This window comes from Oncorhynchus mykiss, chromosome 13 (genome assembly GCF_057628025.1).
Source record: "Oncorhynchus mykiss isolate SJ-2025 chromosome 13, ASM5762802v1, whole genome shotgun sequence".
Taxonomy (NCBI): Eukaryota; Metazoa; Chordata; class Actinopteri; order Salmoniformes; family Salmonidae; genus Oncorhynchus; species Oncorhynchus mykiss.
This window is the reverse complement of record NC_143034.1, coordinates 85,325,762-85,397,850: the sequence shown is the minus strand read 5'-3', so window position 1 is coordinate 85,397,850 and position 72,089 is coordinate 85,325,762. Positions and strand designations below refer to the sequence as shown.

General features: G+C 42.1%; 3 protein-coding genes across 9 annotated transcripts; 1 reads left to right on the top strand and 2 right to left on the bottom strand.

The window, feature by feature from the left end:
- Positions 1–4,046: 4,046 nt before the first annotated feature.
- On the bottom strand, positions 4,047–11,986 carry syngr3a (synaptogyrin 3a). The gene is made up of 4 exons (XM_036972289.2): positions 11,735–11,986; positions 10,056–10,290; positions 9,812–9,957; positions 4,047–9,405 (listed from the first exon to the last, which is right to left on the bottom strand). Exons 1-4 carry the CDS (start codon positions 11,834–11,836, stop codon positions 9,193–9,195), a joined length of 696 nt encoding a protein of 231 aa, XP_036828184.1. The 5' UTR covers positions 11,837–11,986; the 3' UTR covers positions 4,047–9,192.
- Positions 11,987–24,320: 12,334 nt separating this feature from the next.
- On the bottom strand, positions 24,321–28,372 carry gfer (growth factor, augmenter of liver regeneration (ERV1 homolog, S. cerevisiae)). The gene is made up of 3 exons (XM_021594300.3): positions 27,885–28,372; positions 25,869–26,083; positions 24,321–25,540 (listed from the first exon to the last, which is right to left on the bottom strand). Exons 1-3 carry the CDS (start codon positions 28,116–28,118, stop codon positions 25,378–25,380), a joined length of 612 nt encoding a protein of 203 aa, XP_021449975.3. The 5' UTR covers positions 28,119–28,372; the 3' UTR covers positions 24,321–25,377.
- drg2 (developmentally regulated GTP binding protein 2) lies at positions 28,180–69,388 on the top strand. Of its 7 annotated transcripts, none has more exons than XM_090197969.1 (14): positions 28,180–28,381; positions 30,328–30,433; positions 31,949–32,109; positions 33,333–33,422; positions 37,242–37,302; positions 39,479–39,569; positions 41,645–41,717; positions 64,730–64,820; positions 65,838–65,935; positions 66,496–66,572; positions 66,972–67,060; positions 68,652–68,710; positions 68,825–68,878; positions 68,983–69,388. In XM_090197969.1, the coding sequence occupies exons 2-14, from the start codon at positions 30,370–30,372 to the stop codon at positions 69,067–69,069; spliced, it is 1,095 nt and encodes a 364-aa protein (XP_090054095.1). In that variant the 5' UTR covers positions 28,180–28,381; positions 30,328–30,369; the 3' UTR covers positions 69,070–69,388. The 7 variants fall into 7 exon arrangements, with proteins under 7 accessions (XP_090054095.1, XP_090054098.1, XP_090054100.1 ...); XM_090197972.1 differs by having other exon boundaries at positions 28,339–28,381; positions 30,295–30,433; XM_090197974.1 differs by having other exon boundaries at positions 28,339–28,410; positions 30,295–30,433.
- The last annotated feature ends 2,701 nt before the right edge of the window (positions 69,389–72,089 follow it).

The following is a 72,089-nucleotide window of genomic DNA, read 5'->3' as shown; positions in this document are numbered from 1 at the left end:
TACCCTAGTGTTAGAGGAGGTCCTAGTCTGTCCCCTACCCTAGTGTTAGGAGGTCCTAGTCTGTCCCCTACCCTAGTGTTAGAGGAGGTCCTAGTCTGTCCCCTACCCTAGTGTTAGAGGAGGTCCTAGTCTGTCCCCTACCCTAGTGTTAGAGGAGGTCCTAGTCTGTCCCCTACCCTAGTGTTAGAGGAGGTCCTAGTCTGTCCCCTACCCTAGTGTTAGAGGAGGTCCTAGTCTGTCCCCTACCCTAGTGTTAGAGGAGGTCCTAGTCTGTCCCCTACCCTAGTGTTAGAGGAGATCCTAGTCTGTCTCCTACCCTAGTGTTAGAGGAGGTCCTAGTCTGTCCCCTACCCTAGTGTTAGAGGAGGTCCTAGTCTGTCCCCTACCCTAGTGTTAGAGGAGGTCCTAGTCTGTCCCCTACCCTAGTGTTAGAGGAGGTCCTAGTCTGTCCCCTACCCTAGTGTTAGAGGAGGTCCTAGTCTGTCCCCTACCCTAGTGTTAGAGGAGGTCCTAGTCTGTCCCCTACCCTAGTGTTAGAGGAGGTCCTAGTCTGTCCCCTACCCTAGTGTTAGAGGAGGTCCTAGTCTGTCCCCTACCCTAGTGTTAGAGGAGGTCCTAGTCTGTCCCCTACCCTAGTGTTAGAGGAGGTCCTAGTCTGTCTCCTACCCTAGTGTTAGAGGAGGTCCTAGTCTGTCCCCTACCCTAGTGTTAGAGGAGATCCTAGTCTGTCTCCTACCCTAGTGTTAGAGGAGGTCCTAGTCTGTCTCCTACCCTAGTGTTAGAGGAGGTCCTAGTCTGTCCCCTACCCTAGTGTTAGAGGAGGTCCTAGTCTGTCTCCTACCCTAGTGTTAGAGGAGGTCCTAGTCTGTCCCCTACCCTAGTGTTAGAGGAGGTCCTAGTCTGTCCCCTACCCTAGTGTTAGAGGAGGTCCTAGTCTGTCCCCTACCCTAGTGTTAGAGGAGGTCCTAGTCTGTCTCCTACCCTAGTGTTAGAGGAGGTCCTAGTCTGTCCCCTACCCTAGTGTTAGAGGAGGTCCTAGTCTGTCTCCTACCCTAGTGTTAGAGGAGGTCCTAGTCTGTCCCCTACCCTAGTGTTAGAGGAGGTCCTAGTCTGTCCCCTACCCTAGTGTTAGAGGAGGTCCTAGTCTGTCTCCTACCCTAGTGTTAGAGGAGGTCCTAGTCTGTCCCCTACCCTAGTGTTAGAGGAGGTCCTAGTCTGTCCCCTACCCTAGTGTTAGAGGAGGTCCTAGTCTGTCCCCTACCCTAGTGTTAGAGGAGGTCCTAGTCTGTCCCCTACCCTAGTGTTAGAGGAGGTCCTAGTCTGTCCCCTACCCTAGTGTTAGAGGAGGTCCTAGTCTGTCCCCTACCCTAGTGTTAGAAGAGGTCCTAGTCTGTCCCCTACCCTAGTGTTAGAAGAGGTCCTAGTCTGTCCCCTACCCTAGTGTTAGAAGAGGTCCTAGTCTGTCCCCTACCCTAGTGTTAGAGGTCCTAGTCTGTCCCCTACCCTAGTGTTAGAGGAGGTCCTAGTCTGTCCCCTACCCTAGTGTTAGAGGAGGTCCTAGTCTGTCCCCTACCCTAGTGTTAGAGGAGGTCCTAGTCTGTCCCCTACCCTAGTGTTAGAGGAGGTCCTAGTCTGTCCCCTACCCTAGTGTTAGAGGAGGTCCTAGTCTGTCCCCTACCCTAGTGTTAGAGGAGGTCCTAGTCTGTCTCCTACCCTAGTGTTAGAGGAGGTCCTAGTCTGTCTCCTCCATACTGCTGTCCCCTACCCTAGTGTTAGAGGAGGTCCTAGTCTGTCCCCTACCCTAGTGTTAGAGGAGGTCCTAGTCTGTCTCCTACCCTAGTGTTAGAGGAGGTCCTAGTCTGTCTCCTACCCTAGTGTTAGAGGAGGTCCTAGTCTGTCTCCTCCATACTGCTGTCCCCTACCCTAGTGTTAGAGGAGGTCCTAGTCTGTCTCCTACCCTAGTGTTAGTGGAGTTCCTAGTCTGTCTCCTACCCTAGTGTTAGAGGAGGTCCTAGTCTGTCCCCTACCCTAGTGTTAGAGGAGGTCCTAGTCTGTCTCCTACCCTAGTGTTAGAGGAGGTCCTAGTCTGTCCCCTACCCTAGTGTTAGAGGAGGTCCTAGTCTGTCCCCTACCCTAGTGTTAGAGGAGGTCCTAGTCTGTCTCCTACCCTAGTGTTAGAAGAGGTCCTAGTCTGTCCCCTACCCTAGTGTTAGAGGAGATCCTAGTCTGTCCCCTACCCTAGTGTTAGAGGAGGTCCTAGTCTGTCTCCTACCCTAGTGTTAGAGGAGGTCCTAGTCTGTCCCCTACCCTAGTGTTAGAGGAGGTCCTAGTCTGTCCCCTACCCTAGTGTTAGAGGAGGTCCTAGTCTGTCCCCTACCCTAGTGTTAGAGGAGGTCCTAGTCTGTCCCCTACCCTAGTGTTAGAGGAGATCCTAGTCTGTCTCCTACCCTAGTGTTAGAGGAGATCCTAGTCTGTCTCCTCCATATTGCTGTCTCCTACCCTAGTGTTAGAGGAGGTCCTAGTCTGTCCCCTACCCTAGTGTTAGAGGAGGTCCTAGTCTGTCTCCTCCATACTGCTGTCCCCTACCCTAGTGTTAGAGGAGGTCCTAGTCTGTCCCCTACCCTAGTGTTAGAGGAGGTCCTAGTCTGTCTCCTACCCTAGTGTTAGAGGAGGTCCTAGTCTGTCCCCTACCCTAGTGTTAGAGGAGGTCCTAGTCTGTCCCCTACCCTAGTGTTAGGAGGTCCTAGTCTGTCCCCTACCCTAGTGTTAGAGGAGGTCCTAGTCTGTCCCCTACCCTAGTGTTAGAGGAGGTCCTAGTCTGTCCCCTACCCTAGTGTTAGAGGAGGTCCTAGTCTGTCCCCTACCCTAGTGTTAGAGGAGATCCTAGTCTGTCTCCTCCATACTGCTGTCTCCTACCCTAGTGTTAGAGGAGGTCCTAGTCTGTCTCCTACCCTAGTGTTAGAGGAGGTCCTAGTCTGTCTCCTACCCTAGTGTTAGAGGAGGTCCTAGTCTGTCCCCTACCCTAGTGTTAGAGGTCCTAGTCTGTCCCCTACCCTAGTGTTAGAGGAGATCCTAGTCTGTCCCCTACCCTAGTGTTAGAGGAGGTCCTAGTCTGTCTCCTACCCTAGTGTTAGAGGAGGTCCTAGTCTGTCTACACCATACTGTTGTCCCCTACCCTAGTGGAGTGGCTTCTGATTCGTGAAGTGCTGCAGGGATGGTTATCCTTCTGGAAGTTTCTCCCATCTCCACAGACGATCTCTGGAGCTCTTTCAGAGTGACCATCGGGTTCTTGGTCACCTCCCTGACCAAGGTCCTTCTCCCCCGATTGCTCAGTTGGCCGGGCGGCCAGTTCCAGGAAGAGTCTTGGTGGTTCCAAACTTCTTCCATTTCAGAATGATGGAGGCCACTGTGTTCTTGGGGACCATCAATATGGCAGAAATGTTTTGGTGGTTCCCTTCCCCAGATCTGTTCCTCAAGACTATCCTGTCTCGGAGCTCTACGGACAATTCCTTCAACCTCATGGCTTGGTTTTTTCTCTGACATACTCTGTGGGACCTTATATAGACAGGTGTGTGCCTTTTCAAATCATTTCCAATCAATTGAATTCATCACAGGTGGACTCCAATCAAGTTGTAGAAACATCTCAAAGATGATCAATGGAAACAGGAAGCACCTGACCTCAATTTTGAGTCTCAAAACAAAGGGTCTGAATATTTACGTACATTTCTTTAATGGACGTAACACAACAGAAGGGGGGCCTTAATGGACGTAACACAACAGAAGGGGGGCCTTAATGGACGTAACACAACAGAAGGGGGACCTTTATGGACGTAACACAACAGAAGGGGGGACCTTAATGGACGTAACACAACAGAAGGGGGGACCTTTATGGACGTAACACAACAGAAGGGGGACCTTTATGGACGTAACACAACAGAAGGGGGACCTTTATAGACGTAACACAACAGAAGGGGGACCTTTATAGACGTAACACAAAAGAAGGGGGGACCTTTTTTATAGAAGTAACACAACAGAGACCAGTCATGAAAAATGTTCTGCTTTATTTCAGTGAGGTGATCTGACAGCAGTCAGACATTCAGAGAGGAGAACAATGGAAGGACCTCTGTACGTAATGGGCACATTGAGGTGCTACACCTTTAAAAACAACAACCAGGGTCAGATCACATGTGATTGGTCCATTTCCAACAGAGTTATTATAATACTAAAGCACTACAGACGGCTTGACGACCACTTCTATAATACACACTGAGATACTTTACTACCAACAGCACTGGAGTGGACACACACACACACACACACACACACAGGCAGAGTGTGTTTGGGAGGATCAACAGGACAGAAATGAGTTGATCTGAAATTATTCCTTATTCTACAGACCAGACCCCTCTCTGTCTCCAGACCCCTCTTCCCTGTCTCCTAACCCCTCCTCCCTGTTTCCTGACCCCTCCTCCCTGTCTCCAGACCCCTCCTCCCTGTTTCCAGACCCCTCCTCCCTGTCTCCTGACCCCTCCTCCTGACCCCTCTATCACTCAGACTAGAGTACTGAGACCATCAACACAACATAGAATTATAGGATATAGAACAGACACGCTGTGATGTGTAGAGTAAGTAACTGTGTTCCGTATGGAGCCATTTCAAATATTGAATTTGGCCTTTAATATTTATTATTACTACTAATGACCTATAGAAACACATTGAATAACACATTCAGCAATGGCAAAACAAGAAATGATACGAAACAAGGTTTTTGAAGTGTCTGTCCTACAGTACCGGTCAACAGTTTGGACACACCGACTCATTCCAGGGTTTTTCTTTATTTTTACTATTTTCTACATTGTAGAATAATAGTGAAGACATCAACTATGAAATAACACATATGGAATCATGCAGTAACCAAAAAAGTGTTAAATAAATCATAATATATTTGCCTTTATGGCAGCTTTGCACACTATTGGCATTCTCTCAACCAGCTTCATGAGGTAGTCACCTGGAATGCTTTTCAATTAACAGGTGTGCCTTGTTAAAAGTTCATTTGTGAAGTTTCTTTCCTTCTTAATGCGTTTGAGCCAATCAGTTGTGTTGTGACAAGGTAGGGGTGGGAAACAGAAGATGGCCCTATTTGGTAAAAGACCAAGTCCACATTATGGCAAGAAGCAAAGAGATTACAGGTAACCTCACTTCAGATTGCAGCCCAAATAAATGCTTCACAGAATTCAAGTAACAGACACATCTCAACATCAACTGTTCAGAGGAGACTGCGTGTATCAAGCCTTCATGGTTGAATTGCTGCAAAGAAACCACTACTAAATGACACCAATAAGAAGAGACTTGCTTGGGCCAAGAAACATAAGCAATGGACATTAGACCGGTGGAAATCTGTCCTTTTGATCTGGTGAGTCCAAATTTGAGATCTTTGGTTCCAACCGTGTCTTTGTGAGATGCAGAGTAGGTGAAAGGATGATCTCTGCATGTGTGGTTCCCACCGCGAAGCATGGAGGAGGAGATGGTGTAGGGGTGCTTTGGGAAAGGGGGATACCTAGTCAGTTGTCCCACTGAATGTATTCAACTGAAATGCTGGTGACACTGTCTGTGATTTATTTAAGGCACACTTAACCAGCATGGCTACCACAGCATTCTGCAGCGATACGCCATCCCATCTGGTTTGGGCTTAGTGGGACTATCATTGATTTTTCAACAGGACAATGACCCAACACACCTCCAGGCTGGGTAAGGGCTATTTGATGAAGGAGAGTGATGAAGTGCTGCATCAGATGACCTGGCCTCCGCAATCACCTGACCTCATCCCAATTGAGATGGTTCGGGATGAGTTGGATCGCAGAGTGACGGAAAAGCAGCCAACAAGTGCTCAGCATATGTGGGAACTCCTTCAAGAATGTTGGAAAAGCATTCCAGGTGAAGCTGGTTGAGAGAATGCCAAGAGTGTGCAAAGCTGTCATCAAGGCAAAGGGTGGCTACTTTGAAGAATCTCAAATTTAAAATATATTTTGATTTGTTTAACACTTTCTTGGTTACTACTTGATTCCATGTGTTGTTTCATAGTTGACATCGTCACTATTATTCTACAATGTAGAAAACAGTTTTTAAAAAAATAAAACATCATTGAATGAGTAGGTGTGTCCAAACGTTTGATTGGTTCTGTATATCTAGGAGATATAAGATCAGGAAATGTTGTAGTTTTTTGGACATATTTAACAAAACTACCTACATACTTCCATGTATTGATTGTTTTTGTACCGGTACCTGGTTTCCCTCAGAGGAGTCCTATGACACTTGTGGGGTTCGTAGAGCTAAACGGAGAAGCCCAAACGGTTCTCTGATTTTCGGGATGTCTCATGTTCTGTCAAACACTGCTTTAGCTCGGCCACCTTCCCCCGCTGATGCGGAATCCCGACAGGAGGATGCGGTGCATTGAGCCCAGGCAAAAATAACCATCTCTATCTTTAAACTGACACGTTTAGATGGGGATTTTTGTATTATGTTACTGAGATTGACGCACTAAACTCAAACTCTTAAGGATTAACATTACCGCATGTCAGCTGCATGAAAATGAGCGAATTGACATTAAAACGGGCAGTATTCCCTCCAAATTGCGTTCGACAACATGTCTACCAAGGCAGAGAGACAGACGCGCTCTTACAGCAGCGGACGCATCAATTCAGACTACAAGCCTAATGGTTACCATCGACAATCACTGAATGTCATTACACTTCTCGTTTATTTTGTAACAGATCTCTTTCCATTCATCAAACGACCGGCGCACAGTGGACAAACATGCGCGGCAAGCCAACAGGAGCACCTTTTAGGGAAGTGATTGTTTGACAATCAGCTGAAAACATGACTGGTTGTGTTTACGCCACATTTAAAAGGGAATACATTTGAAAAGTTATACGATTAATCCTTAATAGGTCTATTAGACCCAGAGGACATTCTACATTAATAGGGAGTATTTAATCGTTTTGATGTCTTCACTATTATTCTACAATGTAGAAAATAGTATTACAAATAAATAAAAACCCTGGAATGAGTGGGTGTGTCCAACCTTTTGACTGGTACTGTATATTGGCCATCCTTGAGTTGCCCGTCCCTGATCTACATACTGAAAATCCTCTTTATCTGAACATAGAACTCCGTTCATTATACTGTAGGTCCTATGTGTAAGTCAATTTATTCAACCTTTCAGGGTTTTTTTTAGGGGTAAATCAACGTTTTTCCATATCAATTCAGATCAAATGAATTTTAAAATCAAAACAAACGGCTCTTTAAATCAAAATTCACAATTACACAGAATTCAACAGAACATTTTGCCCACACAATATTACATTCATCACTTTTAAACTTATTTTAAAGGCCCAAGGCAGTCAAAAACGTTCCTGTGTTTGATATATTTCCACGCTATGATGTTGGAATAATACTGTGAAATTCATAACGCCGTTTTAGTTGAAGAGCTGTTTGAAAAGACCGTCTGAAATTTCAGTCTGTTTTGGTGGGATGGAGTTTTGGCCTGCCTGGTGACGTCACCAGGCGGTTAATTCGTTAATAGACCAATAAGAGAGTTTGAAATCTCTCTGACAATAACAGCTAGTTTCCACCTCAGCACTCCGACAGTCCTAGCAAAATTATTGCTTGAGATATTACTCTTTGCTAAGAAGCTATTTTTTTGTTTGTTTTCAATTAAAATGGTCAAAAGGAATCACAGAAATGTACTAATTCGTCAGAAATGATTTGATATTCAGATAAAAAATAGCTGCAGCATTGGGCCTTTAAAAGCTCGAGTCCCTCGGCAGCTAGAGGGCGCTGTTACACCGCTAGTGTTACAAGGAGCAGATGGCACCACAGACGAGGCTTTCTGGAGGTCAGTTATGTTCAGCATTATATTCATCTGTTGACTGTTATATCAACAAACACAAAACCTCTTGAATTGTAATATAATATGTAATATGACTGTCAATACAGACAGTGACATGTAATGTCTAGGCTTCACCTAGAGACACTGTACAAGATGGTGAGACAGACTGTTCCGGAACACCTCTGTTCCGGAACACCACCAACAGAAGAACGCTTTACTTGTCTTTCTTTTTCTTCAGACCTGAAACAACAAATACCACACACACACACACCAGACACACACACTGGGCAGTGAGGTTCACTAGTGAGTGTGTGTGGGTGTGTTGTCACCATGGTAACAATGGGCACGGTTGTATTCCACAGAGCAGATTTAGAGAGACCCAGACCCAGGGTATATACAGTAATAAAGAGCCATCATGGTATGTCTAGTTTATCTCTGGGTAGCTGACTGACTGATGCTCTGTGAAGGAAGACAACTAGCAGGGCAGTTTGGCAGCTTCCAGAATGACAAACAGCTTCTAGAAAAGAAACATAAAAGTATTCTAGAATGTAAAAACAGCTTCTAGAATGTAAACAAACAGCTTCTAGAATGTAAACAAACAGTTTCTAGAAAATAAACATAAAAAGATTCTAGAACGTAAACAAACAGCTTCTAAATGTAAACAAACCACTTCTAGAACGTAAACAAACAGCTTCTAGAACGTAAATAAATAGCTTCTAAATGTAATCAAACCACTTCTAGAACGTAAACAAACCACTTCTAGAATGTAAACATAAACAAGTCAGAATCTTCTGTGATGTTTGCACACATTAGTTTAGGGCGCATCTGAAACCACTATTACCTTACAAAGTGCACTGGTGGTAAAGGCTCAGCTGGCCATCATTAATGCACTACATAGGGAATAGTGTATGACTGGTCGGCAGAGTGGCTACTGGGTGGAGGGAGATATTGCACTTGGTCACGTTAACATCATAGTGGTGAAAGTTACTATCTACAGTCACTGTCAGACACACAAGACAGTTTGGCACTTAGTCAGTCTTACAGAACATGCAGATAACACCGAACCCAAGAACAGAACATCCCCTTAAAAACATTACCATGGAGGGACTGTACATGTAACTAGGTCCCCTTCAGCGCTTCCAGCACTATGTTCTCTAGTGGATAGGACCTGGTATATGGGGACAGGGAGGGACTAGGGGGACAGGGAGGTGGGGACTAGGGAGGGACTAGTATATGGGGACCTGGTATGTGGGGACAGGGAGGGACTAGTATATGGGGTCCTGGTATGTGGGGACAGAGAGGGACTAGTATATGGGGACCTGGTATGTGGGGGCAGGGGCTTCCAGCCCCTCTGTGAACGGGGGGCTCTGGTAGTTGTCGCTGGGCTCGATGGTGCCCCCGGTGGTGGTGGGGGGGTATGGTGTTACCGGGGCGACTCCGTCCAGATGGTCGGTGGTGAAGAGGGTCATGTCTGTTCCCAGGAGATATTTCTGGACTGCACGCACAGTCAGACCAGCCTGGAGGGAGATGAAGAACAAGGAGAGAAGAAGAATGAGGAGGAGAAGGAAGAGGAGAAGAATGGGGAGGAGGAGGAGAAGGAGAAGGAAGAGAAGGAGAAGAAGAATGAAGAGGAGGAGGAGAAGGAAGCGGAGTAGGAGGAGGAGAGGAGGAGCAGAACAATGAAGAGGAGAAGGAAGAGTATGAGGAGAAGGAAGAGTAGGAGGAGAAGGAGAGTAGGAGCAGAATAATTAAGAGGAGAAGGAAGAGGAGTAGGAGGAGAAGGAGAGGAGGAGCAGAAGAATGAGAAGTACAATGCCACAGTGCAGTGCCCCTGGAGCAGCTATAGGGGGTGGGTGTGTGTGTGTGTGTGAGTGAGTGAGTGAGTGAGTGTGAGTGTGTGTGTGTGTGTGTGTGTGTGTGTACCCAGGTGAGGATGGAGAAGAATGAGAAGGCGATAGAGGCCCTGGCTGCGTCAGCCCCCTGGTTGAGTGGCAGGTCCTCAGGGGCGGTCCTAGACCACTGATTGGCCAGGAAACAGAAACTCACAAACCACAGGAACGTCCAGAAACCTGAAAACCACCAATCACAGCACACAGTCAGAGGACAGCCAACCAATCACAGCATACACATTGAAATAAAGAGTGTCCGTCTGTGTGTTTTAGCCTACCTGAAACCCCGACCTCCAGCATCACAGCCTTCTTCCTGTCCTTAATAGAGCTGATCTGTTGAAACTTCACATCCAACAGGAAGAAGAAGGAGCACAGCAACAAGCCCACCAGACCACAGAACACTCCGTAGTTACACGCATCAGCGTTCTTATTGAACACACAGTGGAGACGTTCACTACCCAGGTTCACATACCCCTCGTTCACTATAGAGGCAAACACCACCAGGGAGAATACCTGAAGAGGAGAGGGGGAGAAGAGACATTCACTACCCAGGTTCACATAGCCCTCGTTCACTATAGAGGCAAACACCACCAGGGAGAATACCAGGGGAGGAGAGGGGAGGGGGAGAAGAGACGTTCACTACCCAGGTTCACATAGCCCTCGTTCACTATAGAGGCAAACACCACCAGGGAGAATACCTGAAGAGGAGAGGAGAGGGGAGGGGAGGGGGAGAAGAGACGTTCACTACCCTGGTTCACATAGCCCTCGTTCACTATAGAGGCAAACACCACCAGGGAGAATACCTGAAGAGGAGAGGGGAGGGAGAAGAGGGACGGGGTTGGGGGTACACCTGTGTGGACCAAAAGTGCAGACTTATTTAATGTATTAATTAAATAAAATACATATAACATTTATTTGTTATTTGTAAACGCAGGTTCCCCTTTATCTAATATTAGGTTTTGGTTGAACACCTGATAACGTTCAGTTTAAAAAATATTCACAAATAGAGAAAATCAGAAAGGGGACAAATCCTTTTCCAAGGCGCTGTAGATCGCACATGTGTATATATCCTCTGTAGTAGAACTATCCGGTCACTATAACGACAAACCACCCGGGGTATTAACACATGTGTATATATCCTCTGTAGTAGAACTATCCGGTCACTATAACGACAAACCACCCGGGGTATTAACACGTGTGTATATATCGTCACTCTGTAGTAGAACTATCCGGTCACTATAACGACAAACCACCCGGGGTATTAACACATGTGTATATATCCTCTGTAGTAGAACTATCCGGTCACTATAACGACAAACCACCCGGGGTATTAACACATGTGTATATATCCTCTGTAGTAGAACTATCCGGTCACTATAACGACAAACCACCCGGGGTATTAACACATGTGTATATATCGTCACTATGTAGTAGAACTATCCGGTCACTATAACGACAAACCACCCGGGGTATTAACACATGGAGAATGATCCACACTGGCGAATAGAGAGAGCGAGGATGCGACGCCACTATACGGCCCCCTCCCGAGGAGTGGCGGTGGAATGATCCATATCACAAACCCACAGCCTATATACACACACGGGATATAATAATAACACTATGATATAGTGATAGACATCACACAGATACGTTTCTCTCAACGCAACAGTCTAGTTACCAAATTCAATACATTTTAAGGCCACATTCATTTTTTGACATTCTTTACAAATCTGTGTTATAAAACGACCGGAGGTTCTAAAACATGGTACATATCCGTGTATCTGAACAGGATGGACCGTTCTTCGACAGCCTCCTCTCCCCTGGACCCCGTCCATCTATAAGCCTACTGCCGTTTCCAGGCTCTTATCTGCGGCGCTCTACGGAGCGATCACTCGCCACCGAGCGGCAGGCCGAGGGAGGACGCCGCGACAGACCCCGTTATCTGTCGGTCTCTTACCCAGGACAAGACCCTGAGGATGGTGGTCGGCTGCTTGATGAAGGAAACCGGGTCGAAGGCAGCACCCGCCAGGCCCGCTCCGAACGATCCCACTCCGTCCATCTTCTCTCTCTCTCTCTCTCTCTGTTCTCTGGGTGCGCTACCCTGCGTCAGGCTCCAGGCTGGGTTTGGTACTGTCTTGTAGTCTAGGGAAGGGTCCTGCGCGCACACGATGTGCACGCTGCTACTGGGCGGGGGCGTGCTCGACGGAGCGGGAACACGCACAGGGCTGCTGTGGCATGAAAACAGCAGTAGCATCTACTGTTGAGGAGGTAGGAGGTCTAGACTACTCATCTGTTGAGGAGTTATAGGAGGTCTAGACTACACATCTGTTGAGGAGTTATAGGAGGTCTAGACTAAACATCTGTTGAGGAGTTATAGGAGGTCTAGACTACACATCTGTTGATGAGTTATAGGAGGTCTAGACTACACATCTGTTGAAGAGCTATAGGAGGTAGGAGGTCTCGACTAAACATCTGTTGAGGAGTTATAGGATGTCTAGATTACACATCTGTTGAGGAGCTATAGGAGGTCTAGATTACACATCTGTTGAGGAGCTATAGGAGGTCTAGACTACACATCTGTTGAGGTGTTATAGGAGGTCTAGACTACACATCTGTTGAGGAGCTATAGGAGGTCTAGACTACACATCTGTTGAGGAGCTATAGGAGGTCTAGACTACACATCTGTTGAGGAGCTATAGGAGGTCTAGACTACACATCTGTTGAGGAGGTATAGGACGAAGGAGGTCTAGACTACACATCTGTTGAGGAGCTATAGGAGGTCAAGACTACACATCTGTTGAGGAGCTATAGGAGGTCTAGACTACACATCTGTTGAGGAGCTATAGGAGGTCTAGACTACACATCTGTTGAGGAGGTATAGGACGAAGGAGGTCTAGACTACACATCTGTTGAGGAGCTATAGGAGGTCAAGACTACACATCTGTTGAGGAGCTATAGGAGGTCTAGACTACACATCTGTTGAGGAGCTATAGGAGAAAGGAGGTCTAGACTACACATCTGTTGAGGAGCTATAGGAGGTCTCGACTACACATCTGTTGAGGAGTTATAGGAGGTCTAGACTACACATCTGTTGAGGAGTTATAGGAGGTCTCGACTACACATCTGTTGAGCTATAGGAGGTCTAGACTACACATCTGTTGAGGAGTTATAGGAGGTCTCGACTACACATCTGTTGAGGAGTTATAGGAGGTCTAGACTACACATCTGTTGAGGAGTTATAGGAGGTCTCGACTACACATCTGTTGAGGAGTTATAGGAGGTCTAGACTACACATCTGTTGAGGATTTATAGGAGGTCTAGACTACACATCTGTTGAGGAGGTAGGAGGTCTCGACTACACATCTGTTGAGGAGTTATAGGTCTAGACTACACATCTGTTGAGGAGTTATAGGAGGTCTAGACTACACATCTGTTGAGGAGGTAGGAGGTCTCAACTACACATCTGTTGAGGAGCTATAGGAGGTCTAGATTACACATCTGTTGAGGAGGTATAGGAGGCATAGACTACACATCTGTTGAGGAGTTATAGGAGGTCTTGACTACACATCTGTTGAGGCACAGTGGATGGGAGACTCAGACTGACAGGTATAATTGCCCAGACGACAGACATCAACGTGTATAGGGCAGGGTCAGGCATTCAAAATGTTTGTTCAATAACAGTAAAAAAAAAATAGATCATATACTAACATCTACTATATAGATCATACACTATATAGATCATACACTAACATCTACTATATAGATCATACACTATATAGATCATACACTAACATCTACTATATAGATCATACACTAACATCTACTATATAGATCATACACTAACATCTACTATATAGATCATACACTAACATCTACTATATAGATCATACACTAACATCTACTATATAGATCATACACTAACATCTACTATATAGATCATACACTATATAGATCATACACTAACATCTACTATATAGATCATACACTAACATCTACTATATAGATCATACACTAACATCTACTATATAGATCATACACTAACATCTACTATATAGATCATACACTAACATATACTATATAGATCATACACTATAAAGATCATACACTAACATCTACTATATAGATCATACACTAACATCTACTATATAGATCATACACTAACATCTACTATATAGATCATACACTAACATCTACTATATAGATCATACACTATATAGATCATACACTAACATCTACTATATAGATCATACACTATATAGATCATACACTAACATCTACTATATAGATCATACACTAACATCTACTATATAGATCATACACTAACATCTACTATATAGATCATACACTATATAGATCATACACTAACATCTACTATATAGATCATACACTATATAGATCATACACTAACATCTACTATATAGATCATACACTATATAGATCATACACTAACATCTACTATATAGATCATACACTAACATCTACTATATAGATCATACAATAACATCTACTATATAGATCATACACTATATAGATCATACACTAACATCTACTATATAGATCATACACTAACATCTACTATATAGATCATACACTAACATCTACTATATAGATCATACACTAACATCTACTATATAGATTATACACTATATAGATCATACACTAACATCTACTATATAGATCATACACTAACATCTACAATATATATATCATACACTATATAGATCATACACTAACATCTACTATATAGATCATACACTATATAGATCATACACTAACATCTACTATATAGATCATACAGATCATACACTATATAGATCACACACTAACATCTACTATATAGATCATACACTAACATCTACTATATAGATCATACACTATATAGATCATACATTAACATCTACTATATAGATCATACACTATATAGATCATACACTAACATCTACTATATAGATCATACACTAACATCTACTATATAGATCATACACTATATAGATCATACATTAACATCTACTATATAGATCATACACTATATAGATCATACACTAACATCTACTATATAGATCATACACTATATAGATCATACACTAACATCTACTATATAGATCATACACTATATAGATCATACACTAACATCTACTATATAGATCATACACTATATAGATCATACACTAACATCTACTATATAGATCATACACTAACATCTACTCTATAGATCATACACTATATAGATCACACACTAACATCTACTATATAGATCATACACTATATAGATCATACACTAACATCTACTATATAGATCATACACTAACATCTACTATATAGATCATACACTAACATCTACTATATAGATCATACACTATATAGATCATACACTAACATCTACTATATAGATCATACACTATATAGATCATACACTAACATCTACTATATAGATCATACACTAACATCTACTATATAGATCATACACTAACATCTACTATATAGATCATACACTATATAGATCATACACTAACATCTACTATATAGATCATACACTATATAGATCATACACTAACATCTACTATATAGATCATACACTATATAGATCATACACTAACATCTACTATATAGATCATACACTAACATCTACTATATAGATCATACACTATATAGATCATACACTAACATCTACTATATAGATCATACACTATATAGATCACACACTAACATCTACTATATAGATCATACACTAGCATCTACTATATAGATTACATACTAACATCTACTATATAGATCATACACTAACATCTACTATATAGATCATACACTAACATCTACTACATAGATCATACACTATATAGATCATACACTAACATCTACTATATAGATCATACACTAACATCTACTATATAGATCATACACTATATAGATCATACACTAACATCTACTATATAGATCATACAGATCATACACTCCAATTTGGACTCCAGACCAAAGGACAAATATCTAGTGGTCCAATGTCCATTGATCGTGTTTCTTGGCCCAAGCAAGTCTCTTCTTCGTATTGGTGTCCTTTAGTAGTGGTTTCTTTGCAGCAATTTGACCATGAAGGCCTGATTCACAGTCTCCTCTGAACAGTTGATGTTGAGATGTGTCCGTTACTTGAATTCTGTGAAGCATTTATTTGGGCTGCAATTTCTGAAGCTGGTAACTATAATTAACTTATCCTCTGCAGCAGAGGTAACTCTGGGTCTTCCTTTCCTGTGGTGGTCCTCATGAGAGCCAGTTAACTCTAATGAACTGATCCTCTCCAGCAAAGGTAACTCTGGGTCTTCCTTTCCTGTGGCGGTCCTCATGAGAGCCAGTTAACTCTAATGGACTTATCCTCTCCAGCAGAGGTAACTCTGGGTCTTCCTTTCCTGTGGCGGTCCTCATGAGAGCCAGTTAACTCTAATGAACTTATCCTCTGCAGCAGAGGTAACTCTGGGTCTTCCTGTCCTGTGACGCTCCTCATGAGAGCCAGTTAACTCTACTGAACTTATCCTCTGCAGCAGAGGTAACTCTGGGTCTTCCATTCCTGTGGCGGTCCTCATGAGAGACAGTTAACTCTAATGAACTTATCCTCTCCAGCAGAGGTAACTCTGGGTCTTCCATTCCTGTGACGCTCCTCATGAGAGCCAGTTTCATCACAGCGCTTGACGGTTTTTGCGACTGCACTTGAAGAAACGTTAAAAGTTCTTGAAATTTTCCGTATTAACTGACCTTCGTGTCTTAAAGTAATAATGGACTGTTGTTTCTCTTTGCTTATTTGAGCTGTTCTTGCCATAATATGGACTTGGTATTTTACTAAATAGGGCTATCTTCTGTATACCACACCTACCATGTCACAACACAACTGATTGGCTCAAACGTATTAAGGAAATAAATTCCATAAATTAAGGCAGCACACCTGTTAATTGAAATGCATTCCAGATGACTACCTCATGAAGCTGGTTGAGAGAATGCCAAGAGTGTGCAAAGCTGTCATCAAAGCAAAGGGCTGCTATTTGAAGAATCTCAAATATGAAATATATTTTGATTTGTTTAACTATTTTTTTTGGTCACTACTTGATTCCATATGTCAATAGTCCTGTAGTCAATTCACTGTTATTCTACAATGTAAAAATAAATAAAAACCCTTGAATGAGGTGTTCTAAAACTGTTGACCGGTAGTGTATATATATTACCTCAACTAACCAGTGCCCCCGAACATTGACTCTGTACCGGTACCCCCTGTATATAGCCTCCACATTGACTCTGTACCGGTACCCCCAGTATATAGCCTCCACATTGACTCTGTACTGGTACACCCTGTATATAACCTCCACATTGACTCTGTACCGGTACCACCTGTATATAGCCTCCACATTGACTCTGTACTGGTACACCCTGTATATAACCTCCACATTGACTCTGTATCGGTACCCCCTGTATATAGCCTCCACATTGACTCTGTACTGGTACACCCTGTATATAACCTCCACATTGACTCTGTACCGGTACCACCTGTATATAGCCTCCACATTGACTCTGTACCGGTACCCCCTGTATATAGCCTCCACATTGACTCTGTACCGGTACCCCCTGTATATAGTCTCCACATTGACTCTGTACCGGTACCCCCTGTATATAGTCTCCACATTGACTCTGTACCGGTACCCCCTGTATATAGTCTCCACATTGACTCTGTATCGGTACCCCCTGTATATAGCCTCCACATTGACTCTGTACCGGTACCCCCTGTATATAGCCTCCACATTGACTCTGTACCGGTACCCCCTGTATATAGCCTCCACATTGACTCTGTACTGGTACACCCTGTATATAACCTCCACATTGACTCTGTACCGGTACCACCTGTATATAGCCTCCACATTGACTCTGTATCGGTACCCTCTGTATATAGCCTCCACATTGACTCTGTACCGGTACCCCCTGTATATAGCCTCCACATTGACTCTGTACCGTAACACCCTGTATATAGCCTCCACATTGACTCTGTACCGGTACCCCCTGTATATAGCCTCCACATTGACTCTGTACCGGTACCCCCTGTATATAGCCTCCACATTGACTCTGTACCGGTACCCCCTGTATATAGCCTCCACATTGACTCTGTACCGGTACCCCCTGTATATAGCCTCCACACTGACTCTGTACCGGTACCCCCTGTATATAGCCTCCACATTGACTCTGTACCGGTACCCCCTGTATATAGCCTCCACATTGACTCTGTACCGGTACCCCCTGTATATAGCCTCCACATTGACTCTGTACTGGTACACCCTGTATATAACCTCCACATTGACTCTGTACCGGTACCACCTGTATATAGCCTCCACATTGACTCTGTACCGGTACCCCCTGTATATAGCCTCCACATTGACTCTGTACCGGTACCCCCTGTATATAGTCTCCACATTGACTCTGTACCGGTACCCCCTGTATATAGTCTCCACATTGACTCTGTACCGGTACCCCCTGTATATAGTCTCCACATTGACTCTGTATCGGTACCCCCTGTATATAGCCTCCACATTGACTCTGTACCGGTACCCCCTGTATATAGCCTCCACATTGACTCTGTACCGGTACCCCCTGTATATAGCCTCCACATTGACTCTGTACTGGTACACCCTGTATATAACCTCCACATTGACTCTGTACCGGTACCACCTGTATATAGCCTCCACATTGACTCTGTATCGGTACCCTCTGTATATAGCCTCCACATTGACTCTGTACCGGTACCCCTGTATATAGCCTCCACATTGACTCTGTACCGTAACACCCTGTATATAGCCTCCACATTGACTCTGTACCGGTACCCCCTGTATATAGCCTCCACATTGACTCTGTACCGGTACCCCCTGTATATAGCCTCCACATTGACTCTGTACCGGTACCCCCTGTATATAGCCTCCACATTGACTCTGTACCGGTACCCCCTGTATATAGCCTCCACACTGACTCTGTACCGGTACCCCCTGTATATAGCCTCCACATTGACTCTGTACCGGTACCCCCTGTATATAGCCTCCACACTGACTCTGTACCGGTACCCCCTGTATATAGCCTCCACACTGACTCTGTACCGGTACCCCCTGTATATAGCCTCCACACTGACTCTGTACCGGTACCCCCTGTATATAGCCTCCACACTGACTCTGTACCGGTACCCCCTGTATATAGCCTCCACATTGACTCAGTACTGGTACCCCCTGTATATAGTCTCCACATTGACTCAGTACTGGTACCCCCTGTATATAGCCTCCACATGGACTCTGTACCGGTACCCCCTGTATATAGCCTCCACATTGACTCTGTACCGGTACCCCCTGTATATAGCCTCCACATTGACTCAGTACTGGTACCCCCTGTATATAGTCTCCACATTGACTCAGTACTGGTACCCCCTGTATATAGCCTCCACATTGACTCAGTACTGGTACCCCCTGTATATAGCCTCCACATTGACTCTGTACTGGTACCCCCTGTATATAGCCTCCACATTGACTCAGTACTGGTACCCCCTGTATATAGTCTCCACATTGACTCAGTACTGGTACCCCCTGTATATAGCCTCCACATTGACTCTGTACTGGTACCCCCTGTATATAGTCTCCACATTGACTCAGTACTGGTACCCCCTGTATACAGCCTCCACATTGACTCTGTACCGTAATACCCTGTATATAGTCTCCACATTGACTCTGTACTGGTACCCCCTGTATATAGCCTCCACATTGACTCTGTATCGGTACCCCCTGTATATAGCCTCCACATTGACTCTGTATCGGTACCCCCTGTATACAGCCTCCACATTGACTCTGTATCGGTACCCCCTGTATATAGCCTCCACATTGACTCTGTATCAGTACCCCCTGTATATAGCCTCCACATTGACTCTGTATCGGTACCCCCTGTATATAGCCTCCACATTGACTCTGTACCGGTACCCCCTGTATATAGCCTCCACATTGACTCTGTACCGTAATACCCTGTATATAGCCTCCACATTGACTCTGTATCGGTACCCCCTGTATATAGCCTCCACATTGACTCTGTACCGGTACCCCCTGTATATAGCCTCCACATTGACTCTGTACCGGTACCCCCTGTATATAGCCTCCACATTGACTCTGTATCGGTACCCCCTGTATATAGCCTCCACATTGACTCTGTACCGGTACCCCCTGTATATAGCCTCCACATTGACTCTGTACCGGTACCCCCTGTATATAGCCTCCACATTGACTCTGTATCGGTACCCCCTGTATATAGCCTCCACATTGACTCTGTACCGGTACCCCCTGTATATAGCCTCCACATTGACTCTGTACCGGTACCCCCTGTATATAGCCTCCACATTGACTCTGTACCGGTACCCCCTGTATATAGCCTCCACATTGACTCTGTACCGTAATACCCTGTATATAGTCTCCACATTGACTCTGTATCGGTACCCCCTGTATATAGCCTCCACATTGACTCTGTATCGGTACCCCCTGTATATAGCCTCCACATTGACTCTGTATCGGTACCTCCTGTATATAGCCTCCACATTGACTTTGTACCGTAATACCCTGTATATAGTCTCCACATTGACTCTGTACCGGTACCCCCTGTATATAGCCTCCACATTAACTCTGTATCGGTACCTCCTGTATATAGCCTCCACATTGACTCTGTATCGGTACCCCCTGTATATAGCCTCCACATTGACTCTGTACCGGTACCCCCTGTATATAGTCTCCACATTGACTCTGTACCGGTACCCCCTGTATATAGCCTGCACATTGACTCTGTACCGTAATACCCTGTATATAGCCTCCACATTGACTCTGTATCGGTACCTCCTGTATATAGCCTCCACACTGACTCTGTACCGGTACCCCCTGTATACAGCCTCCACATTGACTCTGTACCGTAATACCCTGTATATAGCCTCCACATTGACTCTGTACCGTAATACCCTGTATATAGCCTCCACATTGACTCTGTACCGGTACCCCCTGTATACAGCCTCCACATTGACTCTGTACCGGTACCCCCTGTATATAGCCTCCACATTGACTCTGTATCGGTACCCCCTGTATATAGCCTCCACATTGACTCTATACCGTAACACCCTGTATATAGCCTCCACATTGACTCTGTATCGGTACCCCCTGTATATAGCCTCCACATTGACTCTATACCGTAACACCCTGTATATAGCCTCCACATTGACTCTGTATCGGTACCCCCTGTATATAGCCTCCACATTGACTCTGTACCGTAATACCCTGTATATAGCCTCCACATTGACTCTGTACCGGTACCCCCTGTATATAGCCTCCACACTGACTCTGTACCGGTACCCCCTGTATATAGCCTCCACATTGACTCAGTACTGGTACCCCCTGTATATAGTCTCCACATTGACTCAGTACTGGTACCCCCTGTATATAGCCTCCACATGGACTCTGTACCGGTACCCCCTGTATATAGCCTCCACATTGACTCTGTACCGGTACCCCCTGTATATAGCCTCCACATTGACTCAGTACTGGTACCCCCTGTATATAGTCTCCACATTGACTCAGTACTGGTACCCCCTGTATATAGCCTCCACATTGACTCAGTACTGGTACCCCCTGTATATAGCCTCCACATTGACTCTGTACTGGTACCCCCTGTATATAGCCTCCACATTGACTCAGTACTGGTACCCCCTGTATATAGTCTCCACATTGACTCAGTACTGGTACCCCCTGTATATAGCCTCCACATTGACTCTGTACTGGTACCCCCTGTATATAGTCTCCACATTGACTCAGTACTGGTACCCCCTGTATACAGCCTCCACATTGACTCTGTACCGTAATACCCTGTATATAGTCTCCACATTGACTCTGTACTGGTACCCCCTGTATATAGCCTCCACATTGACTCTGTATCGGTACCCCCTGTATATAGCCTCCACATTGACTCTGTATCGGTACCCCCTGTATACAGCCTCCACATTGACTCTGTATCGGTACCCCCTGTATATAGCCTCCACATTGACTCTGTATCAGTACCCCCTGTATATAGCCTCCACATTGACTCTGTATCGGTACCCCCTGTATATAGCCTCCACATTGACTCTGTACCGGTACCCCCTGTATATAGCCTCCACATTGACTCTGTACCGTAATACCCTGTATATAGCCTCCACATTGACTCTGTATCGGTACCCCCTGTATATAGCCTCCACATTGACTCTGTACCGGTACCCCCTGTATATAGCCTCCACATTGACTCTGTACCGGTACCCCCTGTATATAGCCTCCACATTGACTCTGTATCGGTACCCCCTGTATATAGCCTCCACATTGACTCTGTACCGGTACCCCCTGTATATAGCCTCCACATTGACTCTGTACCGGTACCCCCTGTATATAGCCTCCACATTGACTCTGTACCGGTACCCCCTGTATATAGCCTCCACATTGACTCTGTATCGGTACCCCCTGTATATAGCCTCCACATTGACTCTGTACCGGTACCCCCTGTATATAGCCTCCACATTGACTCTGTACCGGTACCCCCTGTATATAGCCTCCACATTGACTCTGTACCGGTACCCCCTGTATATAGCCTCCACATTGACTCTGTACCGTAATACCCTGTATATAGTCTCCACATTGACTCTGTATCGGTACCCCCTGTATATAGCCTCCACATTGACTCTGTATCGGTACCCCCTGTATATAGCCTCCACATTGACTCTGTATCGGTACCTCCTGTATATAGCCTCCACATTGACTTTGTACCGTAATACCCTGTATATAGTCTCCACATTGACTCTGTACCGGTACCCCCTGTATATAGCCTCCACATTAACTCTGTATCGGTACCTCCTGTATATAGCCTCCACATTGACTCTGTATCGGTACCCCCTGTATATAGCCTCCACATTGACTCTGTACCGGTACCCCCTGTATATAGTCTCCACATTGACTCTGTACCGGTACCCCCTGTATATAGCCTGCACATTGACTCTGTACCGTAATACCCTGTATATAGCCTCCACATTGACTCTGTATCGGTACCTCCTGTATATAGCCTCCACACTGACTCTGTACCGGTACCCCCTGTATACAGCCTCCACATTGACTCTGTACCGTAATACCCTGTATATAGCCTCCACATTGACTCTGTACCGTAATACCCTATATATAGCCTCCACATTGACTCTGTACCGGTACCCCCTGTATACAGCCTCCACATTGACTCTGTACCGGTACCCCCTGTATATAGCCTCCACATTGACTCTGTATCGGTACCCCCTGTATATAGCCTCCACATTGACTCTATACCGTAACACCCTGTATATAGCCTCCACATTGACTCTGTATCGGTACCCCCTGTATATAGCCTCCACATTGACTCTATACCGTAACACCCTGTATATAGCCTCCACATTGACTCTGTATCGGTACCCCCTGTATATAGCCTCCACATTGACTCTGTACCGTAATACCCTGTATATAGCCTCCACATTGACTCTGTACCGGTACCCCCTGTATATAGCCTCCACATGGACTCTGTACCGGTACCCCCTGTATATAGCCTCCACATTGACTCTGTACCGGTACCCCCTGTATATAGCCTCCACATTGACTCTGTACCGGTACCTCCTGTATATAGCCTCCACATTGACTCTGTACTGGTACACCCTGTATATAGCCTCCACATTGACTCTGTACCGGTACCCCCTGTATATAGCCTCCACATTGACTCTGTACTGGTACACCCTGTATATAGCCTCCACATTGACTCTGTACCGGTACCTCCTGTATATAGCCTCCACATTGACTCTGTACTGGTACACCCTGTATATAGCCTCCACATTGACTCTGTACCGGTACCTCCTGTATATAGCCTCCACATTGACTCTGTACTGGTACCCCCTGTATATAGCCTCCACATTGACTCTGTACCGGTACCCCCTGTATATAGCCTCCACATTGACTCTGTACCGTAATACCCTGTATATAGCCTCCACATTGACTCTGTACTGGTACCTCCTGTATACAGCCTTGTTATTGTACTGCTGTTCTTTAATTATTTGTTACTTTTCTTTCTTATATTTGACTTAAGGTGTATTTTTCTTAACTGCATAGTTGGTGTTCAGCATTTTGCTGCATGTGACACATCAAACCCCTTTGTTACGGTCAGTCTAAATAAGTTCAGGAGTAGAAATGTGCTTAACACGTCACATGGACTCACTCTGTGTGCAATAATAACATGATTTTTTAATTTGAATGACTACCTCATCTCTGTACCCCACACATACAATTAATTATCTGTAAGGTCCCTCCGGTTGAGCAGTGAATTTCAAACACAGAATCAAACCTTTGATCATGGTGAAGTTATTAATTACACTTCGGATGGTGTATCAATACACCCAGTCACTACAATGATACAGGCGTCCTTTCTAACTCGGTTAACGGAGAGGAAGGAAGCTGCTCAGGGATTTCACCATGGGGCCAATGGCGACTGCAAAACAGTTAGAGTTTAATGGCTGTGATCATATGAGAAAAACGAGGATGGATCAACAACATTGTAGTTACTCCACAATACTAACCCAATTAACAGAGTGAAAAGAAGGACGCCTGTACAGAATAAAAATATTCCAAACAAATAAGGCACTAACGTAAAACTTCAAAAATGTGGCAAAGAAATTAACTTTATGTCCTGAATACAAAGTGTTATGTTTGGGGAAAATCCAACACAACATCACTGAGTAACACTCTTCATATTTTCAAAGATGGGTGGCTGCATCATGTTATGGGTATGCTTGTCATCGGCAAGGACTAGGGGAGTTTTTTAGGAAAAAATAAACGGAATAGAGTGAAGCACAGACAAAATCCCAGAGGAAAACCTGGTTGTCTGCTTCCCAACTGATACTGGGATTATTCCAAAACATGCTACAAATATTGTACCCACAAAGCTTACCCAGAAAGACTCACAGCTGTAAATCGATGCCAAAGATGATTCTAACATGTACTGACTCAGGGGTGTGAATACTTGTAAAATGAGATATTTCTGTATTTCATTTTCAATACATTTGATAACATTTCTAAAAACCTGTTTTCACTTTTGTCATTATGGGGTATTGTGATGTCATTATGGGGTATTGTGATGTCATTATGAGGTATTGTGATGTCATTATGGGTTATTGTGATGTCATTATGGGTTATTGTGATGTCATTATGGGGTATTGTGATGTCATTATGGGGTATTGTGATGTCATTATGGGGTATTGTGATGTCATTATGGGGTATTGTGATGTCATTATGGGGTATTTAATCCATGTTGAATTCAGGCTGTAACACAACAACATGTGTAATTAGTCCAGGGGTATGAATACTTTCTGTAGACACTGGACAACAGATTGATAGTGAGCATCATGTAGATCCGTAGCCAATCAGAAAATAGAACATAGTCTCTGTGTCAGATGCCAGATAGTTCCCTAAACGCTACTATACAGGGAACAGGATGTGAATAGACGCGTCCTGTATCTCTCAGTTCCCAGGTAACAGTAATGAATCAGTCACAGCTGCCATCTTTCCAACCGTCCCTCCACCTCTCATCCACGAGGGAACAGTCAAACGGCTGCTTCCCCAGCCGAGCGTTGACGTCGTTATGGACGCCACACAGCCACTGGGAGAGGGCGTGGCGACTACTGGCGTCTGGCTGATTGGTCTTCAGCCTGAGGAAACAGGAAGTGATGTCATTTAGTCAACACTGTGGTGGAGTCCCTACTCGACTACATTGCAGACGATCTTACAATGCCTGGACAGGTATTTAACAGATCAGCTAACCACATATAATATAGCAATCTGACGCCCGACTGCATAGTGGATGACGTGGCATGCAACCATTGATTGATGCAATGCTACTCCTGGGTATCTAGTTGGGCAGGAAGTGGACCTGTATCTACTGCCACTCATCTGTGACCTTTAACTCACTAGAACCAATTATACAACTCTCAACACCAGCCAACGTAACACACAATAACATAACCTCTAACCCTTGACCTTGTCCGCAGGTCCTCAGCACACTCCTCGCAGGGGAAGACCTTAGAGAAGAGGTTGATGAACTGTCCCATGTCTGTCTGCTGTCTGGGGGAGGGCCGGTCTGGGTAGTAAGCTGCCATGGTGTGCAGGAAGGACCAGGTGTTACGCCCTAACTCTTCCCTGTCCAGCGGACACTCCGGCTGCCGCTGGGGCTCCACATGCTCAGCTGGGGCCGCCTACACACAAACACACACAGGGATACAGACAGACACACATTCTGCTTGACTGAGTTGTCTGATGGGCATTACCAAGGCATCATTACTCAACATGATGAAACACATGCAGAGTTAGTAGGCTATCCACACTGACATCATTCAGGTTTACTAATCTAAATAGATCCTCTATTAGATAACAGTAGAGGCCTGGCAGAGTTAGTAGGCTATCCACACTGACATCATTCAGGTTTACTAATCTAAATAGATCCTCTATTAGATAATAGTAGAGGCCTGGCAGAGTTAGTAGGCTATCCACACTGACATCATTCAGGTTTACTAATCTAAATAGATCCTCTATTAGATAACAGTAGAGGCCTGGCAGAGTTAGTAGGCTATCCACACTGACATCATTCAGGTTTACTAATCTAAATAGATCCTCTATTAGATAATAGTAGAGGCCTGGCAGAGTTAGTAGGCTATCCACACTGACATCATTCAGGTTTACTAATCTAAATAGATCCTCTACTAGATAATAGTAGAGGCCTGGCAGAGTTAGTAGGCTATCCACACTGACATCATTCAGGTTTACTAATCTAAATAGATCCTCTATTAGATAATAGTAGAGGCCTGGCAGAGTTAGTAGGCTATCCACACTGACATCATTCAGGTTTACTAATCTAAATAGATCCTCTATTAGTAGAGGCCTGGCAGAGTTAGTAGGCTATCCACACTGACATCATTCAGGTTTACTAATCTAAATAGCTCCTCTATTAGATAATAGTAGAGGCCTGGCAGAGTTAGTAGGCTATCCACACTGACATCATTCAGGTTTACTAATCTAAATACATCCTCTATTAGATAATACTAGAGGCCTGGCCGAGTCAGAACAAAGTGGCAGCTTACAGAGGTGTCCATGAGGAAACATCTTATCAGCTACATAAACAGTGACGTTTGTCTCAAACAAGTAGCTTTACGGTTGGTTGACGTTTGTCTCAAACAAGTAGCTTTACGGTAGGTTGACGCTCATAACCTTCAGTCTGAGAGGACAGTCAGTTTCTAAAGGCCAAATCAAAAGAAACGTGTGTTTTTATACGCGTGAATGAGAGTGCAGACGCTGGAATTAGAATGCACGGTAGTGAAACTGGCCGTGCGCGTCAGTACGCAGTAAATCATGCGTGGCTCACTTGTGGGTGTGCTGGCAGCATATTGCAGAACAGTCGATTGTGCGTCAAGATTTCAGCATAGAGCAAGTTTGTATGAAGGTCTGGTTATTAAATGGGTAAATAGTTTAATTCATTTTCAGTTTAATGAATTTATGGCCATGGAGGAGGGTGAAAGGATAGCAGATCCAGCTGTCAAAGATCTAGAGAGAAGGCTATTCTGGATAGGGCAGGGACTTCTGGATAGGGCAGGGACTTCTGGAGAGGGCAGGGACTTCTGGAGAGGGCAGGGACTTCTGGAGAGGGCAGGGACTTCTGAGCTCTTCACCTCAGCACGGGAGCCAATCCGTGTTGCAGATCGTCACCTCCTACATCTAAGAGGGTGCTGTTCCCAGGCAACACCTTGTGCCGAAGACTACACTATGCACAACCAAAGACTATTTTAAGAGCCACCCACATTGCAATACGAGTATTCTTCCATTTACTTAGCTATGTCAACTGCAGATAATTAAATTCAGTTTCTCTCCCATGGAAATAAATATATTTTAAAACCCGTTTTCTCTCCAATTTAGTGATATCCAATTGGTAGTAGTTCCAGTCTTGTCCCATCGTTGCAACTCCCGTACGGTTCGGGAGGGGCGAAGGTCGAGAGCCATGCTCACCTGTGGCGCTGCTGCTGGGGTCTGTGGCGTTTTCTGGACCTTCATCCACGACTTGAAGTCGGTACAAGCCCTGCACGGCTTTTTCTTCGGTTCTCCGGTCTGCTCCGGGTCCTTACCGGTGCTGTCCTCCGGGGGCCTGCCGGTTATGATGGGGAACCCCTGGAAGCCCGCGGTGGATGATCCTCCGGTGGACGCGGCCATGTCCGCTGTGTTACCGTGGGAAGGATCTGTCATCGGACCAGAACCCGCGGCTGAAGGACGCTTCCGTTATAACGCTTTATAACTCCTCCTCCATGTGTTCTATTTATGACACCCGGCCTCCATGTTCACCAACTACACATGTCTGAATTTATTCTAAACATGTAGGGCAGTAAGTCCACACGAACAGTGTTCTGTAAACTACTTGATATTTGACTAGGAACTATTTTCCCAGGTATTTAACGTTAGATGTTTTGTTCCCCACCGGAATGAAAAGAGAACGGAACCCTGTAGTTCCGGTTTGTGATGTCATTTTTCTATGCATGCAGTTGAGTCGAAAACATTTAAAGTGTATATTTTTCATAGATATTACTACCGGCTGATCAGTTTTGTGTTTGTATGTTAACTTCTTGGTTTTTAGTTAAATCTGTAGTTTTTATTTGATTGACAAATTAATGTTGCGGTCTTCTCACTAGTTGCCTAACACAGGAAGCTACCGCTAGTTAGCGAGCTTGCTAGGCTATTGGGGAGTAGCAGTGTTGACACGTTCCAATCACAGAAGGTTGGTGGCACCTTCATTCGGGAGGATGGACTCGTGGTAATGGCTGGAGTGGAATGGTATCAAACACATGGTTTCCATTCGCTCCGTTCCAGCCATTATTATAAGCCGTCCTCCACCCAGCAGCCTCCAGTGGTTCCAGTCTGATGTAGTGTCTCTCCAGGCAGTAACCAGTCTGATGTAGTGTCTCTCTCCAGGCAGTAACCAGTCTGATGTAGTGTCTCTCTCCAGGCAGTAACCAGTCTGATGTAGTGTCTCTCTCCAGGCAGTAACCAGTCTGATGTGTGTCTCTCTCCAGACAGTAACCAGTCTGATGTAGTGTCTCTCTCCAGGCACTAACCAGTCTGATGTAGTGTCTCTCTCTCCAGGCAGTAACCAGTCTGATGTAGTGTCTCTCTCCAGACAGTAACCAGTCTGATGTCTGTCTCTCTCCAGACAGTAACCAGTCTGATGTAGTGTCTCTCTCCAGGCACTAACCAGTCTGATGTAGTGTCTCTCTCTCCAGGCAGTAACCAGTCTGATGTCTGTCTCTCTCCAGACAGTAACCAGTCTGATGTCTGTCTCTCTCCAGACAGTAACCAGTCTGATGTAGTGTCTCTCTCCAGGCACTAACCAGTCTGATGTAGTGTCTCTCTCTCCAGGCAGTAACCAGTCTGATGTAGTGTCTCTCTCCAGGCACTAACCAGTCTGATGTAGTGTCTCTCTCTCCAGGCAGTAACCAGTCTGATGTCTGTCTCTCTCCAGACAGTAACCAGTCTGATGTAGTGTCTCTCTCCAGGCACTAACCAGTCTGATGTAGTGTCTCTCTCCAGGCAGTAACCAGTCTGAAGTAGTGTCTCTCTCCCCAGACAGTAACCAGTCTGATGTAGTTTCTCTCTCCAGGCAGTAACCAGTCTGATGTCAGTCTCTCTCCAGACAGTAACCAGTCTGATGTAGTGTCTCTCTCCAGGCACTAACCAGTCTGATGTAGTGTCTCTCTCCAGGCAGTAACCAGTCTCATGTAGTGTCTCTCTTCAGGCAGTAACCAGTCTGATGTAGTGTCTCTCTCCAGGCAGTAACCAGTCTGATGTAGTGTCTCTCTTCAGGCAGTAACCCGTCTGATGTGTCTCTCTCTCCAGGCAATAACCAGTCTGATGTAGTGTGTCTCTCTCCAGGCAGTAACCAGTCTGATGTCTGTCTCTCTCCAGACAGTAATCAGTCTGATGTAGTGTCTCTCTCCAGGCACTAACCAGTCTGATGTCAGTCTCTCTCCAGACAGTAACCAGTCTGATGTAGTGTGTCTCTCTCCAGGCACTAACCAGTCTGATGTGTGTCTCTCTCCAGACAGTAACCAGACTGATGTCTGTCTCTCTCCAGACAGTAACCAGTCTGATGTGTGTCTCTCTCCAGGCAGTAACCAGTCTGATGTGTCTCTCTCCAGGCAGTAACCAGTCTGATGTGTGTCTCTCTCCAGGCAGTAACCAGTCTGATGTGTGTCTCTCTCTCCAGGCAGTAACCAGTCTGATGTGTGTCTCTCTCCAGGCAGTAACCAGTCTGATGTGTCTCTCTCCAGGCAGTAACCAGTCTGATGTGTGTCTCTCTCCAGGCAGTAACCAGTCTGATGTGTGTCTCTCTCTCCAGGCAGTAACCAGTCTGATGTGTGTCTCTCTCCAGGCAGTAACCAGTCTGATGTGTGTCTCTCTCCAGGCAGTAACCAGACTAGAAGTGTAACCTGCCCGCTACGACAACATGGGTATCCTGGAGAAGATAGGAGAGATAGAGAGAGAGATCTCTCGAACACAGAAAAACAAAGGTAAGGCAGAGAGGTGCCGAGAGGCCGGCTGGGTTGTGTTTGAGTTTATTTTATTTTTACAGGGACAGTGCACATTAATCAACGTTTCAGTAAAAGTGCCGGTTTTAGCCGGCCGGCTAATTTTCAAAGGCAGTCCCAGGGCAGGTTATTAAAAACAATTACAATACAGACAGTCATTGAGCAGTGAGCAACATCGGACAAGCAAGACGTAGCATACAGACAGAGCAACATAGAACAAGCAAGACGTAGCATACAGACAGAGCAACAGAACAAGCAAGACGTAGCATACAGACAGAGCAACAGAACAAGCAAGACGTAGCATACAGACAGAGCAACAGAACAAGCAAGACGTAGCATACAGACAGAGCAACATAGGACAAGCAAGACATAGCATACAGACAGAGCAACATAGAACAAGCAAGACGTAGCATACAGACAGAGCAACATAGAACAAGCAAGACGCAGCATACAGACAGAGCAACATAGAACAAGCAAGACGTAGCATACAGACAGAGCAACATAGAACAAGCAAGACGTAGCATACAGACAGAGCAACATAGAACAAGCAAGACGTAGCATACAGACAGAGCAACATAGAACAAGCAAGACGCAGCATACAGACAGAGCAACATAGAACAAGCAAGACGTAGCATACAGACAGAGCAACATAGAACAAGCAAGACGTAGCATACAGACAGAGAAACATAGGACAAGCAAGACATAGCATACAGACAAACATAGGACAAAATTCATAAAAGCAACAAAGTGTTTCTACACCTCACAAGTTACAGACAACAGACATGGAAAGCGGCAACACACAGCTAGGGACCATGTTCACAAATCTGATTGACCTTTAGCCATGTCTTCATGCATTTTGTGAAAGTGTGATATGTGGCCCTGTGTGTGTAGCCACGGAGTACCATCTGGGCCTGCTGAAGGCTAAGCTAGCTAAGTCCCAGTATTTCCCCCTGTGTGTGTAGCCACGGAGTACTATCTGGGCCTGCTAAAGGCTAAGTCCCAGTATTTCCCCCTGTGTGTGTAGCCACAGAGTACCATCTGGGCCTGCTGAAGGCTAAGTCCCAGTATTTCCCCCTGTGTGTGTAGCCACGGAGTACTATCTGGGCCTGCTGAAGGCTAAGCTAGCTAAGTCCCAGTATTTTACCCCTGTGTGTGTAGCCACGGAGTACCATCTGGGCCTGCTGAAGGCTAAGCTAGCTAAGTCCCAGTATTTCCCCCTGTGTGTGTAGCCACGGAGTACTATCTGGGCCTGCTAAAGGCTAAGTCCCAGTATTTCCCCCTGTGTGTGTAGCCACAGAGTACCATCTGGGCCTGCTGAAGGCTAAGTCCCAGTATTTCCCCCTGTGTGTGTAGCCACGGAGTACTATCTGGGCCTGCTGAAGGCTAAGCTAGCTAAGTCCCAGTATTTTACCCCTGTGTGTGTAGCCACGGAGTACCATCTGGGCCTGCTGAAGGCTAAGCTAGCTAAGTCCCAGTATTTTACCCCTGTGTGTGTAGCCACGGAGTACCATCTGGGCCTGCTGAAGGCTAAGCTAGCGAAGTACCGCGCCCAGCTGCTGGAACCGTCCAAGTCCGCAGGAGCCAAAGGAGAGGGCTTCGATGTCATGAAATCTGGAGACGCACGTGTTGCACTGATTGGCTTCCCCTCCGTCGGAAAGGTCAGACAGGAAACAGACTGAGCACGCTCACAACGTGTCCTCTAGTCCTGTGTGTTAACTCATGTCTCTGTCCTCTAGTCCTGTGTGTTAACCCATGTCTCTGTCCTCTAGTCCTGTGTGTTAACTCATGTCTCTGTCCTCTAGTCCTGTGTTAACTCATGTCTCTGTCCTCTAGTCCTGTGTGTTAACCCATGTCTCTGTCCTCTAGTCCTGTGTGTTAACCCATGTCTCTGTCCTCTAGTCCTGTGTGTTAACCCATGTCTCTGTCCTCTAGTCCTGTGTGTTAACTCATGTCTCTGTCCTCTAGTCCTGTGTGTTAACCCATGTCTCTGTCCTCTAGTCCTGTGTGTTAACTCATGTCTCTGTCTCTGTCCTCTAGTCCTGTGTGTTAACCCATGTCTCTGTCCTCTAGTCCTGTGTGTTAACTCATGTCTCTGTCTCTGTCCTCTAGTCCTGTGTGTTAACTCATGTCTCTGTCTCTGTCCTCTAGTCCTGTGTGTTAACTCATGTCTCTGTCTCTGTCCTCTAGTCCTGTGTGTTAACTCATGTCTCTGTCCTCTAGTCCTGTGTGTTAACTCATGTCTCTGTCTCTGTCCTCTAGTCCTGTGTGTTAACTCATGTCTCTGTCCTCTAGTCCTGTGTGTTAACCCATGTCTCTGTCTCTGTCCTCTAGTCCTGTGTGTTAACTCATGTCTCTGTCCTCTAGTCCTGTGTGTTAACTCATGTCTCTGTCCTCTAGTCCTGTGTGTTAACTCATGTCTCTGTCCTCTAGTCCTGTGTGTTAACCCATGTCTCTGTCCTCTAGTCCTGTGTGTTAACTCATGTCTCTGTCTCTGTCCTCTAGTCCTGTGTGTTAACCCATGTCTCTGTCTCTGTCCTCTAGTCCTGTGTGTTAACTCATGTCTCTGTCCTCTCGTCCTGTGTGTTAACTCATGTCTCTGTCCTCTAGTCCTGTGTGTTAACTCATGTCTCTGTCCTCTAGTCCTGTGTGTTAACCCATGTCTCTGTCCTCTAGTCCTGTGTGTTAACTCATGTCTCTGTCTCTGTCCTCTAGTCCTGTGTGTTAACCCATGTCTCTGTCTCTGTCCTCTAGTCCTGTGTGTTAACTCATGTCTCTGTCCTCTCGTCCTGTGTGTTAACTCATGTCTCTGTCCTCTAGTCCTGTGTGTTAACTCATGTCTCTGTCCTCTCGTCCTGTGTTAACTCATGTCTCTGTCCTCTAGTCCACCTTCCTCAGTCTGATGACAGCAACAGCCAGTGAAGCAGCTTCCTATGAGTTCACCACCCTGACCTGTATCCCTGGAGTTATAGAGGTACATCCACCCCATACCACACCTCATATACCACACCACCCTGACCTGTATCCCTGGAGTTATAGAGGTACATCCACCCCATACCACACCTCATATACCACACCACCCTGACCTGTATCCCTGGAGTTATAGAGGTACATCCACCCCATACCACACCTCATATACCACACCACCCACACCATACCACACACACCATACACCATACCACACCTCATACACCATACCACACCCCATACACCATACCACACACCATACCCCACACACCATACCCCACACACCACATCCCACACACACCACACCCCATACACCATACCACACACACCATACCATACCACACACCATACCATACCACACCTCATACACCATACCACACACACCATACCACACCTCATACACCATACCCCATACCACACCTCATACACCATACCCCATACCACACCTCATACACCATACCACACACACCATACCACACCTCATACACCATACCCCATACCACACCTCATACACCATACCATATACCACACACTATACCACATATACCATATACCACACACCCCACACCATACCAACCACACCACATACACCATACCACATACACCACACCCCATACCTTATACCACCCCATACCATATACCACACCATACCACACACACCATACCCCAAACCCTTTACCACACACTATATACCGCACACCATACCACACACCATACCACACAGCATACCCCAAACCCTTTACCACACACCCCATACCACACCACACACCATACCACACACCCCATACCATACACTATACCACACACCCCATATACCACACACCATACCACACCCCATACCATATACCTTACCACACACCCAATACCAAATACCATTCCACACACCCCATACCACACACCCCATACCACACACCCCATATACCACACACACCATACCACACCCCATACCATATACCATTCCATATACCACACACCATACCACACACCCCATATACCACATACCATAACACAACATACCACACACCCCATATACCCCACACCATACCACACACCCCATATACCCAACACCATACCACACACCATACCAAACACCATGCCATACCCCACACCATACCCCACACCCCATATACCCAACACCATACCCCCCACACCCCATATACCACACACCATACCACACACCATACCCCAAACCCTTTACCACACACTATATACCGCACACCATACCACACACCATACCACACAGCATACCCCAAACCCTTTACCACACACCCCATACCACACCACACACCATACCACACACCCCATACCATACACTATACCACACACCCCATATACCACACACCATACCACACCCCATACCATATACCTTACCACACACCCAATACCAAATACCATTCCACACACCCCATACCACACACCCCATATACCACACACACCATACCACACCCCATACCATATACCATTCCATATACCACACACCATACCACACACCCCATATACCACATACCATAACACAACATACCACACACCCCATATACCCCACACCATACCACACACCCCATATACCCAACACCATACCACACACCATACCAAACACCATGCCATACCCCACACCATACCCCACACCCCATATACCCAACACCATACCCCCCACACCCCATATACCACACACCATACCACATACCATACCACACACCCATATACCACACACCATACCATGCCACATAACATACACACCCCCACATACCATACCACACCCCATATACCCCACACCATACCATACACCCCATATATCACACCCCATACCGCATAACATACACAACCCCACATACCATACCACACCCCATATACTCCATACCACATACCATACCACACACCCCATATACCACACCCCATATACCACACACCATACCATACCCCACACCATACCATGCCACACACCCCATATACACCACACCATACCACACACCCCATATACCCAACACCATACCACACACCATACCAAACACCATGCCATACCCCACACCATACCCCACACCCCATATACCACACACCATACCACATACCATACCACACACCCATATACCACACACCATACCATGCCACATAACATACACACCCCCACATACCATACCACACCCCATATACCCCACACCATACCATACCACACACCCCATATATCACACCCCATACCACATAACATACACAACCCCACATACCATACCACACCCCATATACTCCATACCATACCACACACCCCATATACCACACCCCATATACCACACACCATACCATACTCCACACCATACCATGCCACACACCCCATATACACCACACCATACCACACCCCATACCACATAACATACACACCCCCACATAGCATACCACACCCCATATACCCCACACGTAGCACACACCCCATATACCATACCACATAACATACACACACCCACATACAATACCATACCACACCACACCTCATATACCCCACACCATACCACACCACACACCCCATATACCACACCACATAACATACACACACCCACATACAATACCATACCACACCCCATATACCCCACACCATACCACACCACACACCCCATATACCACAACCCACACCATACCATACCACACACCCCATATACCACACACCATACCATACCACACACCCCATATACCACACACCATACCACATAACATACACAACCCCACATGCCATGGGGTTGTGGGGTCCAGCTGACAGTAGTGTATAATGACCCATCCTGTTGTCCTGCAGTATAATGGAGCCAACATCCAGCTGACAGTAGTGTATAATAACCCATCCTGTTGTCCTGCAGTATAATGGAGCCAACATCCAGCTGACAGTAGTGTATAATAACCCATCCTGTTGTCCTGCAGTATAATGGAGCCAACATCCAGCTGACAGTAGTGTATAATGACCCATCCTGTTGTCCTGCAGTATAATGGAGCCAACATCCAGCTGACAGTAGTGTATAATGACCCATCCTGCAGTATAATGGAGCCAACATCCAGCTGACAGTAGTGTATAATAACCCATCCTGTTATCCTGCAGTATAATGGAGCCAACATCCAGCTGACAGTAGTGTATAATAACCCATCCTGTTGTCCTGCAGTATAATGGAGCCAACATCCAGCTGACAGTAGTGTATAATAACCCATCCTGCAGTATAATGGAGCCAACATCCAGCTGACAGTAGTGTATAATAACCCATCCTGTTGTCCTGCAGTATAATGGAGCCAACATCCAGCTGACAGTAGTGTATAATAACCCATCCTGCAGTATAATGGAGCCAACATCCAGCTGACAGTAGTGTATAATGACCCATCCTGTTGTCCTGCAGTATAATGGAGCCAACATCCAGCTGACAGTAGTGTATAATAACCCATCCTGTTGTCCTGCAGTATAATGGAGCCAACATCCAGCTGACAGTAGTGTATAATAACCCATCCTGCAGTATAATGGAGCCAACATCCAGCTGACAGTAGTGTATAATAACCCATCCTGTTGTCCTGCAGTATAATGGAGCCAACATCCAGCTGACAGTAGTGTATAATAACCCATCCTGCAGTATAATGGAGCCAACATCCAGCTGACAGTAGTGTATAATGACCCATCCTGTTGTCCTGCAGTATAATGGAGCCAACATCCAGCTGACAGTAGTGTATAATAACCCATCCTGTTGTCCTGCAGTATAATGGAGCCAACATCCAGCTGACAGTAGTGTATAATAACCCATCCTGCAGTATAATGGAGCCAACATCCAGCTGACAGTAGTGTATAATAACCCATCCTGTTGTCCTGCAGTATAATGGAGCCAACATCCAGCTGCTGGATCTGCCAGGAATCATAGAAGGAGCTTCCCAAGGTACAGTAACTGGTTACCGTGATGGTTGTCTACTGTGGAGGGGGTTGCTGCCATGTTCAGTAGCCAAACGGTGTTGAAGTTGAGCCTTGCTATACATGTCTGAGAGGCATGTTTGTTCTACATAACGTATTTCTATCTATCTGAACGTTCTAACACAGTGCGTCCTGCTGAACGCTCCCCTGGTGGTACTACTCAAAGGCTTTTGTTATCTCTTAATAATGTGTTTGGGATTCATATAGAGCGCTGTGTTATCTCTCAATAATGTGTTTGGGATTAATATAGAGCGCTGTGTTATCTCTGGGCTAGTAGTATAGAGCACTGTGTTATCTCTCAATAATGTGGTTGGGATTAATATAGAGCACTGTGTTATCTCTGGGCTAGTAGTATAGAGCACTGTGTTATCTCTCAATAATGTGTTTGGGATTCATATAGAGCACTGTGTTATCTCTCAATAATGTGTTTGGGATTAATATAGAGCGCTGTGTTATCTCTGGGCTAGTAGTATAGAGCACTGTGTTATCTCTTAATAATGTGGGTGGGATTAATATAGAGCACTGTGTTATCTCTCAATAATGTGGTTGGGATTAATATAGAGCACTGTGTTATCTCTCAATAATGTGGTTGGGATTAATATAGAGCACTGTGTTATCTCTGAGCTATTAATATAGAGCACTGTGTTATAGAGCACTGTGTTATCTCTGCGCTATTAATATAGAGCACTGCGTTATCTCTGAGCTATTAATATAGAGCACTGCGTTATCTCTGAGCTATTAATATAGAGCACTGTTATCTCTGAGCTATTAATATAGAGCACTGTGTTCTCTCTGAGCTATTAATATAGAGCACTGTGTTCTCTCTGAGCTATTAATATAGAGCACTGTGTTCTCTCTGAGCTATTAATATAGAGCACTGTGTTCTCTCTGAGCTATTAATATAGAGCACTGTGTTCTCTCTGAGCTATTAATATAGAGCACTGTGTTCTCTCTGAGCTATTAATATAGAGCACTGTGTTCTCTCTGAGCTATTAATATAGAGCACTGTGTTATCTCTGAGCTATTAATATAGAGCACTGTTATCTCTGAGCTATTAATATAGAGCACTGTGTTATTGAGCACTGTGTTATCTATGAGCTATTAATATAGAGCACTGTGTTATAGAGCACTGTGTTCTCTCTGAGCTATTAATATAGAGCACTGTGTTCTCTCTGAGCTATTAATATAGAGCACTGTGTTCTCTCTGAGCTATTAATATAGAGCACTGTGTTCTCTCTGAGCTATTAATATAGAGCACTGTGTTATCTCTGAACTATTAATATAGAGCACTGTGTTCTCTCTGAGCTATTAATATAGAGCACTGTGTTCTCTCTGAGCTATTAATATAGAGCACTGTGTTATCTCTGAACTATTAATATAGAGCACTGTGTTATCTCTGAGCTATTAATATAGAGCACTGTGTTATAGAGCGCTGTGTTATCTCTGAGCTATTAATATAGAGCACTGTGTTCTCTCTGAACTATTAATATAGAGCACTGTGTTATCTCTGAGCTATTAATATAGAGCACTGTGTTATCTCTCAATAATGTGGGTGGGATTAATATAGAGCACTGTTATCTCTCAATAATGTGGGTGGAATTAATATAGAGCGCTGTGTTATCTCTTAATAATGTGGGTGGGATTAATATAGAGCACTGTGTTATCTCTCAATGTGGTTGGGATTAATATAGAGCACTGTTATCTCTGAGCTATTAATATAGAGCACTGTGTTATCTCTGAGCTATTAATATAGAGCACTGTGTTATCTCTGAGCTATTAATATAGAGCACTGTGTTCTCTCTGAACTATTAATATAGAGCACTGTGTTATCCCTGAGCTATTAATATAGAGCACTGTGTTCTCTCTGAGCTATTAATATAGAGCACTGTGTTCTCTCTGAACTATTAATATAGAGCACTGTGTTCTCTCTGAGCTATTAATATAGAGCACTGTGTTCTCTCTGAGCTATTAATATAGAGCACTGTATCTCTGAGCTATTAATATAGAGCACTGTTATCTCTGAACTATTAATATAGAGCACTGTTATCTCTGAACTATTAATATAGAGGCCTTTTATGATTGGATGATGATTTGAACTCTTTGTTGTGATTGGGTGACCTCTGACCTGTGTGTGTGTTTCGTAGGTAAGGGTCGAGGTCGGCAGGTCATTGCTGTTGCCAGGACAGCAGACGTGGTCATCATGATGCTGGACGCCACCAAGGGAGACGTACAGAGGTGTGTGTTCTGTTCTTAGTACTAGCAGCTAGTTAGTTACTGCTAAACCGTCTAGTGTGTGTTTCCCTGTACTGTTCAGTCTGTCCCAGCTGGTTAGTTAGTTAGTGTGTTCCGTCTGTCCCAGCTGGTTAGTTAGTGTGTTCTGTCTGTCCCAGCTGGTTAGTTAGTGTGTTCTGTCTGTCCCAGCTAGTTAGTTAGTGTGCTCCGTCTGTCCCAGCTGGTTAGTTAGTTAGTGTGTTCTGTCTGTCCCAGCTGGTTAGTTAGTGTGTTCTGTCTGTCTCCCCAGGTTAGTTAGTTAGTGTGTTCTGTCTGTCCCAGCTGGTTAGTTAGTGTGCTCCGTCTGTCCCAGCTGGTTAGTTAGTTAGTGTGTTCCATCTGTCCCAGCTGGTTAGTTAGTGTGTTCTGTCTGTCCCAGCTGGTTAGTTAGTGTGTTCTGTCTGTCCCAGCTAGTTAGTTAGTGTGTTCCGTCTGTCCCAGCTAGTTAGTTAGTGTGTTCCGTCTGTCCCAGCTGGTTAGTTAGTGTGTTCCGTCTGTCCCAGCTGGTTAGTTAGTGTGTTCAGTCTGTCCCAGCTGGTTAGTTAGTTAGTGTGTTCCGTCTGTCCCAGCTGGCTAGTCAGTGTGTTCTGTCTGTCCCAGCTGGTTAGTTAGTGTGTTCCGTCTGTCCCAGCTGGTTAGTTAGTGTGTTCCATCTGTCCCAGCTGGTTAGTTAGTGTGTTCTGTCTGTCCCAGCTGGTTAGTTAGTGTGTTCTGTCTGTCCCAGCTAGTTAGTTAGTGTGTTCCGTCTGTCCCAGCTAGTTAGTTAGTGTGTTCCGTCTGTCCCAGCTGGTTAGTTAGTGTGTTCTGTCTGTCCCAGCTGGTTAGTTAGTGTGTTCTGTCTGTCCCAGCTAGTTAGTTAGTTAGTGTGTTCTGTCTGTCCCAGCTGGTTAGTTAGTGTGTTCCGTGGTTAGTGGTTAGTTAACCTGGGGAAACAGACAGAACACACTAACTAACTAACCAACCTGGGGAGACAGTTACTGTGTTTTGTCTGTCTCCCCAGGTTAGTTAGTTAGTTCTGTCTGTCTCCCCAGGTTAGTTAGTTAGTTCTGTCTGTTTCCCTAGGTTAGTGTGTTCTGTCTGTCTGTCTCCCCAGGTTAGTTAGTTAGTGTGTTCTGTCTGTCTCCCCAGGTTAGTTAGTTAGTGTGTTCTGTCTGTCTCCCCAGGTTGGTTAGTTAGTGTGTTCTGTCTGTCTCCCCAGGTTAGTTAGTTAGTGTGTTCTGTCTGTCTCCCCAGGTTAGTTAGTTAGTGTGTTCTGTCTGTCTCCCCAGGTTAGTTAGTGTGTTCTGTCTGTCTCCCCAGGTTAGTTAGTTAGTGTGTTCTGTCTGTCTCCCCAGGTTAGTTAGTTAGTGTGTTCTGTCTGTCTCCCCAGGTTAGTTAGTTAGTGTGTTCTGTCTGTCTCCCCAGGTTAGTTAGTTAGTGTGTTCTGTCTGTCTCCCCAGGTTAGTTAGTTAGTTAGTGTGTTCTGTCTGTCTCCCCAGGTTGGTTAGTTAGTTAGTGTGTTCTGTCTGTCTCCCCAGGTTGGTTAGTTAGTTAGTGTGTTCTGTCTGTCTCCCCAGGTTGGTTAGTTAGTTAGTGTGTTCTGTCTGTCTCCCCAGGTTGGTTAGTTAGTTAGTGTGTTCTGTCTGTCTCCCCAGGTTGGTTGGTTAGTTAGTGTGTTCTGTCTGTCTCCCCAGGTTGGTTGGTTAGTTAGTGTGTTCTGTCTGTCTCCCCAGGTTAGTTAGTTAGTGTGTTCTGTCTGTCTCCCCAGGTTGGTTAGTTAGTGTGTTCTGTCTGTCTCCCCAGGTTGGTTAGTTAGTGTGTTCTGTCTGTCTCCCCAGGTTGGTTGGTTAGTTAGTGTGTTCTGTCTGTCTCCCCAGGTTGGTTGGTTAGTTAGTGTGTTCTGTCTGTCTCCCCAGGTTGGTTAGTTAGTGTGTTCTGTCTGTCTCCCCAGGTTGGTTAGTTAGTGTGTTCTGTCTGTCTCCCCAGGTTGGTTGGTTAGTTAGTGTGTTCTGTCTGTCTCCCCAGGTTGGTTGGTTAGTTAGTGTGTTCTGTCTCCTCAGGAAACTCCTGGAGAAGGAGTTGGAGTCCGTCGGCATCAGACTCAACCGCTCCAAACCCAACATCTACTTTAAGGTCAGTTTCTCCATCACATTATTTTATATATTTTGCATTTAACCTTCTATTTAACAAGTCATTTAAGAACAAATTCTTCATTACAATGACGGCCTACCCGCCAAACCAGGACGACGCTGTGCACCGCCCTATGAGAATCCCAATCACGGCCGGATGTGAAACAGCCTGGTTTCGAACCAAGGACTGCAGTGACGCCTCTTGCACTGAGATGCAGTGTCTCAGACCGCTGCTCCACTCGGGAGTGTATATGTATATGTATGTGGACACCCTTCTAATTAGTGGGTTCTATTTCAGCCCGCTGCTGATAAGTGGATCCAATCCAGCACACAGCCATGCAATCTCCATAGACAAACATTGGCAGTAGAATGTCCCGTACTGAAGAGCTCACTGACTTTCAACGCGGCACCGCCATAGGATGCCACCTTTCCAACAAGTCAGTTCGTCAAATTTCTGCCCTGATAGAGCTGCCCCGGTCAACTGTAAGTGCTGTTATTGTGAAGTGGAAACGTCAAGGAGCAACAACGGCTCAGCCGCGAAGTGGTAGGCCACACAAGCTCACAGAACGGGACCGAGTGCTGAAGCGCGTAAAAATCTTCTGTCCTCGGTTGCAAACCTCACTACCGAGTTCCAAACTGCCTCTGGAAGCAACATCAACACAATAACTGTTAGTCGGGAGCTTCATGAAATGGGTTTCCATGGCCGAGCAGCCGCACACAAGCCTAAGATCACCATGCTCAATGTCAAGCGTTGACTAGAGTGGTGTAAAGCTCGCCGCCATTGGACTCTGGAGCAGTGGAAACACGTTCTCTGGAGTGATGAATCACGCTTCACCATCTTACAGTCCGACGGACGAATCTGGGTTTAGCGTATTCCAGGAGAACGCTTCCTGCCCGACTACATAGTGCCAACTGTAAAGTTTGGTGGAGGAGGAATAATGGTCTGGGGCTGTTTTTCATGATTGGGGCCTCTTAGTTCTAGTGAAGGGAAATCTTAACGCTACGGCATACAATGACATTCTAGATGATTCTGTGCTTCCAACTTTGTGTCGACAGTTTGGGGAAGGCCCTTTACCGTTTCAGCGTGACAATGCCCTCGTGCACAAAGCGAGGTCCATACAGAAACGGTTTGTCGATCTGTGTGGAAGAACTTGACTGGCCTGCAAAGAGCCCTGACCTCAACCCCATCTAACACCTTCGGGATGAATTGGAACACCGACTGCGAGCCTAATCACCCCCAACATCAGTGACCGACCGCACTAAGGCTCATGGCTGAATGGAAGCAAGTCGCCGCAGCAATGTTCCTACATCTAGTGGAAAGCCTTCCCAGAAGAGTGGAGGCTGTTATAGCAGCAATGTTCCTACATCTAGTGGAAAGCCTTCCCAGAAGAGTGGAGGCTGTTATAGCAGCAATGTTCCAACATCTAGTGGAAAGCCTTCCCAGAAGAGTGGAGGCTGTTATAGCAGCAATGTTCCTACATCTAGTGGAAAGCCTTCCAAGAAGAGTGGAGGCTGTTATAGCAGAAATGTTTCTACATCTAGTGGAAAGCCTTCCCAGAAGAGTGGAGGCTGTTATAGCAGCAATGTTCCAACATCTAGTGGAAAGCCTTCCCAGAAGAGTGGAGGCTGTTATAGCAGCAATGTTCCTACATCTAGTGGAAAGCCTTCCAAGAAGAGTGGAGGCTGTTATAGCAGAAATGTTTCTACATCTAGTGGAAAGCCTTCTCAGAAGAGTGGAGGATGTTATAGCAGCAAAGGTGCGTGTATGATGGTAGTATTCAACAACATGTGTATGATGGTAGGTTTCAACATGTGTATGATGGTAGTGTTCAACATGTGTATGATGGTAGGTTTCAACATGTGTATGATGGTAGTATTCAACATGTGTATGATGGTAGTATTCAACATGTGTATGATGGTAGTATTCAACATGTGTATGATGGTAGTATTCAACAACATGTGTATGATGGTAGTATTCAACGTGTGTATGATGGTAGTATTCAACATGTGTATGATGGTAGTATTCAACAACATGTGTATGATGGTAGTATTCAACATGTGTATGATGGTAGTATTCAACAACATGTGTATGATGGTAGTATTCAACATGTGTATGATGGTAGTATTCATCATGTGTATGATGGTAGTATTCAACAACATGTGTATGATGGTAGTATTCAACAACATGTGTATGATGGTAGTATTCAACAACATGTGTATGATGGTAGTATTCAACAACATGTGTATGATGGTAGTATTCAACGTGTGTATGATGGTAGTATTCAACATGTGTATGATGGTAGTATTCAACATGTGTATGATGGTAGTATTCAACAACGTGTGTTTGATGGTAGTATTCAACATGTGTATGATGGTAGGTTTCAACATGTGTATGATGGTAGTATTCAACATGTGTATGATGGTAGTATTCAACATGTGTATGATGGTAGTATTCAACAACATGTGTATGATGGTAGTATTCAACATGTGTATGATGGTAGTATTCAACATGTGTATGATGGTAGTATTCAACATGTGTATGATGGTAGTATTCAACATGTGTATGATGGTAGTATTCAACAACATGTGTATGATGGTAGTATTCAACAACATGTGTATGATGGTAGTATTCAACAACATGTGTATGATGGTAGTATTCAACAACATGTGTATGATGGTAGTATTCAACATGTGTATGATGGTAGTATTCAACATGTGTATGATGGTAGTATTCAACATGTGTATGATGGTAGTATTCAACATGTGTATGATGGTAGTATTCAACATGTGTATGATGGTAGTATTCAACATGTGTATGATGGTAGTATTCAACAGCATGTGTATGATGGTAGTATTCAACAACATGTGTATGATGGTAGTATTCAACATGTGTATGATGGTAGTATTCAACAACGTGTGTATGATGGTAGTATTCAACAGCATGTGTATGATGGTAGTATTCAACAACATGTGTATGATGGTAGTATTCAACAACATGTGTATGATGGTAGTATTCAACAACATGTGTATGATGGTAGTATTCAACAACATGTGTATGATGGTAGTATTCAACAACATGTGTATGATGGTAGTATTCAACAACGTGTGTATGATGGTAGTATTCAACATGTGTATGATGGTAGTATTCAACATGTGTATGATGGTAGTATTCAACAACATGTGTATGATGGTAGTATTCAACAACATGTGTATGATGGTAGTATTCAACATGTGTATGATGGTAGTATTCAACAACATGTGTATGATGGTAGTATTCAACAGCATGTGTATGATGGTAGTATTCAACAACGTGTGTATGATGGTAGTATTCAACATGTGTATGATGGTAGTATTCAACATGTGTATGATGGTAGTATTCAACAACATGTGTATGATGGTAGTATTCAACAACATGTGTATGATGGTAGTATTCAACATGTGTATGATGGTAGTATTCAACAACATGTGTATGATGGTAGTATTCAACAACATGTGTATGATGGTAGTATTCAACATGTGTATGATGGTAGTATTCAACAACATGTGTATGATGGTAGTATTCAACATGTGTATGATGGTAGTATTCAACAACATGTGTATGATGGTAGGTTTCAACAACATGTGTATGATGGTAGTATTCAACAACATGTGTATGATGGTAGGTTTCAACAACATGTGTATGATGGTAGTATTCAACATGTGTATGATGGTAGTATTCAACATGTGTATGATGGTAGTATTCAACATGTGTATGATGGTAGTATTCAACATGTGTATGATGGTAGTATTCAACGTGTGTATGATGGTAGTATTCAACATGTGTATGATGGTAGTATTCAACATGTGTATGATGGTAGTATTCAACAACGTGTGTATGATGGTAGTATTCAACATGTGTATGATGGTAGTATTCAACATGTGTATGATGGTAGTGTTCAACATGTGTATGATGGTAGTATTCAACAACATGTGTATGATGGTAGTATTCAACATGTGTATGATGGTAGTATTCAACATGTGTATGATGGTAGTATTCAACATGTGTATGATGGTAGTGTTCAACATGTGTATGATGGTAGTATTCAACAACATGTGTATGATGGTAGTATTCAACAACATGTGTATGATGGTAGTATTCAACATGTGTATGATGGTAGTGTTCAACATGTGTATGATGGTAGTATTCAACAACATGTGTATGATGGTAGTATTCAACAACATGTGTATGATGGTAGTATTCAACAACATGTGTATGATGGTAGTATTCAACATGTGTATGATGGTAGTATTCAACAACATGTGTATGATGGTAGTATTCAACATGTGTATGATGGTAGTGTTCAACATGTGTATGATGGTAGTATTCAACATGTGTATGATGGTAGTATTCAACATGTGTATGATGGTAGTATTCAACGTGTGTATGATGGTAGTATTCAACATGTGTATGATGGTAGTATTCAACATGTGTATGATGGTAGTATTCAACAACATGTGTATGATGGTAGTATTCAACAACATGTGTATGATGGTAGTATTCAACATGTGTATGATGGTAGTATTCAACAACGTGTGTATGATGGTAGTATTCAACATGTGTATGATGGTAGTATTCAACATGTGTATGATGGTAGTATTCAACATCATGTGTATGATGGTAGTATTCAACATGTGTATGATGGTAGTATTCAATATGTGTATGATGGTAGTATTCAACATGTGTATGATGGTAGTATTCAACAACATGTGTATGATGGTAGTATTCAACAACATGTGTATGATGGTAGTATTCAACATGTGTATGATGGTAGTATTCAACATGTGTATGATGGTAGTATTCAACAACATGTGTATGATGGTAGTATTCAACAACATGTGTATGATGGTAGTATTCAACATGTGTATGATGGTAGTATTCAACAACATGTGTATGATGGTAGTATTCAACATGTGTATGATGGTAGTATTCAACAACATGTGTATGATGGTAGTATTCAACAACATGTGTATGATGGTAGTATTCAACAGCATGTGTATGATGGTAGTATTCAACAACATGTGTATGATGGTAGTATTCAACAACATGTGTATGATGGTAGTATTCAACATGTGTATGATGGTAGTATTCAACAACATGTGTATGATGGTAGTATTCAACATGTGTATGATGGTAGTATTCAACAACATGTGTATGATGGTAGTATTCAACATGTGTATGATGGTAGTATTCAACATGTGTATGATGGTAGTATTCAACATGTGTATGATGGTAGTATTCAACATGTGTATGATGGTAGGTTTCAACAACATGTGTATGATGGTAGTATTCAACATGTGTATGATGGTAGTATTCAACATGTGTATGATGGTAGTATTCAACATGTGTATGATGGTAGTATTCAACATGTGTATGATGGTAGTATTCAACAACATGTGTATGATGGTAGTATTCAACAACATGTGTATGATGGTAGTATTCAACATGTGTTTGATGGTAGTATTCAACAACGTGTGTATGATGGTAGTATTCAACATGTGTATGATGGTAGTATTCAACAACATGTGTATGATGGTAGAATTCAACATGTGTATGATGGTAGTATTCAACATGTGTATGATGGTAGTATTCAACATGTGTATGATGGTAGTATTCAACAACATGTGTATGATGGTAGTATTCAACAACGTGTGTATGATGGTAGTATTCAACATGTGTATGATGGTAGTATTCAACAACGTGTGTATGATGGTAGTATTCAACATGTGTATGATGGTAGTATTCAACAACGTGTATGATGGTAGTATTCAACATCATGTGTATGATGGTAGTATTCAACGTGTGTATGATGGTAGTATTCAACATGTGTATGATGGTAGTATTCAACAACATGTGTATGATGGTAGTATTCAACATGTGTATGATGGTAGTATTCAACATGTGTATGATGGTAGTATTCAACATGTGTATGATGGTAGTATTCAACATGTATGAAGGTAGTATTCAACAACATGTGTATGATGGTAGTATTCAACATGTGTATGATGGTAGTATTCAACATCATGTGTATGATGGTAGTATTCAACATGTGTATGATGTTAGTATTCAACATGTGTATGATGGTAGTATTCAACAACATGTGTATGATGGTAGGTTTCAACAACATGTGTATGATGGTAGTATTCAACAACATGTGTATGATGGTAGGTTTCAACAACATGTGTATGATGGTAGTATTCAACAACATGTGTATGATGGTAGTATTCAACATGTGTATGATGGTAGTATTCATCATGTGTATGATGGTAGTATTCAACAACATGTGTATGATGGTAGTATTCAACAACATGTGTATGATGGTAGTATTCAACAACATGTGTATGATGGTAGTATTCAACATGTGTATGATGGTAGTATTCAACATGTGTATGATGGTAGTATTCAACAACATGTGTATGAAGGTAGTATTCAACATGTGTATGATGGTAGTATTCAACAACATGTGTATGATGGTAGTATTCAACATGTGTATGATGGTAGTATTCAACAACATGTGTATGATGGTAGTATTCAACATGTGTATGATGGTAGTATTCAACAACATGTGTATGATGGTAGTATTCAACATGTGTATGATGGTAGTATTCAACAACATGTGTATGATGGTAGTATTCAACAACATGTGTATGATGGTAGTATTCAACGTGTGTATGATGGTAGTATTCAACATGTGTATGATGGTAGTATTCAACATGTGTATGATGGTAGTATTCAACATGTGTATGATGGTAGTATTCAACATGTGTATGATGGTAGTATTCAACAACATGTGTATGATGGTAGTATTCAACGTGTGTATGATGGTAGTATTCAACATGTGTATGATGGTAGTATTCAACAACATGTGTATGATGGTAGTATTCAACATGTGTATGATGGTAGTATTCAACAACATGTGTATGATGGTAGTATTCAACATGTGTATGATGGTAGTATTCATCATGTGTATGATGGTAGTATTCAACAACATGTGTATGATGGTAGTATTCAACAACATGTGTATGATGGTAGTATTCAACAACATGTGTATGATGGTAGTATTCAACAACATGTGTATGATGGTAGTATTCAACGTGTGTATGATGGTAGTATTCAACATGTGTATGATGGTAGTATTCATCATGTGTATGATGGTAGTATTCAACATCATGTGTATGATGGTAGTATTCAACAACATGTGTATGATGGTAGTATTTAACATGTGTATGATGGTAGTATTCAACAACATGTGTATGATGGTAGTATTCAACAACGTGTGTATGATGGTAGTATTCAACAACATGTGTATGATGGTAGTATTCAACAACATGTGTATGATGGTAGTATTCAACAACATGTGTATGATGGTAGTATTCAACAACATGTGTATGATGGTAGTATTCAACAACGTGTGTATGATGGTAGTATTCAACAACATGTGTATGATGGTAGTATTCAACAACATGTGTATGATGGTAGTATTCAACATGTGTATGATGGTAGTATTCAACATGTGTATGATGGTAGTATTCAACATGTGTATGATGGTAGTATTCAACATGTGTATGATGGTAGTATTCAACATCATGTGTATGATGGTAGTATTCAACATGTGTATGATGGTAGTATTCAACATCATGTGTATGATGGTAGTATTCAACAACATGTGTATGATGGTAGTATTCAACAACATGTGTATGATGGTAGTATTCAACAACATGTGTATGATGGTAGTATTCAACATGTGTATGATGGTAGTATTCAACATGTGTATGATGGTAGTATTCAACATGTGTATGATGGTAGTATTCAACATGTGTATGATGGTAGTATTCAACAACATGTGTATGATGGTAGTATTCAACAACATGTGTATGATGGTAGTATTCAACATGTGTATGATGGTAGTATTCAACATGTGTATGATGGTAGTGTTCAACATGTGTATGATGGTAGTATTCAACAACATGTGTATGATGGTAGTATTCAACATGTGTATGATGGTAGTATTCAACATGTGTATGATGGTAGTATTCAACATGTGTATGATGGTAGGTTTCAACAACATGTGTATGATGGTAGTATTCAACATGTGTATGATGGTAGTATTCAACAACATGTGTATGATGGTAGTATTCAACATGTGTATGATGGTAGTATTCAACAACATGTGTATGATGGTAGTATTCAACAACATGTGTATGATGGTAGTATTCAACGTGTGTATGATGGTAGTATTCAACATGTGTATGATGGTAGTATTCAACATGTGTATGATGGTAGTATTCAACAACATGTGTATGATGGTAGTATTCAACAACATGTGTATGATGGTAGTATTCAACGTGTGTATGATGGTAGTATTCATCATGTGTATGATGGTAGTATTCAACATGTGTATGATGGTAGTATTCAACAACATGTGTATGATGGTAGTATTCAACAACATGTGTATGATGGTAGTATTCAACGTGTGTATGATGGTAGTATTCAACAACATGTGTATGATGGTAGTATTCAACAACGTGTGTATGATGGTAGTATTCAACATGTGTATGATGGTAGTATTCAACATGTGTATGATGGTAGTATTCAACAACATGTGTATGATGGTAGTATTCAACAACATGTGTATGATGGTAGTATTCAACGTGTGTATGATGGTAGTATTCATCATGTGTATGATGGTAGTATTCAACAACGTGTGTATGATGGTAGTATTCAACATGTGTATGATGGTAGTATTCAACAACATGTGTATGATGGTAGTATTCAACAACATGTGTATGATGGTAGTATTCAACATGTGTATGATGGTAGTATTCAACATGTGTATGATGGTAGTATTGTATTCAACAACATGTGTATGATGGTAGTATTCAACATGTGTATGATGGTAGTATTCAACAACATGTGTATGATGGTAGTATTCAACATGTGTATGATGGTAGTATTCAACAACATGTGTATGATGGTAGTATTCAACGTGTGTATGATGGTAGTATTCAACATGTGTATGATGGTAGTATTCAACAACATGTGTATGATGGTAGTATTCAACATGTGTATGATGGTAGTATTCAACATGTGTATGATGGTAGTATTCAACAACATGTGTATGATGGTAGTATTCAACATGTGTATGATGGTAGTATTCAACATGTGTATGATGGTAGTATTCAACATGTGTATGAAGGTAGTATTCAACAACATGTGTATGATGGTAGTATTCAACAACATGTGTATGATGGTAGTATTCAACATGTGTATGATGGTAGTATTCAACATGTGTATGATGGTAGTATTCAACAACATGTGTATGATGGTAGTATTCAACAACATGTGTATGATGGTAGTATTCAACATGTGTATGATGGTAGTATTCAACAACATGTGTATGATGGTAGTATTCAACATGTGTATGATGGTAGTATTCAACATGTGTATGATGGTAGTATTCAACATGTGTATGATGGTAGTATTCAACAACATGTGTATGATGGTAGTATTCAACAACATGTGTATGATGGTAGTATTCAACAACATGTGTATGATGGTAGTATTCAACGTGTGTATGATGGTAGTATTCAACAACATGTGTATGATGGTAGTATTCAACAACATGTGTATGATGGTAGTATTCAACGTGTGTATGATGGTAGTATTCAACAACATGTGTATGATGGTAGTATTCAACAACATGTGTATGATGGTAGTATTCAACGTGTGTATGATGGTAGTATTCAACATGTGTATGATGGTAGTATTCAACAACATGTGTATGATGGTAGTATTCAACAACATGTGTATGATGGTAGTATTCAACGTGTGTATGATGGTAGTATTCAACATGTGTATGATGGTAGTATTCAACAACATGTGTATGATGGTAGTATTCAACAACATGTGTATGATGGTAGTATTCAACGTGTGTATGATGGTAGTATTCAACATGTGTATGATGGTAGTATTCAACATGTGTATGATGGTAGTATTCAACAACATGTGTATGATGGTAGTGTTCAACATGTGTATGATGGTAGTGTTCAACATGTGTATGATGGTAGTATTCAACATGTGTATGATGGTAGTATTCAACATGTGTATGATGGTAGTATTCAACAACATGTGTATGATGGTAGTATTCAACATGTGTATGATGGTAGTATTCAACATGTGTATGATGGTAGTATTCAACATGTGTATGATGGTAGTATTCAACATGTGTATGATGGTAGTATTCAACATGTGTATGATGGTAGTATTCAACAACATGTGTATGATGGTAGTATTCAACAACATGTGTATGATGGTAGTATTCAACGTGTGTATGATGGTAGTATTCAACAACATGTGTATGATGGTAGTATTCAACAACATGTGTATGATGGTAGTATTCAACGTGTGTATGATGGTAGTATTCAACAACATGTGTATGATGGTAGTATTCAACAACATGTGTATGATGGTAGTATTCAACGTGTGTATGATGGTAGTATTCAACATGTGTATGATGGTAGTATTCAACAACATGTGTATGATGGTAGTATTCAACGTGTGTATGATGGTAGTATTCAACATGTGTATGATGGTAGTATTCAACGTGTGTATGATGGTAGTATTCAACAACATGTGTATGATGGTAGTATTCAACAACATGTGTATGATGGTAGTATTCAACGTGTGTATGATGGTAGTGTTCAACATGTGTATGATGGTAGTGTTCAACATGTGTATGATGGTAGTATTCAACATGTGTATGATGGTAGTATTCAACATGTGTATGATGGTAGTATTCAACAACATGTGTATGATGGTAGTATTCAACATGTGTATGATGGTAGTATTCAACATGTGTATGATGGTAGTATTCAACATGTGTATGATGGTAGTATTCAACATGTGTATGATGGTAGTATTCAACATGTGTATGATGGTAGTATTCAACAACATGTGTATGATGGTAGTATTCAACAACATGTGTATGATGGTAGTATTCAACGTGTGTATGATGGTAGTATTCAACAACATGTGTATGATGGTAGTATTCAACAACATGTGTATGATGGTAGTATTCAACAACATGTGTATGATGGTAGTATTCAACAACATGTGTATGATGGTAGTATTCAACAACATGTGTATGATGGTAGTATTCAACGTGTGTATGATGGTAGTATTCAACATGTGTATGATGGTAGTATTCAACAACATGTGTATGATGGTAGTATTCAACAACATGTGTATGATGGTAGTATTCAACGTGTGTATGATGGTAGTATTCAACAACATGTGTATGATGGTAGTATTCAACAACATGTGTATGATGGTAGTATTCAACGTGTGTATGATGGTAGTATTCAACATGTGTATGATGGTAGTATTCAACATGTGTATGATGGTAGTATTCAACAACATGTGTATGATGGTAGTGTTCAACATGTGTATGATGGTAGTGTTCAACATGTGTATGATGGTAGTATTCAACATGTGTATGATGGTAGTATTCAACATGTGTATGATGGTAGTATTCAACAACATGTGTATGATGGTAGTATTCATCATGTGTATGATGGTAGTATTCAACAACATGTGTATGATGGTAGTATTCAACATGTGTATGATGGTAGTATTCAACATGTGTATGATGGTAGTATTCAACAACATGTGTATGATGGTAGTATTCAACATGTGTATGATGGTAGTATTCAACATGTGTATGATGGTAGTATTCAACAACATGTGTATGATGGTAGTATTCAACATGTGTATGATGGTAGTGTTCAACATGTGTATGATGGTAGTATTCAACATGTGTATGATGGTAGTATTCAACATGTGTATGATGGTAGTGTTCAGCATGTGTATGATGGTAGTATTCAACAACGTGTATGATGGTAGTATTCAACAACATGTGTATGATGGTAGTATTCAACATGTGTATGATGGTAGTATTCAACATGTGTATGATGGTAGTATTCAACATGTGTATGATGGTAGTATTCAACATGTGTATGATGGTAGTATTCAACATGTGTATGATGGTAGTATTCAACAACGTGTGTATGATGGTAGTATTCAACATGTGTATGATGGTAGTATTCAACAACATGTGTATGATGGTAGTATTCAACATGTGTATGATGGTAGTATTCAACATGTGTATGATGGTAGTATTCAACAACATGTGTATGATGGTAGTATTCAACAACGTGTGTATGATGGTAGTATTCAACATGTGTATGATGGTAGTATTCAACAACATGTGTATGATGGTAGTATTCAACATGTGTTTGATGGTAGTATTCAACATGTGTATGATGGTAGTATTCAACAACATGTGTATGATGGTAGTATTCAACAACATGTGTATGATGGTAGTATTCAACAACGTGTGTATGATGGTAGTATTCAACATGTGTATGATGGTAGTATTCAACAACATGTGTTTGATGGTAGTATTCAACAACATGTGTATGATGGTAGTATTCAACAACATGTGTATGATGGTAGTATTCAACAACATGTGTTTGATGGTAGTATTCAACAACATGTGTATGATGGTAGTATTCAACATGTGTATGATGGTAGTATTCAACAACATGTGTATGATGGTAGTATTCAACAACATGTGTATGATGGTAGTATTCAACAACATGTGTATGATGGTAGTATTCAACATGTGTATGATGGTAGTATTCAACAACATGTGTATGATGGTAGTATTCAACATGTGTATGATGGTAGTATTCAACATGTGTATGATGGTAGTATTCAACAACATGTGTATGATGGTAGTATTCAACATGTGTATGATGGTAGTATTCAACATGTGTATGATGGTAGTATTCAACATGTGTATGATGGTAGTATTCAACATGTGTATGATGGTAGTATTCAACATGTGTATGATGGTAGTATTCAACAACATGTGTATGATGGTAGTATTCAACATGTGTATGATGGTAGTATTCAACAACATGTGTATGATGGTAGTATTCAACATGTGTATGATGGTAGTATTCAACAACATGTGTATGATGGTAGTATTCAACAACATGTGTATGAAGGTAGTATTCAACATGTGTATGATGGTAGTATTCAACAACATGTGTATGATGGTAGTATTCAACATGTGTATGATGGTAGTATTCAACAACATGTGTATGATGGTAGTATTCAACATGTGTATGATGGTAGTATTCAACAACATGTGTATGATGGTAGTATTCAACATGTGTATGATGGTAGTATTCAACAACATGTGTATGATGGTAGTATTCAACAACATGTGTATGATGGTAGTATTCAACGTGTGTATGATGGTAGTATTCAACATGTGTATGATGGTAGTATTCAACATGTGTATGATGGTAGTATTCAACAACATGTGTATGATGGTAGTATTCAACAACATGTGTATGATGGTAGTATTCAACGTGTGTATGATGGTAGTATTCAACATGTGTATGATGGTAGTATTCAACAACATGTGTATGATGGTAGTATTCAACAACATGTGTATGATGGTAGTATTCAACATGTGTATGATGGTAGTATTCAACATGTGTATGATGGTAGTATTCAACAACATGTGTATGATGGTAGTATTCAACAACATGTGTATGATGGTAGTATTCAACATGTGTATGATGGTAGTATTCAACATGTGTATGATGGTAGTATTCAACAACATGTGTATGATGGTAGTATTCAACAACATGTGTATGATGGTAGTATTCAACGTGTGTATGATGGTAGTATTCAACATGTGTATGATGGTAGTATTCAACATCATGTGTATGATGGTAGTATTCAACAACATGTGTATGATGGTAGTATTTAACATGTGTATGATGGTAGTATTCAACAACATGTGTATGATGGTAGTATTCAACAACGTGTGTATGATGGTAGTATTCAACAACATGTGTATGATGGTAGTATTCAACAACATGTGTATGATGGTAGTATTCAACAACATGTGTATGATGGTAGTATTCAACAACATGTGTATGATGGTAGTATTCAACAACGTGTGTATGATGGTAGTATTCAACAACATGTGTATGATGGTAGTATTCAACAACATGTGTATGATGGTAGTATTCAACATGTGTATGATGGTAGTATTCAACATGTGTATGATGGTAGTATTCAACATGTGTATGATGGTAGTATTCAACATGTGTATGATGGTAGTATTCAACATCATGTGTATGATGGTAGTATTCAACAACATGTGTATGATGGTAGTATTCAACAACATGTGTATGATGGTAGTATTCAACATGTGTATGATGGTAGTATTCAACATGTGTATGATGGTAGTATTCAACATGTGTATGATGGTAGTATTCAACATGTGTATGATGGTAGTATTCAACAACATGTGTATGATGGTAGTATTCAACAACATGTGTATGATGGTAGTATTCAACATGTGTATGATGGTAGTATTCAACATGTGTATGATGGTAGTGTTCAACATGTGTATGATGGTAGTATTCAACAACATGTGTATGATGGTAGTATTCAACATGTGTATGATGGTAGTATTCAACATGTGTATGATGGTAGTATTCAACATGTGTATGATGGTAGGTTTCAACAACATGTGTATGATGGTAGTATTCAACATGTGTATGATGGTAGTATTCAACAACATGTGTATGATGGTAGTATTCAACATGTGTATGATGGTAGTATTCAACAACATGTGTATGATGGTAGTATTCAACAACATGTGTATGATGGTAGTATTCAACGTGTGTATGATGGTAGTATTCAACATGTGTATGATGGTAGTATTCAACATGTGTATGATGGTAGTATTCAACAACATGTGTATGATGGTAGTATTCAACAACATGTGTATGATGGTAGTATTCAACGTGTGTATGATGGTAGTATTCATCATGTGTATGATGGTAGTATTCAACAACATGTGTATGATGGTAGTATTCAACAACATGTGTATGATGGTAGTATTCAACGTGTGTATGATGGTAGTATTCAACAACATGTGTATGATGGTAGTATTCAACAACGTGTGTATGATGGTAGTATTCAACATGTGTATGATGGTAGTATTCAACATGTGTATGATGGTAGTATTCAACAACATGTGTATGATGGTAGTATTCAACAACATGTGTATGATGGTAGTATTCAACGTGTGTATGATGGTAGTATTCAACAACGTGTGTATGATGGTAGTATTCAACATGTGTATGATGGTAGTATTCAACATGTGTATGATGGTAGTATTCAACAACATGTGTATGATGGTAGTATTCAACAACATGTGTATGATGGTAGTATTCAACAACATGTGTATGATGGTAGTATTCATCATGTGTATGATGGTAGTATTCAACAACGTGTGTATGATGGTAGTATTCAACATGTGTATGATGGTAGTATTCAACAACATGTGTATGATGGTAGTATTCAACAACATGTGTATGATGGTAGTATTCAACATGTGTATGATGGTAGTATTCAACATGTGTATGATGGTAGTATTCAACAACATGTGTATGATGGTAGTATTCAACATGTGTATGATGGTAGTATTCAACAACATGTGTATGATGGTAGTATTCAACATGTGTATGATGGTAGTATTCAACAACATGTGTATGATGGTAGTATTCAACGTGTGTATGATGGTAGTATTCAACATGTGTATGATGGTAGTATTCAACAACATGTGTATGATGGTAGTATTCAACATGTGTATGATGGTAGTATTCAACATGTGTATGATGGTAGTATTCAACAACATGTGTATGATGGTAGTATTCAACATGTGTATGATGGTAGTATTCAACATGTGTATGATGGTAGTATTCAACATGTGTATGAAGGTAGTATTCAACAACATGTGTATGATGGTAGTATTCAACAACATGTGTATGATGGTAGTATTCAACATGTGTATGATGGTAGTATTCAACATGTGTATGATGGTAGTATTCAACAACATGTGTATGATGGTAGTATTCAACAACATGTGTATGATGGTAGTATTCAACATGTGTATGATGGTAGTATTCAACAACATGTGTATGATGGTAGTATTCAACATGTGTATGATGGTAGTATTCAACATGTGTATGATGGTAGTATTCAACATGTGTATGATGGTAGTATTCAACAACATGTGTATGATGGTAGTATTCAACAACATGTGTATGATGGTAGTATTCAACAACATGTGTATGATGGTAGTATTCAACGTGTGTATGATGGTAGTATTCAACAACATGTGTATGATGGTAGTATTCAACAACATGTGTATGATGGTAGTATTCAACGTGTGTATGATGGTAGTATTCAACAACATGTGTATGATGGTAGTATTCAACGTGTGTATGATGGTAGTATTCAACATGTGTATGATGGTAGTATTCAACAACATGTGTATGATGGTAGTATTCAACAACATGTGTATGATGGTAGTATTCAACAACATGTGTATGATGGTAGTATTCAACAACATGTGTATGATGGTAGTATTCAACGTGTGTATGATGGTAGTATTCAACATGTGTATGATGGTAGTATTCAACATGTGTATGATGGTAGTATTCAACAACATGTGTATGATGGTAGTGTTCAACATGTGTATGATGGTAGTGTTCAACATGTGTATGATGGTAGTATTCAACATGTGTATGATGGTAGTATTCAACATGTGTATGATGGTAGTATTCAACAACATGTGTATGATGGTAGTATTCAACATGTGTATGATGGTAGTATTCAACATGTGTATGATGGTAGTATTCAACATGTGTATGATGGTAGTATTCAACATGTGTATGATGGTAGTATTCAACATGTGTATGATGGTAGTATTCAACAACATGTGTATGATGGTAGTATTCAACAACATGTGTATGATGGTAGTATTCAACGTGTGTATGATGGTAGTATTCAACAACATGTGTATGATGGTAGTATTCAACAACATGTGTATGATGGTAGTATTCAACGTGTGTATGATGGTAGTATTCAACAACATGTGTATGATGGTAGTATTCAACAACATGTGTATGATGGTAGTATTCAACGTGTGTATGATGGTAGTATTCAACATGTGTATGATGGTAGTATTCAACAACATGTGTATGATGGTAGTATTCAACGTGTGTATGATGGTAGTATTCAACATGTGTATGATGGTAGTATTCAACATGTGTATGATGGTAGTATTCAACAACATGTGTATGATGGTAGTGTTCAACATGTGTATGATGGTAGTGTTCAACATGTGTATGATGGTAGTATTCAACATGTGTATGATGGTAGTATTCAACATGTGTATGATGGTAGTATTCAACAACATGTGTATGATGGTAGTATTCAACATGTGTATGATGGTAGTATTCAACATGTGTATGATGGTAGTATTCAACATGTGTATGATGGTAGTATTCAACATGTGTATGATGGTAGTATTCAACATGTGTATGATGGTAGTATTCAACAACATGTGTATGATGGTAGTATTCAACAACATGTGTATGATGGTAGTATTCAACGTGTGTATGATGGTAGTATTCAACAACATGTGTATGATGGTAGTATTCAACAACATGTGTATGATGGTAGTATTCAACGTGTGTATGATGGTAGTATTCAACAACATGTGTATGATGGTAGTATTCAACAACATGTGTATGATGGTAGTATTCAACGTGTGTATGATGGTAGTATTCAACATGTGTATGATGGTAGTATTCAACAACATGTGTATGATGGTAGTATTCAACAACATGTGTATGATGGTAGTATTCAACGTGTGTATGATGGTAGTATTCAACAACATGTGTATGATGGTAGTATTCAACAACATGTGTATGATGGTAGTATTCAACGTGTGTATGATGGTAGTATTCAACATGTGTATGATGGTAGTATTCAACATGTGTATGATGGTAGTATTCAACAACATGTGTATGATGGTAGTGTTCAACATGTGTATGATGGTAGTGTTCAACATGTGTATGATGGTAGTATTCAACATGTGTATGATGGTAGTATTCAACATGTGTATGATGGTAGTATTCAACAACATGTGTATGATGGTAGTATTCATCATGTGTATGATGGTAGTATTCAACAACATGTGTATGATGGTAGTATTCAACATGTGTATGATGGTAGTATTCAACATGTGTATGATGGTAGTATTCAACAACATGTGTATGATGGTAGTATTCAACATGTGTATGATGGTAGTATTCAACATGTGTATGATGGTAGTATTCAACAACATGTGTATGATGGTAGTATTCAACATGTGTATGATGGTAGTATTCAACATGTGTATGATGGTAGTATTCAACAACATGTGTATGATGGTAGTATTCAACATGTGTATGATGGTAGTATTCAACATGTGTATGATGGTAGTATTCAACATGTGTATGATGGTAGTATTCAACAACGTGTGTATGATGGTAGTATTCAACATGTGTATGATGGTAGTATTCAACAACATGTGTATGATGGTAGTATTCAACATGTGTATGATGGTAGTATTCAACATGTGTATGATGGTAGTATTCAACAACATGTGTATGATGGTAGTATTCAACAACGTGTGTATGATGGTAGTATTCAACATGTGTATGATGGTAGTATTCAACAACATGTGTATGATGGTAGTATTCAACATGTGTTTGATGGTAGTATTCAACATGTGTATGATGGTAGTATTCAACAACATGTGTATGATGGTAGTATTCAACAACATGTGTATGATGGTAGTATTCAACATCATGTGTATGATGGTAGTATTCAACAACGTGTGTATGATGGTAGTATTCAACATGTGTATGATGGTAGTATTCAACATGTGTATGATGGTAGTATTCAACAACATGTGTATGATGGTAGTATTCAACAACATGTGTTTGATGGTAGTATTCAACAACATGTGTATGATGGTAGTATTCAACATGTGTATGATGGTAGTATTCAACATCATGTGTATGATGGTAGTATTCAACAACGTGTGTATGATGGTAGTATTCAACATGTGTATGATGGTAGTATTCAACATGTGTTTGATGGTAGTATTCAACATGTGTATGATGGTAGTATTCAACATGTGTATGATGGTAGTATTCAACAACACGTGTATGATGGTAGTATTCAACATGTGTATGATGGTAGTATTCAACAACATGTGTTTGATGGTAGTATTCAACAACATGTGTATGATGGTAGTATTCAACATGTGTATGATGGTAGTATTCAACATGTGTATGATGGTAGTATTCAACAACATGTGTTTGATGGTAGTATTCAACAACATGTGTATGATGGTAGTATTCAACAACATGTGTATGATGGTAGTATTCAACAACATGTGTTTGATGGTAGTATTCAACAACATGTGTATGATGGTAGTATTCAACATGTGTATGATGGTAGTATTCAACAACATGTGTATGATGGTAGTATTCAACAACATGTGTTTGATGGTAGTATTCAACATGTGTATGATGGTAGTATTCAACAACACGTGTATGATGGTAGTATTCAACGTGTGTATGATGGTAGTATTCAACAACATGTGTATGATGGTAGTATTCAACATGTGTATGATGGTAGTATTCAACAACATGTGTATGATGGTAGTATTCAACAACATGTGTTTGATGGTAGTATTCAACAACATGTGTATGATGGTAGTATTCAACATGTGTATGATGGTAGTATTCAACAACACGTGTATGATGGTAGTATTCAACATGTGTATGATGGTAGTATTCAACAACATGTGTTTGATGGTAGTATTCAACAACATGTGTATGATGGTAGTATTCAACATGTGTATGATGGTAGTATTCAACATGTGTATGATGGTAGTATTCAACATGTGTATGATGGTAGTATTCAACAACATGTATGATGGTAGTATTCAACAACATGTGTATGATGGTAGTATTCAACGTGTGTATGATGGTAGTATTCAACAACATGTGTATGATGGTAGTATTCAACAACATGTGTATGATGGTAGTATTCAACATGTGTATGATGGTAGTATTCAACGTGTGTATGATGGTAGTATTCAACAACATGTGTATGATGGTAGTATTCAACATGTGTATGATGGTAGTATTCAACAACATGTGTATGATGGTAGTATTCAACATGTGTATGATGGTAGTATTCAACAACATGTGTATGATGGTAGTATTCAACAACATGTGTTTGATGGTAGTATTCAACAACATGTGTATGATGGTAGTATTCAACATGTGTATGATGGTAGTATTCAACGTGTGTATGATGGTAGTATTCAACAACATGTGTATGATGGTAGTATTCAACAACATGTGTATGATGGTAGTATTCAACATGTGTATGATGGTAGTATTCAACAACATGTGTATGATGGTAGTATTCAACATGTGTATGATGGTAGTATTCAACAACATGTGTATGATGGTAGTATTCAACATGTGTATGATGGTAGTATTCAACAACATGTGTATGATGGTAGTATTCAACAACATGTGTATGATGGTAGTATTCAACATGTGTATGATGGTAGTATTCAACATGTGTATGATGGTAGTATTCAACATGTGTATGATGGTAGTATTCAACATGTGTATGATGGTAGTATTCAACATGTGTATGATGGTAGTATTCAACATGTGTATGATGGTAGTATTCAACATGTGTATGATGGTAGTATTCAACGTGTGTATGATGGTAGTATTCAACAACATGTGTATGATGGTAGTATTCAACAACATGTGTTTGATGGTAGTATTCAACAACATGTGTATGATGGTAGTATTCAACAACATGTGTTTGATGGTAGTATTCAACAACATGTGTATGATGGTAGTATTCAACATGTGTATGATGGTAGTATTCAACAACATGTGTTTGATGGTAGTATTCAACAACATGTGTATGATGGTAGTATTCAACATGTGTATGATGGTAGTATTCAACGTGTGTATGATGGTAGTATTCAACAACATGTGTATGATGGTAGTATTCAACAACATGTGTTTGATGGTAGTATTCAACAACATGTGTATGATGGTAGTATTCAACAACATGTGTTTGATGGTAGTATTCAACATGTGTATGATGGTAGTATTCAACGTGTGTATGATGGTAGTATTCAACAACATGTGTATGATGGTAGTATTCAACATGTGTTTGATGGTAGTATTCAACAACATGTGTATGATGGTAGTATTCAACAACATGTGTTTGATGGTAGTATTCAACAACATGTGTATGATGGTAGTATTCAACGTGTGTATGATGGTAGTATTCAACAACATGTGTATGATGGTAGTATTCAACATGTGTATGATGGTAGTATTCAACATGTGTATGATGGTAGTATTCAACAACATGTGTATGATGGTAGTATTCAACAACATGTGTTTGATGGTAGTATTCAACAACATGTGTATGATGGTAGTATTCAACAACATGTGTTTGATGGTAGTATTCAACAACATGTGTATGATGGTAGTATTCAACATGTGTATGATGGTAGTATTCAACGTGTGTATGATGGTAGTATTCAACAACATGTGTATGATGGTAGTATTCAACAACATGTGTATGATGGTAGTATTCAACGTGTGTATGATGGTAGTATTCAACAACATGTGTATGATGGTAGTATTCAACAACATGTGTTTGATGGTAGTATTCAACAACATGTGTATGATGGTAGTATTCAACATGTGTATGATGGTAGTATTCAACAACATGTGTATGATGGTAGTATTCAACAACATGTGTATGATGGTAGTATTCAACGTGTGTATGATGGTAGTATTCAACAACATGTGTATGATGGTAGTATTCAACAACATGTGTTTGATGGTAGTATTCAACAACATGTGTATGATGGTAGTATTCAACATGTGTATGATGGTAGTATTCAACGTGTGTATGATGGTAGTATTCAACAACATGTGTATGATGGTAGTATTCAACAACATGTGTATGATGGTAGTATTCAACATGTGTATGATGGTAGTATTCAACAACATGTGTATGATGGTAGTATTCAACAACATGTGTATGATGGTAGTATTCAACATGTGTATGATGGTAGTATTCAACGTGTGTATGATGGTAGTATTCAACAACATGTGTATGATGGTAGTATTCAACATGTGTATGATGGTAGTATTCAACATGTGTATGATGGTAGTATTCAACGTGTGTATGATGGTAGTATTCAACAACATGTGTATGATGGTAGTATTCAACATGTGTATGATGGTAGTATTCAACATGTGTATGATGGTAGTATTCAACGTGTGTATGATGGTAGTATTCAACAACATGTGTATGATGGTAGTATTCAACATGTGTATGATGGTAGTATTCAACGTGTGTATGATGGTAGTATTCAACATGTGTATGATGGTAGTATTCAACAACATGTGTATGATGGTAGTATTCAACATGTGTATGATGGTAGTATTCAACGTGTGTATGATGGTAGTATTCAACATGTGTATGATGGTAGTATTCAACGTGTGTATGATGGTAGTATTCAACAACATGTGTATGATGGTAGTATTCAACATGTGTATGATGGTAGTATTCAACATGTGTATGATGGTAGTATTCAACAACATGTGTATGATGGTAGTATTCAACGTGTGTATGATGGTAGTATTCAACATGTGTATGATGGTAGTATTCAACATGTGTATGATGGTAGTATTCAACATGTGTATGATGGTAGTATTCAACATGTGTATGATGGTAGTATTCAACATGTGTATGATGGTAGTATTCAACATGTGTATGATGGTAGTATTCAACAACATGTGTATGATGGTAGTATTCAACAACATGTGTTTGATGGTAGGTTTAAATGTGTATGATGGTAGGTTTCAACAACATGTGTTTGATGCTGGTCTGTAGTAATGTGACAACTGTGTTTTTGTGTTCAGCCCAAGAAAGGAGGGGGTTTGTCCTATAACTCCATGGTTCCTCTGACGATGTGTTCTGAGAAACTGGTCCAGCTTATCCTCCACGAATACAGTATCCTTCTGACCTACAGACACCACTAGATACAGACACCACTAGATACAGACACCACTGACTACAGACACCACTAGATACAGACACCACATCACCACCAACTACAGACACCACCAACTACAGACACCACCAACTACAGACACCACCAACTACAGACACCACCGACTACAGACACCACCGACTACAGACACCACTACCTACAGACACCACTACCTACAGACACCACTGACTACAGACACCACATCACCACTAACTACAGACACCACATCACCACTAACTACAGACACCACTAGATACAGACACCACTAGATACAGACACCACTAACTACAGACACCACTGACTACAGACACCACTGACTACAGACACCACTGACTACAGACACCACTGACTACAGACACCACTGACTACAGACACCATACCACTAACTACGGACACAATACCACTAGCTACGGACAAAATACCACTAGCTACAGACACGATACCACTAGCTACAGACACGATACCACCAACCACAGACACAATAAAACCACTAAGTACAGACACAATACCAGCACTAACTACAGACACCACTAACCACAGACACAATACCACTACTAACTACAGACACAATACCACTACTAACTACAGACACAAAACCACTACTAACTACAGACACCACTAACCACAGTATCCTTCTGACATACAGACACAATACCAGCACAGAACCTTAACGATCCACCTCAGAACAGTAGGTTGAACCTTACTGATCCACCTCAGAACAGTAGGTTGAACCTAATGATCCACCTCAGAACAGTAGGTTGAACCTTACTGATCCACCTCAGAACAGTAGGTTGAACCTAATGATCCACCTCAGAACAGTAGGTTGAACCTAATGATCCACCTCAGAACAGTAAGTAGAACCTTAACGATTCACCTCAGAACAGTAAGTAGAACCTTAACGATCCACCTCAGAACAGTAGGTTGAACCTAATGATCCACCTCAGAACAGTAGGTTGAACCTTAACGATCCACCTCAGAAATCTTCAATGCGGAGGTTCTGTTCCGAGAAGACAGCACTCCTGATGACTTCATCGACGTCATTGTTGGGAACCGAGTTTACATGCCCTGTTTATACGTACGTATCTGATCTATTTTCTAGCGCTATGTTTATGTGTACCTACCTGATCTATGATCTAGATCTATGTTTATACGTACCTGATCTATGATCTAGCTCTGTTTCTATGTACCTGATCTATGATCTAGCTCTATGTTTATACCTACCTGATCTATGATCTAGCTCTGTTTATACATACGTACCTGATCTATGATCTAGCTCTATGTTAATACGTAGGTAGGTACCTGATCTATGATCTAGCTCTATGTTTATACATACGTACCTGATCTATGATCTAGCTCTAAGTTTATACATACGTACCTGATCTAGGATCTAGCTCTATGTTTATACGTACCTGATCTATGATCTAGCTCTATGTTAATACGTAGGTAGGTACCTGATCTATGATCTAGCTCTGTTTATACGTACCTGATCTATGATCTAGCTCTATGTTTATACCTACCTGATCTATGATCTAGCTCTATGTTTATACCTACCTGATCTATGATCTAGCTCTATGTTTATACCTACCTGTTCTGTACCAGTCCACAATGAATATGTAGTGGTGTGTGTGTGTGAAGGTGTACAACAAGGTGGATCAGATCTCTATAGAGGAGGTGGACAGACTGGCCCACGAACCCCACAGCGTTGTCATCAGGTCAGAAACTACCCTGTCTGTTTCTCTGTCTGTCTCTCTGTCTATCTCTCTGTCTGTCTGTCTATCTCTCTGTCTGTCTGTCTCCTCTCTGTCTGTCTGTCTGTCTGTCTGTCTCCTCTCTGTCTGTCTGTCTGTCTCCTCTCTGTCTGTCTGTCTCTCTGTCTGTCTCTTCTCTGTCTGACTGTCTCTTCTCTGTCTGACTGTCTCTTCTCTGTCTGACTGTGTTGTCTCTGTCTGACTGTGTTGTCTCTGTCTGACTGTGTTGTCTCTGTCTGACTGTGTCTCTCTGTCTGACTGTCTCTCTGTCTGACTGTCTCTCTGTCTGACTGTCTCTCTGTCTGACTGACTGTCTCCTCTCTGTCTGACTCTCTCTCTGTCTGACTGTGTTCTCTCTGTTAGCTGTGGGATGAAGCTGAACCTGGACTTCCTGTTAGAGAGGCTGTGGGAATACCTGGCGCTCATCTGTCTTTACACAAAGAAGAGAGGAGGTACACACACACTCCCCCCCCCAACCCCCGTATACAGAGAATGCGTAGGGTTCGATTTTGTTGTTGCCTGCTATTGGTTGATTTCGGTAGCTCCTCCCCATATCTAACTGATCAGCTGTTGTCATAGGCTGAATGAGTTTCAAATTGTCGCATTCTATTTTACTTTTTCTCATACTTACACGGCCTACTATTTAGGATGCAGGAGAGTTCAGAAATGGACACAGGCTCACTCACACACATACACACTCAAATGTGCACACACACACAGCAATCCAATCGTAAACACACACTCCCACGCTGTGTGTAGAACCCCTGGCGTCTCCCACTCTGTGTGTAGAACCCCTGGTGTCTCCCACGCTGTGTGTAGAACCCCTGGCGTCTCCCACGCTGTGTGTAGAACCCCTGGTGTCTCCCACGCTGTGTGTAGAACCCCTGGTGTCTCCCACGCTGTGTGTAGAACCCCTGGCGTCTCCCACGCTGTGTGTAGAACCCCTGGTGTCTCTCACGCTGTGTTTAGAACCCCTGGTGTCTCCCACGCTGTGTAGAACCCCTGGTGTCTCCCACGCTGTGTAGAACCCCTGGTGTCTCCCACGCTGTGTAGAACCCCTGGTGTCTCCCACGCTGTGTAGAACCCCTGGTGTCTCCCACGCTGTGTAGAACCCCTGGTGTCTCCCACGCTGTGTAGAACCCCTGGTGTCTCCCACGCTGTGTAGAACCCCTGGTGTCTCCCACGCTGTGTAGAACCCCTGGTGTCTCCCACGCTGTGTAGAACCCCTGGTGTCTCCCACGCTGTGTAGAACCCCTGGTGTCTCCCACGCTGTGTGTAGAACCCCTGGCGTCTCCCACGCTGTGTGTAGAACCCCTGGCGTCTCCCACGCTGTGTTTAGAACCCCTGGCGTCTCCCACGCTGTGTTTAGAACCCCTGGCGTCTCCCACGCTGTGTGTAGAACCCCTGGCGTCTCCCACGCTGTGTGTAGAACCCCTGGCGTCTCCCACGCTGTGTGTAGAACCCCTGGCGTCTCCCACGCTGTGTGTAGAACCCCTGGCGTCTCCCACGCTGTGTTTAGAACCCCTGGCGTCTCCCACGCTGTGTTTAGAACCCCTGGCGTCTCCCACGCTGTGTGTAGAACCCCTGGCGTCTCCCACGCTGTGTGTAGAACCCCTGGCGTCTCCCACGCTGTGTGTAGAACCCCTGGCGTCTCCCACGCTGGGTGTAGAACCCCTGGCGTCTCCCACGCTGGGTGTAGAACCCCTGGCGTCTCCCACGCTGTGTGTAGAACCCCTGGCGTCTCCCACGCTGGGTGTAGAACCCCTGGCGTCTCCCACGCTGGGTGTAGAACCCCTGGCGTCTCCCACGCTGGGTGTAGAACCCCTGGCGTCTCCCACGCTGGGTGTAGAACCCCTGGCGTCTCCCACGCTGGGTGTAGAACCCCTGGCGTCTCCCACGCTGGGTGTAGAACCCCTGGCGTCTCCCACGCTGGGTGTAGAACCCCTGGCGTCTCCCATGCTGTGTGTTGAACCCCTGGCGTCTCCCACGCTGTGGTTAGAACCCCTGGTGCCTCCTGTTGAATTGTGGGTCTTGTTGTTTCAGAGAGGCCTGACTTCAGCGACGCCATCATCATGAGGAGAGGAGCATCTGTAGAACATGTGGTGAGCTTGAACACACTGACAATCCTGGCTTTGAACCCAGGTGGTCGGCACCAGACTGTGTTAACCCGCTGAGCTAAAGCCTTAACGACGGTCTCCCCCTCTCTCTCCCTGCAGTGCCATCGGATCCACAGAACGTTAGCCAGCCAGTTCAAGTACGCCCTGGTCTGGGTAAGTTAGCAGCACCCCGTGCTAGCAACGTTGGGTTTGCCCTCTGCATTTTAAAACGCTGTATCTTTCTTTCATGACTCCATTTTGTGACTGTTGTGTTCCAGGGCACCAGCACCAAGTTCGACCCCCAGCGGGTGGGGCTAACACACATCATGGAGCACGAGGACGTCATCCAGATTGTTAAGAAGTGAAACAGCGCTTCGGGATAGGACCGATGACGGGCTGGGGGTGGGACGAGTTAGTAAAACAGGCCTTCTGATTGGACGGAATACAAGATGGGTGGGAGGAGTTAATAAAACAAAAACAGGAAGGTGATTTATCCAGAACCAGTAGATTCTAAAGTCCTGATTCTTATTTTGCATTTGGAACAACAACAAAAATAACCAATCAGGAACCAGATGCCGTCTGAGTTACAAGAGGACAGGAAGCAACATATTTTAACTTTGTTGACATTGAAACGCGTCCAGAATGACAAGGAAAACTAAATAAATTCCACGAACGTGAAATGGACACAGTTTGTTTCTGTGGTTTTGTTTTTCCATTGAATTCCAACCCAGCAGGTTCTGTAGTCTGCAGAAGTAAGGAGACTGACAGCAGAGATGGAGGTGTTGACAGCCATTAAAATGGTCCTGTAGTCTACAGAAGTAAGGAGACTGACATCAGAGATGGAGGTGTTGACAGCCATTAAAATGGTCCTGTAGTCTACAGAAGTAAGGAGACTGACAGCAGAGATGGAGGTGTTGACAGCCATTAAAATGGTCCTGTAGTCTGCAGAAGTAAGGAGACTGACAGCAGAGATGGAGGTGTTGAATTGAAATGACAGCCATTAAAATGGTCCTGTAGTCTGCAGAAGTAAGGAGACTGACAGCAGAGATGGAGGTGTTGAATTGAAATGACAGCCATTAAAATGGTTCTGTAGTCTGCAGAAGTAAGGAGACTGACAGCAGAGATGGAGGTGTTGAATTGAAATGACAGCCATTAAAATGGTCCTGTAGTCTGCAGAAGTAAGGAGACTGACAGCAGAGATGGAGGTGTTGAATTGAAATGACAGCCATTAAAATGGTTCTGTAGTCTGCAGAAGTAAGGAGACTGACAGCAGAGATGGAAGTGTTGAATTGAAATGACAGCCATTAAAATGGTTCTGTACTCTGCAGAAGTAAGGAGACTGACAGCAGAGATGGAGGTGTTGAATTGAAATGACAGCCATTAAAATGGTCCTGTAGTCTACAGAAGTAAGGAGACTGACAGCAGAGATGGAGGTGTTGACAGCCATTAAAATGGTCCCAAGGTGAAGTTTCCCCGAGGTACTAGGGCCGGGGTTGAAGGCAGTCAATTCAGGAAGTGAACTTCTGAACCAATTCAACATTTGAAAATCATTTTCTCAATGACCTCAAACTGAGCAGTAGAAACTATTTATTTATTTTATATAAGCTTTTCCTTTTTTTAAATGTTTAATTAAAAATCACTTCCTGAATTGACTGCCTTCAATTCGAATTGACCCCTGTTAGGTACAGATCTGGGATCAGCTTCCCCCAATCCTGAACCATTATACATAAGATTCATAACCCCCCTGTTAGGTACAGATCTGGGATCAGCTGCCCCATATCCTGAACCATTATACATAAGATTCATAACCCCCCTGTTAGGTACAGATCTGGGATCAGCTTCCCCCTATCAACCATTATACATAAGATTCATAACCCCCCTGTTAGGTACAGATCTGGGATCAGCTGCCCCCTATCCTGAACCAACTTCACCCTACTCCTGTTAAAACCAGCGGCAGAGGAGTGACGGCTAGAGTGGATTACTGAAAGGTGTGACGAGCCCTTCTGTGATAGAAAGCTCTGGGTGTCATCGCGTTTTCATGTTTTTTTACAATCACTTTACAAGCGTCAGGAATAGATTTAGATTATCTCTGGTGATCTTCACCTCTGACTAGTTGAACATTAACAGCTAGACTCCCAGATAGTGTGTGTGTGTGTCGGGAAATGTAATGTAAAACGGTCTTTGAGGTGAGGAGGGTTCACAGTGCAGCAGAAGGAGTTGTGTCGAGAGGGTTGGACGCTTGAAGAGGTTTGTCTCAGTCTGGAGGTAAGAAATGAAACAGTTTTTCTCTTGGAGAATCAGACTATTCACAGAGCACCTTACTGGGCAGGCATTTTCAAAGTGCTTCACAAATGACAAAGTGAGAAAGATTAAAACACAGGACATTTCTTAAATTGGACATTAAAATGTTAATGACAATAATGAAGTAATGGTAAACCTGAGAGACTAATGCATTAAAATAACATACACACAGAGAGGGATAAAATAGACAGGATGACTAAACATACACAGAGAGGGATAAAATAGACAGGATGACTAAACGTACACAGAGAGGGATAAAATAGACAGGATGACTAAACATACACAGAGAGGGATAAAATAGACAGGATGACTAAACCAAACCCGAAGTAAAAACACGAGAGATAAAATATGTCTTAAAGATGTTTATTTAAACAACGTCTCCAGTTTCTGAGCTAGATAGTAATGTTCAGCATTATGTTTAATATGCTGTAACAGAAGGCTGAATCCTAGACTTCAGAGTCTAAATACCGGAGCACTTAATGGCTCCAATGTATCAGACCTTCAGTATGGTTCTAATAAACAACGATGTGTGTATATATACACAGGACCGGTGGCTTCAAAGCCTTTCAATGGCCAATTCATAGCATCTACAATCCAGGGTTTATATACATCGCTGGTTCTAACGCATATTATCTATAACAAACTGGGTGGTTCTAACACATATTATCTATAACAAACTGGGTGGTTCTAACACATATTATCTATAACAAACTGGGTGGTTCTAACACATATTATCTATAACAAACTGGGTGGTTCTAACACATATTATCTATAACAAACTGGGTGGATCTAACACATATTATCTATAACAAACTGGGTGGTTCTAACACATATTATCTATAACAAACTGGGTGGATCTAACGCATATTATCTATAACAAACTGGGTGGTTCTAACACATATTATCTATAACAAACTGGGTGGATCTAACACATATTATCTATAACAAACTGGGTGGTTCTAACACATATTATCTATAACAAACTGGGTGGTTCTAACACATATTATCTATAACAAACTGGGTGGTTCTAATGCATTATCTATAACAAACTGGGTGGTTCTAACACATATTATCTATAACAAAC

Excerpts from the sequence above, each read along its gene's own strand:
- drg2 (XM_090197969.1), top strand. The coding sequence starts at position 30,370 with ATGGGTATCCTGGAGAAGATAGGAGAGATAGAGAGAGAGATCTCTCGA. Across the intron at positions 37,303-39,478 it reads CATAGAAGGAGCTTCCCAAG|GTAAGGGTCGAGGTCGGCAG; the intron begins GTACAGTAACTG and ends TGTGTTTCGTAG. Across the intron at positions 41,718-64,729 it reads AACCCAACATCTACTTTAAG|CCCAAGAAAGGAGGGGGTTT; the intron begins GTCAGTTTCTCC and ends TTTTGTGTTCAG.
- syngr3a (XM_036972289.2), bottom strand. The coding sequence starts at position 11,836 with ATGGACGGAGTGGGATCGTTCGGAGCGGGCCTGGCGGGTGCTGCCTTC. Across the intron at positions 10,291-11,734 it reads TCCTCAGGGTCTTGTCCTGG|GTATTCTCCCTGGTGGTGTT; the intron begins GTAAGAGACCGA and ends TCTCCTCTTCAG. Across the intron at positions 9,406-9,811 it reads TCTTCTCCATCCTCACCTGG|GCTGGTCTGACTGTGCGTGC; the intron begins GTACACACACAC and ends ATCTCCCTCCAG.
- gfer (XM_021594300.3), bottom strand. The coding sequence starts at position 28,118 with ATGACAGATCCTTCCCACGGTAACACAGCGGACATGGCCGCGTCCACC. Across the intron at positions 26,084-27,884 it reads CCCCAGCAGCAGCGCCACAG|GCGGCCCCAGCTGAGCATGT; the intron begins GTGAGCATGGCT and ends GTTTGTGTGTAG. Across the intron at positions 25,541-25,868 it reads GCTGAGGACCTGCGGACAAG|GCTGAAGACCAATCAGCCAG; the intron begins GTCAAGGGTTAG and ends CTGTTTCCTCAG.